Raw genomic sequence first — 72089 nt, 5'->3', positions numbered from 1 at the left:
GTCTCCAGGATCGTGCCCCGGGCCAAAGGCAGGCGCCAAACCGCTGCGCCACCCAGGGATCCCTTAAAATTTCATAAGTAATAAAAACAACTGGGCAGCCCAGTTGGCTGGCTCAGTGGTTTAGTGCCACCTTCAGCACAGGGTGTGAACCTGGAGGCCCAGGATCAAGTCCCATGTTGGGTTCCCTGTATGGAGCCTGCTTCTCCCTCTGCCTGTGTCTCTTTCTCTCTGTGTCTCTCATGAATAAATAAATAAAATCCTAAAAAAAACCAACTGTGAAATCTTTCTACAAAAATAAAACTCTCAATCTAATTTATATTTAATCTTCTGGAAATATACCCTTTTTGTTGTTGTTTATCCTTAGGGTAATGTTGAGGCATCAAGAAGCAAGGCCATTTCATAACTCTAAGTTAAATAATAACTGTTACAATGCACATATCACACTCACATTGAAAAAAATATAACATTGGTTAACTAATTTAGTCCTCATTACAAATAGCAATATTTAATTTCAGTTTCCCTTTTGTCCATCTTATTTTTCATCTTGGCCTTTATCTCAAGTAGTGCCTTCTTGCATGCTAATTTAAGGCAGTTCAGAGCAAGCCTTCCTGCATTCTGGTTAGGCATCCATTAACCTGGATCACATAGCCTAAGGGAGCTCATTGCTCTGTCATAAACAAGACTGCAGATGCAAGATGGAGTTAAGATTATCATTACTCCTACAAATAGATATGACATAATAACTACTTAATATTAAATAAACGTTATGTATCTAAATAAAATGGCAAAATATGCATTTACATAAAATATACAATAATGAATTTATATAATCAATATTACTAATCACCAATGCAGGACTAAATCACACCCGGGATGAAATTTGTTTGGAACTTACTATAGGAAAAGAATTAGAACAGAGTGTGGTAAAAAGTGGAAGGAAAAGGTAAGGATAATTCAAATTTTTGACTGTGCATACTGTGTTTATTTAACCCAGTTAAAGCAGCTTTTAGTAAAGGAGCACATTGGCATATGTGAAGCTATGTCACAGGGAGTAACTCCCTTGTCTACTGTATTCATATTTTTCTCAGCTTTACTGACATATAATTGACACATAACATTGATTAAATTTGAAGGGTATGATGTGTTAATTTTATACATTTGTTCATTGTGACATGATTACCATGAAAGGGTTAGTTAACATATTTATCATTTGTATTTTTTATTTATTTTTAATTTTTTACATCTTTATTTTTTATTGGAGTTTGATATGCCAACATGTTGCATATTAACCAGTGCTCAGCCTGTCAAGTGCCCCCCTCAGTGCCCGTCACAGAGACACCCTGTCCTCCCCGAACAACTCCCCTTCCACTACCCCTTGTTTGTTTCCCACAGTTAGGAGACTCTAATGTTCTGTCACCCTCACTGATATTTCCCACTCATTTCCTTTCCTTTCTCCTCGAATCCTATTCACTATATCTTATATTCCCCGTATGAATGAAGCCATATAATGATTGTCCTTCTCTGATTGACTTTCTGCACTCAGCATAATACCCTCCAATTCTACCTACATTGAAGCAAATGGTGGGGATTTGTGTTTCTAATGGCTGAGTAATATTCCATTGAATATATACACCACATCTTTATCCATCATCTTTCGATGGACACCAAGAAGCCTTCCACAGTTTGGCTATTGTGGACATTGCTGCTGTAAACACTGTGGCGCAGGGGTGTCACTCTTTCACTGCACCTGAATCTTTGGGGTAAAACCGAGTAGTGCAATTGCTGGATCATAGGCTAGCTCTATTTTTAACTTGTTAAGGAACCTCCACACAGTTTTCCAGAGTGGCTGCAACATTTCACATTCCCTACAACAGTGTAAGAGGGTTCCCTTTTCTCCGCATCCTCTCCAATATTTGTGGTTTCCTGCCTTGTTAGTTCTCCCCATTCCCACTGGTGTGAGGTGGTATCTTATTGTGGTTTTGATTTGTGTTTCCCTGATGGCCAGTGATGTGGAGCATTTTCTCATGTGCTTGTTGGCCATGTCTATGTCTTCCTCTGTGAGATTTCTGTTTGTGTCTTTTGCCCATTTCATGATTGGACTGTGTCTTTCCTGTTGAGTTACATAAGTTCTTTATAGATCTTGGATATTAGCCCTTTATTTGATATATCATTTGCAAATATCTTCTCCCACTCTGTAGTTTGTCTTTTTTTGGTGATTGTTTCTCTTGCTATGCAGAAGTTTTTTATCTAATTAAATCCCAACAGTTTATTTTTGCTTTAGATTGCCTTGCCTTCATAGATGTATCTTGCAAGAAGTTGCTGTGCCCAAGTTCAAAAAGGGTGTTGCCTGTGTTCTCCTCTAGGATTTCGATGGAATCTTGTCTCACATTTAGATCTTTCAGCCATTTAGACTTTATCTTTGTATATGGTGTAAGAGAATGGTCTAGTTTCATTCTTCTGCACGTGGCTGTCCAATTTTCCTAGTACCATTTATTGAACAGACTGTCTTTTTTCAGTGGATAGTCTTTCCTGCTCTGTTGAATACTAGTGGACCATAGAGTTGAGGGGCCATTTCTGGATTTTCTATTCTGTTCCATTGATCTATGTGACTGTTTTTGTGCCAGTACCGCACTGTCTTGATCAGAGCTTTGTAGTACAACCTGAAATCTGGCATTGTGATGTCCCCAGATCTGGTTTTCATTTTCAATATTCACCTGGCTATTCAGGGCCTTTTCTGATTCCATACAAATCTTAAGATGATTTATTCTAACTCTCTGAAGAAAGTCCATGGCATTTTGATAGGGATTGCATTAAAAGTGAATTGCCCTGGGTAGCACTGACATTTTCACAATACTAATTCTATAGTATTAATATTTTCACAATGTTAACTCTTCCAATCCATAAGCATGGAATATTTTTCCATCTTTTTGTATCTTCCTCAATTTCTTTCAGAAGTGTTCTGTAGTTTTTAGGGTATAGATCCTTTACCTCTTTGGTTAGGTTTATTCCTAGGTATCTGATGCTTTGGGTGAAATTATAAAAGAGAGTGATTCCTTAATTTCTCTTTCTTCAGTCCCATTGTTAGTGTATAGAAATGTCACTGATTTCTGGGCATTGATTTTGTATCCTACCACGCCACCGAATTGCCGTATGAGTTCTAGCAAGTGTTCTAGCAAGTGTATGTACAGCTCTTGTTTCTTTGGAGATGTTGTGCTTAGAGGATCTGTCATTTGCAGAAAGTGCCATGTTGAAATCTCCCAGTATCAGTGTATCTTTATCTAAGAATGTCTTAACTTTCCTTATTAATTGATTGATGTACTTGTCAGCTCTCACATTAAGGACATAAATACTCATGATTGTTAGGTCCTCTTGTTGGATAGATCCTTTAAGTATGATATAGTGTCCCTCTTCATCTCTTACTACAGTCTTTGGAATAAACTTTAATTTATCTGATATGAGGATGACTACCACTGCTTTACTTTGAGGACCAGTTGAATGGCAAAAGTTTCTCCAGTCTTTAATTTTCAGCCTGTAGGTGTCCTTTGGTCTAAAACTAGTCTCTTGTAGACAGCAAATAGATGGGTCTTGCTTTTTATCCAGTCTGAAAGCCTACACCTTTTGATGGGATCATTAAGCCCATTCACGTTCAGAGTTGCTATTGAAAGATGTGAATTTAGTGTCATCATAATACCTATTCATCCCTGTTTTTGTGGATTATTTCTTTGGGATTCCTCTTTTACACGGTCTCCCTTAATATTTCTTGCAGAGATGGTTTGGTGGTCACATATTCTTTAAGTTTCTGCCTTTCTTGGAAGCTCTTTAACTCCACTTCAGTTCTAAATGAGAGCCATGCTGGATAGAGTATCTTGGCTGCATGCTCTTCTCATTTAGGACCCTGAATAGATCCTGCCAGCCCATTCTGGCCCGCCAGGTCTCTGTGGAAAAGTGTGATGTTAATCTAATAGTTCTTCCTATATAAGTTAGGGATCTCTTGTCTCTTGCTGCTTTAAGGATTTTCTCTTTATCTTTGGAATATGCAAGTTTCACCATTAAATGTAGAGATGTTGAACACATTTTATTGATTTGGGGGGAGAACCTCTCTATTTCCTGGATATGAATGCCTGTTTCCCTCCCGAAATTAGGGAAGTTCTCAGCGAGGATTTGTTCAAATATGCTTGCTGGTCCTCTGTCCTTCTCGGCACCCTCTCAACCTCTATTATATGTAGATTTTTCCTTCCGAGGCTGTAATTAATTTCCCTTAACCTTCCCTCATGGTGTTGTTTTTTTATTCTTTTTTCCTCAGCTTCCTTCCTGCCATCAACTTGTCATCTATGTCACTCACTCTTTCTTCAACCTCTTTAATCCTGGTCGTTAGGGCCTCCAGTTTGGATTGCATCTCACTTAATTGAGTTTTCATTTCAGCCTGATTAGATCTAAATTATGCAATCATGAAGTCTTTTGAATCCCTTATGCCTTTTTTCCAGAGCCACCAGTAGATTTATAATTGTACTTCTGACTTGGCTTTCTGACATCGAATTTAATCCAAATTCTGTAACTCTGTGGGAGAGAGTACTGTTTGTGATTCTTTCGTTTGTGGTGAGTTCTTCTTTCTAGTCATTTTTCTCAGTGGAGTGTGGCTCTATGAGTCGCCTGCATCAAGAATATCAACCATGGAGGGGCAGGGCAAGATTGCAGAATAGTAGGGTCCTGAAGTCACCTGTCCAAACATATTATGGTCTCATTCATTTGGGAAGTATAAAAAATAGTGAAAAGGAATAAAGGGGAAAAGAGAAAATGAGTGGGAAATATCAGTGTGGATGACAGAACACAGGAGACTCCTAACTCTGGGAAATGAGCAAGAGTTAATGGAAGGGGAGTTGGATGGGGGATTGGGGTGACTGGATGATGGGCACTGAGGGGGGCACTTGACGGTATCAGCACTGGGTGTTATGCTATATGTTGGCAAATTTAACTCCAATCAAAATAAATAAATAAAGAATGAATATCAAGCATGAAAAGAAGTAAAAGATTAAAAAAAAGAAGAATACCCACTATGGGAGGAGGAGCAAGATGGTGGAAGAGTAGGGCCCCCAAATCACCTGTCCCCACCAAATTACCTAGATAACCTTCAAATCATCCTGAAAATATACGAATTCGGCCTGAGATTTAAAGAGAGAACAGCTGAAACGCTACAGTGAGAAGAGATCGTGCTTCTATCAAGGTAGGAAAACGGGGAAAAAGAAATAAAGAAACAAAAGGCATCCAAGGGGGAGGGGCCCCGCGAGGAGCCGGGCTAAGGCTGGGGTGAGTGCCCCCAGGACAGGAGAGCCCCGACCCGGAGAAGCAGGAGCTGCACCAACCTTCCCGGGCGGAAAGGCACCCGCAGGGAGTTAGAGCAGGACCCAGGAGGGCGGGGAGGCCCTCTGGCTCCCTGGGACACTAACACACCTGCGGCGCATGCAGGAGAGTGCGCCGAGCTCCCTAAGGGCTGCAGCACGCTGGGCGGGGCCCGGAGCAGCTCAGAGGGGCTCGGGCGGCGGCTCCGCAGAGGGGGCTGAGCGGCCTGGGAGCAGCTCGGCCGGGGCGGCTCTGGCAGAGGAAGAGACTCCATGCGAAGGGGGCTGCGGGGCAGGAGCAGCTCGGAAGGACTCGGGCAGAGGCTCCTCAGAAGTGGCTGCGTGGCCGGGAGCGCGAATCCAACAGTGGGGCCCCGGAGCACAGGGCGCCGGGACACAGCCCAGGATCCGGCCTCCCCCGGGACAGGCAGAGGCCGGGAGGGCCCAGGACAGCAAGGACGCTCCTGCCCCGAGCTGAGCAGATCAGCGGCCCCGCCCCGGAGCCTCCCGGAGCCTCCAGGCCCTGCAGACAGAGAGCTCAGGAGTTCCTGCGGGAGCTGAATCAAGGTTTCCAGAGCTGCAGCAACCACTGGGGTTGTTCCTCCTACGGCCTCACAGGGTAAACAACCCCCACTGAGCCCTGCACCAGTCAGGGGACAGAGCAGCTCCCCCAAGTGCTAACACATGACAATCAGCACAACAGGCTCCTCCCCCAGAAGACCAGCTAGACGGACAAGTTCGGGGGGGTGGGGCAAGAGACTTAAAGTATACAGAATCAGAAGATACTCCCCCGTGGTTTTTTTTTTTTTTTTTTTTGACTGCTTCCCCCACCATTTTTCCACCTTTCTTTCTTTTTCTTTCTCTTTTTCTTCTTTTTTCCTTTTTTTCTTCCTTTTTTCTTTTTCTCTTTTCTTTCCTTCTCTCTCTCTCTTTTTCTCCTTTTACCAATACAACTTGTTTTTGGCCACTCTTCACTAGCAAAATGACTAGAAGGAAAACCTCACCTCAAAGGAAAGAATCAGAAACAGTCCTCTCTCTCACAGAGTTACAAAATCTGGATTACAATTCAATGTCAGAAAGCCAATTCAGAAGCACTATTATACAGCTACTGGTGGCTCTAGAAAAAAGCATAAAGGACTCAAGAGACTTCATGACTGCAGAATTTAGATCTAATCAGGCAGAAATTAAAAATCAATTGAATGAGATGCAATCCAAACTAGAAGTCCTAACGATGAGGGTTAGCGAGGTGGAAGAAGGAGTGAGTGACATAGAAGACAAGTTGATGGCAAAGAGGGAAACTGAGGAAAAAAGACACAGACAATTAAAAGACCACGAAGATAGATTAAGGGAAATAAACGACAGCCTGAGGAAGAAAAACCTAGTTTAATTGGGGTTCCCGAGGGCGCCAAAAGGGCCAGAGGGCCAGAATACGTATTTGAACAACTCCTAGCTGAAAACTTTACTAATCTGAGAAAGGAAACAGGCATTCAGATCCAGGAAATAGAGAGGTCGCCCGCTAAAATAAATAAAAACCGTTCAACACCTCGACATTTAATAGTGAAGCTTGCAAATTCCAAAGATAAAGAGAAGATCGTTAAAGCAGCAAAAGACAAGAAAGCCCTGACTTTTATGGGGAGGAATATTAGGGTAACAACAGACCTTTCCACAGAGACCTGGCAGGCCAGAAAGGGCTGGCAGGATATATTCAGGGTCCTAAATGAGAAGAACATGCAACCAAGGATACTTTAAGCAGCAAGGCTCTCATTCAAAATGGAAGGAGAGATAAAGAGCTTCCAAGACAGACAGGAACTGAAAGAATATGTGACCTCCAAACCAGCTCTGCAAGAAATTTTAAGGTGGACTCTTAAAATTCCCCTTTAAGAAGAAGTTCAGTGGAACAATACAGAAAAACAAGGACTGAATAGATATCATGATGACACTAAACTCATATCTGTCAATAGTAACTCTGAACATGAAGGGGCTTAATGACCCCATCAAAAGGCGCAGGGTATCAGACTGGATAAAAAAGCAGGACCCATCTATTTGCTGTCTACAAGAGACTCATTTTGGACAGAAGGACACCTACAACCTGAAAATAAAAGGTTGGAGAACAATTTACCATTCAAATGAAAGCAGAAAGCAGGGGTAGCCATCCTTATATCAGATAAACTAAAATTTACCCCAAAGACTGTAGTGAGAGATGAAGAGGGACACTATCTCTTACTTAAAGGATCTATCCAACAAGAGGACTTAACAATCATCAATATATATGCCCCGAATGTGGGAGCTGCCAAATATTTAAACCAATTAATAACCAAAGTGAAGAAATACTTAGATAATAATACACTTCTACTTGGTGACTTCAATCTAGCTCTTTCTATGCTCGATAGGTCTTCTAAGCACAACATCTCCAAATAAATGAGAGCTTTAAATGACACACTGGACCAGATGGATTTCACAGATATCTACAGAACTTTATATCCAAACTCAACTGAATACACATTCTTCTCAAATGCACATGGAACTTTCTCCAGAATAGACCACATACTGGGTCACAAATCGGGTCTGAACCGATACCAAAAGATTGGGATCATCCCTGCATATTCTCAGACCATAATGCCTTGAAATTAGAACTAAATCACAACAAGAAGTTTGGAAGGACCTCAAACACGTGGAGGTTAAGGACCATCCTGCTAAAAGATGAAAGGGTCAACCAGGAAATTAAGGAAGAATTAAAAAGATTCATGGAAACTAATGAGAATGAAGATACAACCGTTCTAAATCTTTGGAATGCAGCAAAAGCAGTCCTAAGGGGGAAATACATTGCAATACAAGCATCCATTCAAAAACTGGAAAGAACTCAAATACAAAAGCTAACCTTACACCTGAAGGAGCTAGAGAAAAAAACAGCAGATTGACCCCACACCCAGCAGAAGAAGAGAGTTAATTAAAATTGAGCAGAACTCAATGAAATCGAGACCAGAAGAACTGTGGAACAGATCAACAGAACCAGGAGTTGGTTCTTTGAAAGAATTAATAAGATAGATAAACCATTAGCCAACCTTATTAAAAAGAAGAGAGAGGAGACTCAAATTAATAAAATCTTGAATGAGAATGGAGAGATCACTACCAACACCAAGGAAATACAAACGATTTTAAAAACATATTATGAACAGCTATACGCCAATAAATTAGGCAATCTAGAAGAAATGGATGAATTCCTGGAAAGCCACAAACTACCAAAACTGGAACTGGTAAAAATAGAAAACCTGAACAGGCCAATAACCAGGGAGGAAATTGAAGCAGTCATCAAAAACCTCCCAAGACACAAGAGTCCAGGGCCAGATGGCTTCCCAGGGGAATTTTATCAAATGTTTAAAGAAAACATACCTATTCTACTAAAGCTGTTTGGAAAGATAGAAAGAGATGGAGTACTTCCAAATTCGTTCTATGAGGCCAGCATCACCTTAATTCTAAAACCAGACAAAGACCCCACCAAACAGGAGAATTACAGACCAATATCCCTGATGAACATGGATGCAAAATTTCTCCAAAAGACACTAGCCAATAGGACCCAACGGCACATTAAGAAAATTATTCACCATGACCAAGTAGGATTTATCCCTGCGACACAAGGCTGGTTCAACACTCGTAAAACAATCAATGTGATTCATCATATCAGCAAGAGAAAACCCAAGAACCATATGATCCTCTCATTAGATGCAGAGAAAGCATTTGGCAAAATACAGCATCCATTCCTGATCAAAACCCTTCAGAGTGTAGGGATAGAGGGAACTTTTCTCGACATCTTAAAAGCCATATACGAAAAGCCTACAGCAAATATCATTCTCAATGGGGAAGCACTGGGAGCCTTTCCCCTAAGATCAGGAACAAGACAGGGATGTCCACTCTCACCACTGCCATTCAACATAGTGTTGGAAGTCCTAGCCTCAGCAATCAGACAACAAAAAGACATTAAAGGCATTCAAATTGGGAAAGAAGAAATCAAACTCTCCCTCTTCGCCGATGACATGATACTCTACATAGAAAACCCAAAAGCCTCCACCCCAAGATTGCTAGAACTCATACAGCAATTTGGTAGCGTGGCAGGATACAAAATCAATGCCCAGAAATCAATGGCATTTCTATAAACTAACAATGGGACTGAAGAAAGAGAAATTAAGGAGTCAATCCCATTTACAATTGCATCCAAAATCATAAAATACCTAGGAATAAACCTAACCAAAGAGGTAAAGGATCTATACCCTCAAAACTATAGAACACTTCTGAAAGAAATTGAGGAAGACACAAAGAATGGAAAAATATTCCATGCTCATGGATTGGCAGAATTAATATTGTGAAAATGTCAATGTTACCCAGAGCAATTTACAGGTTTAATGCAATCCGTATCAAAATATCATGGACTTTCTTCAGAGAGTTAGAACAAATTATTTTAAGATTTGTGTGGAATCAGAAAAGACCCTGAATAGCCAGGGGAATTTTAAAAAAGAAAAACATAGCTGGGGGTATCACAATGCCAGATTTCAGGTTGTACGAGAAAGCTGTGGTCATCAAGACAGTGTGGTCATCAAGACAGGTCATCAAGACACAAGACTGTTTTTGTACTGGCACAAAAACAGATACATAGATCAATGGAACAGAATAGAGAACTGAGAAGTGGACCCTGAACTTTATGGCCAACTAATATTTGATAAAGGAGGAAAGACTATCCATTGGAAGAAAGACAGTCTCTTCAATAAATGGTGCTGGGAAAATTGGACATCTACATGCAGAAGAATGAAACTAGACCACTCTCTTTCACCATACACAAAGATAAACTCACAATGGATGAAAGATCTAAATGTGAGACAAGATTCCATCAAAATCCTAGCGGAGAACACAGGCAACACCCTTTTTGAACTCAGCCACAGTAACTTCTTGCAAGATACATCCACGAAGGCAAAAGAAACAAAAGCAAAAATGAAATATTGGGACTTCATCAAGATAAGAAGCTTTTGCACAGCAAAGGATACAGTCAACAAAACTAAAAGACAACCTACAGAATGGGAGAAGATCTTTGCAAATGACGTATCAGATAAAGGGCTAGTTTCCAAGATCTATAAAGAACTTCTTAAACTCAACACCAAAGAAACAAACAATGAAATCATGAAATGGGCAAAAGACATGAAGAGAAATCTCACAGAGGAAGACATAGTCATGGGCCAACATGCACATGAGAAAATGCTCTGTATCCCTTGCCATCAGGGAAATACAAATCAAAACCACAATGAGGTAACACCTCACACCAGTGAGAATGGGGCAAATTAACAAGGCAGGAAGCCAAAAATGTTGGAGAGGATGTGGAGAAAAGGGAACCCTCTTAACACTGTTGGTGGGAATGTGAACTGGTGTAGCCACTCTGGAAAACTGTGTGGAGGTTCCTCAAAGAGTTAAAAATATACCTGTCCTACGACCCAGCAATTGCACTGTTGGGGATTTACCCCAAAGATTCAGATGCAATGAAATGCTGGGACACCTGCACCCCGATGTTTCTATCAGCAATGTCCACAATAGCCAAACTATGGACGGAGCCTCAGTGTCCATCAAAAGATGAATGGATAAAGAAGATGTGGTTTATGTATATAATGGAATATTACTCAGCTATTAGAAATGACAAATACCCACCATTTGCCTCAACGTGGATGGAACTGGAGGGTATTATGCTGAGTGAAGTAAGTCAATCGGAGAAGGAGAAACGGTGTATATTCTCATTCATTTGGGGAATATAAATAATAGTGAAAGGGAATATAAGGTAAGGGAGAAGAAATGTGTGGGAAATATCAGAAAGGGAGACAGAACATAAAGACTCCTAATTCTGGGAAACGAACTAGAGGTGATGGAAGAGGAGTAGGGCGGGGGGTAGGGGTGAGTGGGTGACGGGCACTGAGGGGGACACTTGACGGGATGAGCACTGGCTGTTATTCTGTATGTTGGTAAATTGAACACCAATAAAAATTACTTTATTAAAAAAAAAAGAATACCCACTATGACCTAAGTAAATATCACCCTAGATTATTCTACTGAGCTCAGAGACCCGAAATTGAAAACATCAGAAAAAAGTAAACAAAGGACCACTAATGTGGAAAATACAATCCATGAACATGGAATATTTTTCCATCTCTTTGTGTCTTCCTCAATTTCTTTCAGAAGTCTTCTGTAGATTTAAAGGTATAGATCCTTTACCTCTTTCGTTGGGTTTATTCCTAGGTATCTTATGCTTTTGGGTGCAATTGTCAATGGGATTGACTCAATTTCTCTTTCTTCAGTCTTATTGTTAGTGTATAGAAATGCCACTGACTTCTGGGCATTGATTTTGTATCCCGCCATGCTGCCAAATTGCTGTATGAGTTCTGGGAATCTTGGGGTGGAACGTTTTGGGTTTTCTATGTAGAGTATCATGTCATTGGCAAAGAGGAAGAGTTTGACTTTTTCTTTGCCAATTTGAATGCCTTTAATTAAAAAACAAATTTTAAAACAAAGTAGTAAAAAACAAAATGCCAGGATTCCTAAAGAAGAAGAGGAAAGAAAAGAAAAAAGAAGAAGAAAAAAGGGGGGACTGGGAGATGGTGGTGGTGAAGAAGTTGTAGTGGAGGGAGAGTACAGTCTACCTGAGGTTTTCTAGAGGGTGATCATCTTGGTTCTGAGTATATTAAGTTCTGTATGTTAGAAGATGTTCAGTCCAAAATTTATATAAGCCAAAAATACTTGTAGAAGGCCCCAACATTGACCACCAAAACATAAATGAGATAAAAGAGGGGGGCAGAATGGGTTGAGGAATCTCACATGATGAACCAGCATGGTATACCACTTAGTTCTGGGTGCATGTTGGTCATGTTTTAGAAGGTATTATCTTCCCTCATTGTAGAACAAAATGAGGCAGAGAAAACAAAAAACACAAAACAATAAATCATATCTTGTATATCTCCCAAAAGTAAGTTGAGTATGTTGAAGGGAATCTAGAAGTTGAAATATATCTAGGACCTATAATTGTAGAAATGTGAAAGACAAAAAGGAAGAATCTTGAAATTGAAGAGGTGGTAAAATATTGTACTTAGGATAAGAAAAAATGGAAATTTACAGTATGATATAAAAATGAATCATACTGGAAAAAGGAAGAGAAAAAAACGGAGGGGTATCCTCTGGTTCTATATACTGTAACCCCTCGACTTCTGCTGGAGCTTTCCAGCGCTGCTGGCTCCAGAACTTGCTCTTCCCCTGTCCTTCCAGCTGGTCTTCTCAGGGAGGGGCTCTTTGCAGATTCTCAGATGTGTGTAACTGGGGGAGCTTCCCTGCCCCCTGCCTGGTGCTGGGCTCACTGAGGCTGTTGACCCCATGAGCCCTCTGTTCCCTGGGGCCCTGCCCCTCCCAGCCACAGGGTGATACCAGGAGGAACAACCACACTGGTGGGGCCAGGCCTCCAGCCCTGGAATCAGCTCCCCCAGTAACCACCGCAGTTTTCCAGTGCACACTGGCCCAGATACTCCAGGGTCGGGGGGCACTGACCTGCACAGCCTGGGGTGCCCAGAGGCAGGAGCATCCTTGCTGTCCTGTGCCCTCCCCACCCCTGCCTGTCCTGGGTGGAAGCACAGGATTCTGGGCTGTGTCCCCCGGCGCCCTGGGCTGCAGGGCCTGTGCTGCTGGAATCAGGCTCCCAGGGACCCAGCTCCCAAAGACAGCAGGGCACAGCCCCCTCTGCCCGGAGCCCCGCCTGGCCCACCGCTTCTCCCCGAGGCCCCTCGAGGTGCATTCCAGCCCTTTACTGAGATCAGCCCACAGTCTGTGGTGCGGCCTCTCCTGGGCGCACCTCTTCTATTAGTGACTCCGGATAACTAGAAGCCTCACTGCCCCACGTGCGGTCCTGCCGGAGTTCCCTGCTGAGAGCCTTTCCATCGGGGAAGAATCCAGTATGGATTTTTAAAATTCCTGCCTCTCTGGGGATGGGCTTTCCTGTCCCCGAGGCTTTGGCTACCCCCCTTGGCCCTGCTCCTCCCCCGCCCCTCACTGACTTGATTCTTTTTTTTTTCCTGCCTTCCTACCATGTTAGAAGTGAAAACCCTTCTCTGTAGCTTTCCAGCTGTTCTCTCTTCAAATCTGAGGTCGAATTTGTAGGTTTTCCAGATAATTTGAAAGTTATCTAGGTAACTTGGTGGGGCCAGGTGATTTGTAGACCCTATTCATCTGCCATCTTACCCTCCCCCCCACACACACAAAGAGCATCCATTCCTCATCAAAATTCTTCAGAGTGTAGGAATAGATGGAACATTCCTCAACATCTTAAAAGCCATCTATGAAAAGCCCACAGCAAATATCATTCTCAATGGGGAATCACTGGGAGACTTTCCCCTAAGATCAGGAACAAGACAAGGATGTCCACTCTCACCACTGCTATTCAACATAGTACTAGAAGTCTGGGCCTCAACAATCAGGCAACAAAAAGAAATAAAAGGCATTTAAACTAGCAAAGAAGAAGTCAAACTCCCCTCTTCACAGAAGACATGATTCTATACGTAGAAAACCCAAAAGACTCCACCCCAAGATTGCTAGAACTCATACAGAAATTCAGCAGTGTGGCAGGATGCAAAACCAATGCCCAGAAGTCAGTGGCATTTCTACACACTAACAATGAGACTGAAGAAAGAGAAATTAAGAAGTCAATCCCATTTACAATTGCCCCCAGAAGCATAAGATACCTAGGAATAAACCTAACCAAAGAGGTAAAGGATCTATACCCTAAAAACTATAGAACACTTCTGAAAGAAATTGAGGAAGACACAAAGAGACAGATAAATATTCCATGCTCATAGATTGGAAGAATTAATATTGTGAAAATGTCAATGTTACCCAGGGCAATTTACACGTTTAATGCAAAACCGATCAAAATACCAGGGACTTTCTTCAGAGAGTTAGAACAAATTATTTTAAGATTTGTGTGGAATCAAGATGAATTCATAAAGAAGATGTGGTTTATGTATACAATGGAATATGACTGAGCCATTAGAAATGACAAATATCCACCATTTGCTTCGACATGGATGGAACTGGAGGGTATTATGCTGAGTGAAATAAGTCAATCAGAGAAGGACAAACATTATATGTTCTCATTCATTTTGGGAATATAAAAAATAGTGAAAGGGAATAAAGGGGAAAGGAGAAAAATGAGTGGGAAATATCAGAAATGGAGACAGAACATGAAAGACTCCTAACTCTGGGAAACGAACTAGGCATGATGGAAGGGGAGGTGGGTGAGGGGTGGGGGTGAATGGGTGACAGGCACTGAGGTGGACATTTGACAGGATGAGCGCTGGGTGTTGTCTATATGTTGGCAAATTGAACACCAATAAAAAATAAAGTTAAATAAAAAAAGAATCTAGGAATGCAGGCAGAAGTGAATGAGACTTCTAAGAAAGATTTTGGAGAAAAAAGTACATTACAGTTTTAAGGTGAGAATCCACTACTATGAGAATGATGATGGTCAGGTTTCCAGTTACACCCAACATGTAGGTGATAAGTAGAAATGTAAAAAATAAGAATCTGTGTTTGAGGGTTATTGGTCAATCCCAGAAGGATGAAACTGCTTATTGATGTATTGTTTCTCAGTCCTGGGTCCTGACTTCTATCCAATCTGCACATAAAACTGAGGGACTCAAGATCTGAGAAGAGGGTGGAAAAAAATATGTCACAATGGACTTGTTTAGAAAAGCCAAGGAATGTATTTTTATATGTATTTTGTTTTCCTTGATAGTAAATATGTTTTTGAAAATTCACACTCTCAGCTCTGCTGACATGTCATTGGATAGCTTTGAAACTCAGCTTTCAAATATTTTGACCACAACAAATGGCAAGATGTACATTTTATATTGTAGTCCAATGTATATGCACACACAAATACATACACACATAAATAGACACATGCATGTTAGTGAAACAAAACATTTCCAAAAAAGAATATTTATCTACCTTGCTCTCTGATGCTTTCTATTCTAATTTATCTCATGAAAAATAAATGCAAATATCATCAAATTGACTTTATACTCTACTAAGTGGTCATGACTTGTATTTTAGAAAAATAATTTTTTAGGGATTCTTTAAATAACATAGTCCAAGTAAAACATATTTTTGTATGATTTTTAAGTGCACACTATCCTTTTACTGTATATTTTGGACTAGATTTATTCATAGCACACTTCCTTACCCTGGGGGCAGTGAAATCATGAACTTTAAGTTATCCTTTTTTTCTAAGAATATTTCCCTTATCACTAACTGAAACTTTACTCAGTTTCATTATCTGCTTGAAGCTTTTTTTTCCTGGATAAATTGGAACCACATGAGGAGTGGTTATGGCACAAGGTGTTTCTATATCCATCTACCAAAGCAACTGACATGACTTCAACTGCCATGACCAAACTTATAATTCTATAAGACCTTTGCCACATAAAAATCCTTTCCTACTTCTTTCCCAGTATTTTCTCAAATTATTCTTGCCTTCACCTGATTTTTACTGGTTGCCCACTTTGGCACAGAGCAGTTAGCATTTTGATACACAAAAAATGAACATATGAGTGAAAAAATGTTCTGTACATAACTGAAGAATATTAGACTTATCATTTTGTAACTTAGGCTGATATTTGTCAGACTGAAAACTTAGAGACCTTCCTATTAAGTCACTGATGTTGTCGTCAGCTCTGTAAGCATTAATACATTCACAAATCAGACTTCTACCTTTAGATTCTTTTTTTGTATATTTTTTATTAGAGTTCAATTTGCCAACATATAGCGTAACACCTACTGCTCGCTGCATCAAGTGCCCTGTTCAGTGCCCATCACCCAGTCACCCCAACCCCTGCTCACCTCCCCTTCTACTACCCCTTATTCATTTCCAGGAGTTAGGAGTCTCTCATGTTCTGTCACCCTCCCTGATATTTCCCGCTCATTTTCTCTCCATCCCTCCATAATCCCTTTCACTGTTTTTTATATTCCCCTATGAATGAAACTGTATAATGTTGTCCATCTCCAATTGACTTACTTCGCTCAGCATAATACCCTCCAGTTCCATCCATGTTGAAGCAAATGGTGGGTATTCATCATTTCTAATGGCTGAGTAATATTCCATTGTATACATAGACCACAGCTGATTTATCCATTCATCTTTCCATGGACACTGAGGCTCCTTCCACAGTTGGCTATTGTGGACATTGCTGCTATAAACATGGGGTGCAGGTGTCCTGCAATTTCACTGCATTTGTATCTATGCGGTGAAACTCAGTAGTGCAATTGCTGGGTCATAGAGTAGCTCTAATTTTAACGTTTTTTAAAGATTTTATTTATTGTTTCATGAGACACACACACACACACAGAGAGAGAGAGAGAGAGAGAGGCAGAGACACAAGTAGAGGTAGAAGCAGGCTTGATGCAGGTAGTCTGATTTGGAACTTGATCCTGGGTCCCCAGGATCAGGCCCTGGGCTGGGGACAGTGCTAACCAAGCCAGGCTGGCCTATTTTTAACTCTTTGAGGAACCTTCACACAGTTTCCCTGAGAGGCTGTACCACGTCATATTCCCACCAACAGGGCAAGAGGGTTCTCCTTTCTCCACATCCTCTCCAACATTTGCTGTTTCCTGTCTTGCCAATTTTCCCCATTCTCACCAGTGTGAGGTGGTATCTCATTGTGGTTTTGATTTGTATTTCCCTGATGGCAAGTAATGCGGAGCATTTTCTCATGTGCTTGTTGGCCATGTCTATGTCTTCCTCTGTGAGATTTCTCTTCATGTCTTTTGCCCATTTCATGATTGGATTGTTTGTTTCTTTGGTGTTGAGTTTCAAAAGTTCTTTGTAGATCTTGGAAACTGGCCCTTTATCTGATACATCATTTGCAAATATCTTCTCCCATCTGTAGGTTGTCTTTTAGTTTTGTTGACTGTTTCTTTTGCTGTGCAAAAGCTTCTGATCTTGATGAAGTCTCAATAGTTCATTTTTGCTTTTGTTTCCCTTGCCTTCATGGATGTATCTTACAAGAAGTTGCTGTGGCCAAGTTCAAAAAGCATGTTACCTGTGTTCTTCCCTAGGACTTTGATGTAATCTTGTCTCACATTTAGATCTCTCATCCATTTTGACTTGACCTTAGTGTCGGTGTAAGACAATGGTCCAGTTTCATTCTTCTACATGTCGAATTTTCCCCCCACCATTTATTGAAGAGACTGTCTTTTTTTCCAGTGGACAGTCTTTCCTGCTTTGTCAAATATTAGTCGACCATAAAAATGAGGGTCCAGTTCTGGATCTCTATTCTGTTCCATTGATCTATGTGTCTGTTTTTGTGCCAGTACCACATTGTCTTGATGACAACAGCTTTGTAGTACAACCTGAAATCGGTATTGTGGTGCCCCACGTGCTGGTTTTCTTTTTTAATATTCCTCTGGCTATTCGGGGACTTTTCTGATTCCATACAAATCTTAAGATGGTTTGTTCCAACTCTCTGAAGAAAGTCCATGGTATTTTGATAGAGATTACATTAAACTTGTAAATTGCCCTGGCTAACATTGACATTGTCACAATATTAATTCTGCCAATCCATGAGCATGGAATATTTTTCCATTCTTTGTGTCTTCCTCAATTTCTTTCAGAAGTGTTCTATAGTTTTTAGGGTACAGATCCTTTACCTCTATGGTTAGGTTTATTCCTAGGTATCTTATGCTTTTGGGTGCAATTGTAAATGGGATTGACTTCTTAATTTCTCTTTCTTCAGTCTCATTGTTAGTGTGTAGAAATGCCACTGACTTCTGGGCATTGATTTTGTATCCTGCTATGCTGCCAAATTGCCGTATGAGTTCTAGTAATCTTCAGGTGGAAGCTTTTGGGTTTTCTATGTATAGTGTCATGTCATTGGTGAAGATGGAGAGTTTGACTTCTTCTTTGCCAATTTGAATGCCTTTAATGTCTTTTTGTTGTCTGATTGCTGAGGCTAGGACTTCCAATACTATGTTGAATAGCAGTGGTGAGAGTGTACATCCCTGTCTTGTTTCTGATCTTAGGGGAAAGGCTCCCAGTGCTTCCCCATTGAGAATTATATTTGCTGTGGGCTTTTTGTAGATGGCTTTTAAGATGTTGAGGAATGTTCCCTCTATCCCTACATTGTGAAGAGTTTTGATCAGGAATGGATGCTGTATTTTGTCAAATGCTTTCTCTGCATCTAATGAGAGGATCATATGATTCTTGGGTTTTCTCTTGCTGATATGATGAATCACATTGATTGTTTTACAAATGTTGAAGCAGTCTTGTGTCCCAGGAATAAATCCTACTTGGTCATGGTGAATAATTTTCTTAATGTATTGTTGGATCCTATTGGCTAGTATCTTGTTGAGAATTTTTGCATCCGTGTTCATCAGGGATATTGGTCTATAATTCTTCTTTAGGAACATTTTCAGCTATTATTTGTTCAAATGCATATTCTGGCCCTCTGTCCCTTTCGGCTCCCTCAGGAACCCCAATTAAACATATATTTTTCTTCCTCAGGCTGTCATTCATTCTCCTTAATATATCCTCATGATCTTTTGTTTGTCCTTTTGTCCTCAGTTTCCCTCTTTGCCATCAACTCGTCTTCCATGTCACTCACTCGTTCTTCTACCTCATTAACCCTTGTCGTTAGGACCTCTAGTTTGGATTGCATCTCATTTAATTGATTTTTACTTTCTGCCTGATTAGATCTAAATTCTGCAGTCATGAAGTCTCTTGAGTCCTTTATGCTTTTTTCTAGAGCCACCAGTAGCTTTATAATAATGCTTCTGAATTGGCTTTCTGACACTGAATTGTAATCCAAACTGTAACTCTGTGGGAGAGAGGACTTTTTCTGATTCTTTCTTTTGAGGTGAGGTTTTCCTTCTAGTCATTTTGCTCAGTGCAGAGTGGCCAAAAACAAGTTGTACTGGGAAATGGAGTAAAAGAGAGAATAGAAAAAAGAAAAAGGAAGAAGAAGAAAAAGAGAAAAAAAGATGGTAAGCAAACAGAAAACAAAAAACAAGGGGGAGTATCCTCTGATTCTATATACTGTAAATCCCTGGACTTCCCCTGGAACTTTCCAGTGCTCCTTGGTCAATAACTTTTTCCCCCCTGTCCGTCTTGCTGGTTTCTGGGGGAGGGTCCTGCTGTGTTGATTCTCAGGTGTGTGCACCTGGGGAGCTGCTCAGCCTCCTGCCTGGTGCACGAGGCTGGGAGTGCGCTCAGTGGGAGTTGTTTATCCTGTTCTCCTGTGAGGCCGCTGTGAGGCTTTTGGGGGATGTTTATCCTTTGAGGCCCCAGGAGGAACAACTACAGTGGCAGCGACCAGTTCCCCAGTCCTGGAGTCAGTTCTCGCAGTAACTACTGCAGCTCCCATTCCCAGGGGCCTGGATGCTCAGGAGGCGGGGGCGCAGATTTGCACAGCTGGGGGCCATCCAGCGGCAGGAGCGTCCTCGCTGTCCTGTGCCCTCCCGTGCCCTCCCGGCCTCTGCCTGTCCGGGGGGAGTGCGCCGGATCCTGGGCTGTGTCCCCCACGCCCTGGGCTCGCCGGCGCGGCAGCCTCTTCTGTGGAGCCTCCACCCGAGCCCCTCCCAGCTGTTCCCCGCCCCGCGGTGCGCGCTGCAGCCCTGTAGGGAGCTCCGCCTTGGGGTGTGGTGCGCTCTCCCCAGGGCGAAGGTGTCTGTTTGTGCCCCTAGGATCCTGAGGGCATCCCCGCCCTCCTGGGGTCCTGCTCCAACTCCCTGCGAGCACCTTTCCCTTCGGGAAGGTTGGTGACGCTCCTGCTTCTCCTGGACTGTGCTTTCCTGTCCTGGGGACACTCGCCCTGGCCTTAGCCCGGCTCCTCGCAGGCCTCCTCCCCCTTGGAGGCCTTTTATTTCTTTATTTCTTTTTCCCCGTCTTCCTACCTTGATAGAAGCATGAACTCTTCTCACTGTAGCATTCCAGCTCTTCTGTCTTTAAATCTCAGGCCGAATTCATAAGTTTTCCGGATGATTTGAAAGTTATCTAGGCAATTTGGTGGGGACAGGTGACTTGGGGACCCTACTCTCCCGCCATCTTGCCCTGCCTCCCATACTTGCTGATTTTGACCTATACCTGTTTCTTAGTGACTTTGCTGGTTATATCTTTAAAGAAGTCTTCCCAAATTATTACCAACTACATTATAACCCTTCTATGTGTTTTGTTTCACCCTATGCTTAACAGAAGACGTAAAAAAAAATTGTTGGGGGCATTTGAATGGCTCAGCGGTTGAGCATCTGACTTTGGCTCAGGGCCTGATCCCAGATTCCTGGGATCAAGTCCCACATCAGGCTCCTGCATGGAGCCTGCTTCTCCTTCCTCTGCCTATGTCTCTGCCTCTGTGTGTGTGTCTCTCATGAGTAAATAAATTTTTTAAAAAATTGCTGAAAATATGGTTTTTATGTTGTCTAATGTAATAACCAAAAAGCGGGAAGAATATGACATATAGAGTTAATTCAAGACAATATATGCTCTCAGATCTACAGCAAATTATATTGTTTATTATGTTGATTCAATTTTAAAACTAATCTCACACCTCTTATCTTTTCCATATTCCTTACTCTAATTTAGGGAATTTTTGTTGGCTTTTATGTTTGGTGGAGGAAATGTTCTGAGTGACTCTTAAATCACACCATAATCTGACTGTCAGCCTGTATATACCTTGCCTTAAGGCAAAAATTGATCTCACTATGTCTGACAGTGAACAGGATAGCTTTCCTTTTATGGTTTCCATTCATGCTGCCTCAATCCACCTATCAGAAACATATTAACACCAGACACTAAAGACTCTTGAGGGATGCCTGGGTGGCTCAGTGCTTGAGTGTCTGCCTTTGGCTCAGGGCCTGATCCCAGTGTCCTCAGATCGAGTTCCACTCTGGGCACCTTGCATGGAGCCTGCTTCTCCCTCTGCCTGTGTCTCTGCTTCTCTGTGTGTCTCTCACGAACAAATAAATAAAATCTTTAAAAAGATAAAAAAATAAAGACTCTTGATTTCTGTATTTGGACCAATAGCTGCTCTGGGATTGTTCCTCAGCCAATACCAATTAACTACACCATCAGCTGAAATGATTTCACTCTCCAAAGCTTGCTCAAGGCCATCAATAAATTGAAGGGAAAAAACACAATTTCTTTTAGAAATTCCAAGTAACTAAGTGAAAATTTTATTTGATTGCTTTAAAATATTCTTTTCCTCTAGAAGCGAGAGATACTCTCCATCCATCACCTGCCCATCCCCCATAGTAAATCTCCCAGTGTTTATAGGCTACATTAAAGAGACAGAGGAATCTTATAATGTTTTACAATGAGCTGGGGGCACTCACAAGAATGTATCACATAAGTAACAATAAATTAAATAAATATTAACAATAGATTCAGTATCTAAAATAATTAAATAGAATATTAGACTCCAGATAGAAAAGGATTATATATACCCACCTCTCTTTTCTTCAGTCTTGAGACATCTAATTGATGCTCACACAACTCTGGAAACTAGACTATGTCCTTGCTCCTAAATATCTTGAAAATTAAATGGACACTCTCGTTTGGTTGATATGTTTACTTTTTAGCTCTTTTAGACAACAGAACATTTTAAAGAGTGAAGGGTAAACTTAATTATATCAGCAGATAATTTCCAATTCAGGGTTGCTTCTAGAAGTCCTTTATGTCACATATTTTAGGTGACCTGGTATTCAATGATGGACAAACCCAGCCTATTCAATATCTTCAATCAATTAAAAGATTATGAACTCTTGTTTCTTTTAATTCAACTATTCACATTTCTCTAATTTTGGCAAGATATAAGAAAGTTTCTAAGGGAATGACTTTCTAAGTCTCTCAAAAACTACAGACATAGTTGTTTCAGTTGATTTATCCCTGAGCTCCTGCGGATCATAAAAATGAAGAGGAGAATTTTTGCACAGGCTTGTATATGGACTTATGGTCACTCTTACTCATGGATCCACACTCACCTCATAGGCAGCACTAAGATGACATTGATATATCTGATCATTTCTAACATATGGCCAAGACCTTCCTATCAAGGTATTTGTGTTATTTTGAAAGGGAAATGCTACTCCAAAGTCTGGGAGAATAAACCTGAAACCCTCTTCTGGTTTAGAGAGACCTGATATTTGGACATTCCTAGACAAAATGAGAATTTTTTACAATAACAAGACTGATGTTTGTTTTATGTGCCAAAATGAAACCAAGTGAATAAACACAAATTCTAGGTGAATTGGGTTACAAAGTTATTAATGAATCTCTTGTGTAATCTTTTGGCAAAGATCCTGAATCATGCAGGACTGGGGATTGTGTCCTCAGGGAACTGAAGATTCCACAAAGACATTCAACACAGGACTTTTACACAAAATTAAACCAAATTATAAAGGACAAGCCTACCATTTTTTCCCCTTTACTCAATAACATCTATAGCTGCTAATAGCTGCTAACAGAACACAGTTACCCCTTTTCTCCCTCTGGGGCATACTATTACCTTAAGTAATTACTACTCATTATAAACCAAAATTAAGACAACATAAATAGATTAAACTTACATGTAATAACCACCCTTAATATCTCAGATTATAACCTTCCAGAAATTTCCTAGGTAAATATATTAATATTATTATATTTTCAAATATGAAACATTCTTTACATGTTGTTTTTCAAATTACTCTGATAATTAAAACAAAACGAACTTTTTATCTTAATAATTATAAATTTGCATCATCTTTTGGATATTTCTTTTTGGAGCATTCCGTCAGAATTTGAAATCAATCCTAACAGTTGAAACTTTGTGATTTCTCAAAAAAAACCTTTCACCATTATAGAAAAATGGCTACTTTGAACTGATCGTATGGTTCTACATTTTTTATTATAAATTTGTATTGTTTCATTTTAAATGAACCATTAGCTGTGATCCAACATGCTTTTTGTACAAATACCTTTGTCTGTTTACAGTTTGTCCTAGAAGTGAGCATTAGTGTTATTACTTGTATAGATATTAACAACTTGATTGTTATGTATGTTACAAATATTTTCCCCAGTTTTTTATTAGTCTTCATTTGTGTGTATGCCAGGCTATTTTTTTGACATAGAATTTCCTGATATATTAAGAAAAAAAATTATCTGAATAGCTCTTGCATATTTTTCTTTTTCCATTCTTCATACTTCATAGTTTTAAAATGAGTCATACTATTTTATTTTTCAAATTTGTTTAATAACTGTTAAATACTGCAATACTAACTTTAATAGTTTTCTCTCATTATGTTTGACTTTTTAAAGAGATTTACCTATGTTTTTGTATTATTTGTGGTTACTCTCAAATTTTGTTTTGTTTATACTCTCTTATTTTATTTTTTATAATTTTTGTAAATTATATATAACAAAATTTACCACCAACTTTAAGAGTATAGTTCAGTAGGTTAAGTACATTTTCATTATGTATATTATCCCCAATACTTTAGCATACATATTTAATTCTGGTTTTTATTGTATTATCTAGGAATTGATATCTAGACCCTTGTTCCCATTAAGACATGTCACTCTGATTTTTTCACTCTTCCTCTTCCTTTGTATCATTTTTCAGGATGCTATTGTCTAGAGTTTTTTTAATTTTTTAAGTATTTTATTTATTTATTCATGAGAGACACAGAGAGGCAGAGACATAGGCAGAGGGAATAGGAATAGCCTGATGCAAGACTCAATTCCAGATCCCAGGATCACACCCTGAGCCAAAGGGAGATGCTCAACCATTGAGCCACACAGGCATGCCTCTAGATTTTATTCTGATATGGTAATTATTTTTCTTTTTATTGTCAATATTGCCTCTGATTTAAGAATAAATGTTACTCATCTCTGTCACTATCCAACTTCTGTTACCCTACAGTAGTTTCCTTTCTTGGATTAAAACATTTTTTTTCTTGTATACCATTTAGTAATTTTTTAGTTGTAATAAAACCTAAACATTTTGAGTCCATTAATTTCTTAAATTAAATAGATTTTTAATCACAATTGAACGATACCTATCTGGGGTGTATAAATCTCTATTAGAAGTAATTTTCCTGGATTAATTTTACCTTGTATCTAATATTTCCAATGAAGTGTCTGTTTTTATCTATTTGTACATTGAGAGATAATTATTCTTGGAAAGTGTTTAAATTTTTTCAATTTATTTATACTATTCTTAAGTTTACTACTATGTATTTAATTCATTTTGATTTTTTATCTTGATTCCCACTCAGTGATTAAAATCTTATTGACCACAAAGAAAATTTTTTTCTATAATTTCATCTAATTTCCCTTTCCAACTATTCTTTAACTATAGCACACTATATGGATGTTAGAATTAATTGATCCATCAGTTATGGCACAACTTTTATTTATTATTTCTCTACTCTCTCTTTGTTTTCAGAAAAAGTTACCTATTCTAAATTTTCAGCATAATGATCATTCTTTACTTGATTATACTTGATTATATTATTCAATCACTATTTCTTGCACTTAAAATTTCAATTAAGTATTTTCAATCCTTAAAAAATTTTCAATTTTAAAAAATTATTAAACTTGAATTTAAAAAGTTTTTTTGCAAAAGTCAATTACTTTATAGAATAAATTTCTCACTTATGACCAATGCCCAATTGTGATCCTCTCTTCTGAGTGGATAATTAAATAAAAATCTGATATTTACTCTTCCTGATAATTCATTGTGTATATATATATATGTATATATATATATATATTTGCCTGTAGAATTATTCTTTTTATTAATATTATTTAATTATTAATAGTTAAGTAAAATGTATTTCATATTATTATTATTTTGCTTCTCCATACAAATTATAAAATGATTTTGTCCATATACGTAAAAAAATCTTGCTGGATAAATCTATCAAATCACTACACTGTATGTCTAAAACCAATGTAACATTGAGTGTCAACTATACTCAAATTTAAAAAGAATTTTAATCTTGCTGGCATTCTGATAGAAATTGTTTGTAGCAGCAATGTCTACAATAGCCAAAATATGGAAAGAGCTCAGATGTCCATCAACAGATGAGTGTGTAAAGAAGATGTGGTATCTGTATACATTGGAATTATTACTCAGCAATCAAAAAGAAAGAAATCTTGCCATTTGCAATGACATGGATGAAACTAGAGAATATTGTGCTAAGGGAAATAAGTCAATCAGAGAAAGACAAATACCCTATGATTTCACGCATGTGAAAATTCCAGTTACGTGGAATTTAAGAAACAAAACAGATGAAAACAGAGAGGGAGGGAAACCATAAAAATCTCTAGGAAACAAACTGAGGGTTGCTGGAGGGGAGGTGGGCAGGTGGATGGAGTAATTGGGTGATGGATATTAAGGGGGGCACTTGATGTAATGAGCACTTGATGTTATCAAACTGATGAATCACTGGATTCTACCCCTGAAACTGTAAATACAGTATATATAAACTAATTTTTAAAAGAAATTGTATTGGCGAGCTGGGCTCAGGCTGCATGGCGAGTGACATCAGGACAGGAAAGGCCAAGCCCAGAGAAGCAGAAGCTTTAACAATCTTCCTGGACAAAAACGCGCTTGCAGGGAGTTGAAGCAGGATCCCAGGAGGGGCAGGGATGCCTTCAGGCACCCAGGGATACTAACAGAGCGCCTGAGCCCTGGGGAGAGCGCCACACCCTGCGGCTGAGCTCACTAAAGGGCTGCAGCGGTGCACGGCGGGGCCCAGGAGGAGCTCCAACAGCGGGTCTGCGGCAGCCCTGAGGGCGCGATTCCAGCCACGCATGGCCCGGGGGCCCAGGGCGCTGGGGGACACAGCCCATGATCCGGCGCTCCCCCCGGGATAGCCAGAGGCCAGGAGGGCCCAGGACAGCCAGGATGCTCCTGCAGCCCGGCGCCCTGAGCTGTGCAGATCGGCGCACCACCCCCCCGCCCCCCGAGGATCCAGGCCCCTGCTGACTGAGAGCTGCAATAGTTACTGCAGGAGCTAACTCCAGAGCTGGAAAGCTGGCTGCCACCACTGTTGTTGTTCCTCCTGGTGTCACCTAGTACCTGGGACTGAGCAGGGGCCTCACAAGACAAGCAACTCCCACTGCGCGGTGCACCTGGCAGGGGGCTGGGCAGCTCCCACAGGTGCACACACCTGAAAATCAGCACAACTGGCCCCTACCCCAGGAGACCACTTAGAAGGACAGGGGAAAAACAAGTTATTGACTAAGCCGCACTAGAAAGCTTCAGGGGAAGTCGAGGGATTTACAGTATATAAAATCAGAGGATACTCCGCCTTGTTTTTTGTTTTCTCTTGGTTACCCCCCTCCCTGTTTTTTTCCCTTCTTTTTTTTTCTCTTTTTCTCCTTTTTTCCAGTGCAACTTCTTTTTGGCCACTCTCCACTGAGGAAAATGATTAGAAGGAAAAACTCACCTCAAAAGAAAGAATCAGAAACAGTCCTCTCTCCCACAGAGTTAAAAAATTTGGATTACAATTCAATGTCAGAAATCCAATTCAGAAGCACAATTATAAAGCTACTGGTGGCTCCAGAAAAAATTATAAAGGACTCAAGAGACTTCATGACTGCAGAATTTAGATGTAATCAGGCAGAAATAAAAAATCAATTAAATGAGATGCAATCAAAACTAGAGGTCCTAATGACAAGGGTTAACGAGGTAGAAGAACAAGTGAGTGACATAGAAGACAAGATCATGGCAAAGAAGGAGACTGATGAAAAAAAGAGAAAAACAATTAAAGATCATGAGGATAGATTAAGGGGAATAAATGACAGCGACAGGAAGAAATATCTATGTTTAATTGAGGTTCCCGAGGGTGCCAAAAAGGGACAGAGGTCCAGAATATGTATTTGAACAAATAATAGCTGAAAACATTCCTAATCTGGGAAGGAAAACAGGCATTCAGATCCAGGAAATAGAGAGATTCCCCCCCTAAAATCAATAAAAACTGAACAACACCTCAACATTTAATAGTGAAGCTTGCAAATTCTAAAGATAAAGAGAAGATTCTTAAAGAAGCAACAGACAAGAAAGCTCTAACTTTTATAGGGAGAAGCATTTGGATAACAGCAGACCACTTCACAAGAACTGGCAGGCCAGAATGGGCTGGCAGGATCTATCTAGGGTCCTAAATGAGGAGAACCTGCAGCCAAGAAACTTTATTCAGTAAGACTCTCATTCAGAATAGAAGGAGAGATAAAGATCTTCCAAGACAGGCAAAAACTGAAAGAATATGGGACCACCAAACCGGCTCTCCAAGAAATATTAAGGGGGACTCTGTAAAAGAAAGATGAAGTCCAAGAAAACAATCCACAAATGCAGGGACTGAAAAGGTATCATGATGACATAAAATTCATCTTTTAATAGTAACTCTGAATGTGAATGGGCTTAATGACCCCATCAAAGGCACAGGGATTCAGACTGGATAAAAAAAGCAAGACCCATCTATTTGCTGTCTACAAGAGACTCATTTTACACCTAAGGACACCTACAGGCTGAAAATAAAAGGTTAGAGAACCATTTACCATTCAAATTGTCCTCAAAAGAAAGCAGTGGTAGCCATCCTTATATCAGATAAACTAAAGTTTATCTAGAAGACTGTAGTAAGAGATGAAGAGAGACACTACATCATACTTAAAGTATCTATCCAACAAGAGGACCTAACAATAATCAATAATTATGCCTCTAAGGTGTGAGCTGCCAAGTGTATCAATCAATTAATAACCAAAGTTAAGACATACTTACATAATAATACATTTATACTTGGTGACTTGAATGTAGCACTTTCTAAAATCGACAGATCTTCTAAGCACAACATCTCCAAAGAAACAAGAGCTTTATGATATACTGGACCAGATGGATTTCACAGATATTTACAGAACTTTACATCCAAACGCAACTGAATACACATTCTTCTCAAGTGCACATGGAACTTTCGCCAGAATAGACCACATACTGGGTCACAAATCAAGTCTTAACTGATACCAAAAGATTGGGATCGTCCCTGTATATTTTCAGACCATAAGGCCTTGAAATTAGAACTAAGTCACAAGAAGAAGTTTGGAAGGATTTCAAACACGTGGAGTTTAAGGACCATCCTGCTAAAAGATGAATGGGTCAACCAGGACATTAGAGAAGAATGAAAAAGATTCATGGAAACTAATGAGAATGAAGATACAACCGTTTAAATCTTTGGGATATAGCAAAAGCAGTCCTGAGGGGGAAATATATCGCAATACAAGCAGCCATCCAAAAACTGGAAAGAACTCAAATACAAAAGCTAACCTTGCACCTCAAGGAGATGGAGAAAAAACAACAAATAGACCCTACATCCAGCAGAAGAAGAGAGATAATAAAGATTCAAGCAGAACTCATTAAAATAGAGACCAGAAGAACTGTAGAACAGATCAACAACACCAGGAGTTGGTTCTTTGAAAGAATTAATAAGATAGATAAGCCATTAGTCAGCCTTATTAAAAAGAAGAGAGAAAAGACTCAAATTGATAAAATCTAATCATGAATGAGAAAAGAGAGATCACCACCAACACCAAGGAAATACAAAAGATCTTAAAAACCGAGAATGAGCAGCTTTACACCAGTAAATTAGGCTATCTAGAAGAAATGGACGCATTTCTGGAAAACCACAAACTACCAAAAATGGAACAGGAAGAAATAGAAAACCTGAACAGGCTGAAAACCAGGGAGGAAATTGAGGCAGTCATCAAAAACCTCCCAAGACACAAAACTCCGGGCCAAATGGCTTCCCTGGGGAATTCTATCAAACGTTTAAAGAAGAAACCATACCTATTCTACTAAAGGTTTTCAGAAAGATAGAAAGAGAGGGAATAATTCCAAACTCGTTCTATGAGGCCAGCATCACCTTAATACCAAAACCAGACAAAGACCCCACCAAAACGGAGTTTTATAGACCAATATCCCTGATGAACATGTATGCAAAAATTCTAAACAAGATACTAGCCAATAGGATACAACAATACATTAAGAAGATTATGCAACATGACCAAGTGGGATTTATCCACTGGATGGAAGGCTGGTTCAACACACATAAATCAATCAATGTAGTTTATCATAAGCAAGAGAAAAAAACAAGAACCATAGGATCCTCTCAATAGATGCAGAGAAGGCATTTGACAAAATACAGCATCCATGCCTGATCAAAACTCTTCAGAGTGTAGGGATGCAGGGAACATTCCTCAGCATCTTAAAAGCCATCTATGAAAAGACTGCAGCAAATATTCTCAATGGGGAAACACTGGGAGCCTTTCCCCTAAGATCAGGAACAAGACAGGGATGTCCACTCTCACCACTGCCATTCAACATAATCCTAGTATTCCTAGCTTCAGCAATCAGGCAACAAAAAAATAAAAGGCATTCAAATTGTCAAAGAAGAAGTCAAAGTCTCTGTCTTCGCAGATGACATGATACTGTACATAGAAAACTCAAAAGACTCCACCCCAAGATTGCTAGAACTCATACAGCAATTTGGTAGCATGGCAGGATGCAAAATCAATGCCCAGAAGTCAGTGGCATTTCTAGACACTAACAATGAGACTGAAGAAAGAGAACTGAAGGAGTCAATCCCATTTACAATTGGACCAAAAAGCATCAGATACCTAGGAATAAACCTAACCAAAGAGGTAAGGATCTGTACCCTAAAAACTATAGAACACTTCTGAAAGAAATGGAGGAAGACACAAAGAGATGGAAAAATATTCCGTGCTCATGGATTGGAAGAATTAATATTGTGAAAATATCCATGCTACCCAGGGCAATTTACACATTCAATGCAATCCGTATCAAAATACCATGGACTTTCTTCAGATAGTTAGAACAAATTATTTTAAGATTTGTGTGGAATCAGAAAAGACCCCAAATAGCCAGGGGAATATTAAAAAGAAAACCATAGCTGGAGGCAATACAATGCCAGATTTCAGGTTGTACTACAAAGCTGTGGTTATCAAGACAGTGTGGTACTGGCACAAAAACAGACACATAGATCAAAGGAACATAATAGAGAATCCAGAAGTGGCCCTTCAACTTCATGGTCAACTAATATTCGACAAAGCAGGAAAGACTATATCCACTGGAAAAAAGACAGTCTCTTCAATAAATAGTGCTGGGAAAATTGGACACCCACATGCAGAAGAATGCAATTGGACCATTCTATTACACCATACACAAAGACAAACTCAAAATGGATGAAAGATCTAAATGTGAGACAAGATTCCATCAAAATCCTAGAGGAGAACACAGGCAACACCGTTTTTGAACTTGGCCACAGCAACTTCCTGCAAGATACATCCATGAAGGCAAGAGAAACTAAAGCTAAATGAACTATTGGGACTTCATCAAGACAAAAAGCTTCTGCACAGAAAAAAAAAAAAACGGTCAACAAAACTCAAAGACAACCTGGGAGAATGGGAGAAGATATTTGCAAATCACCCATCTGATAAAGGGCTAGTATCCAAGATCTATAAAGAACTTATGAAACTCAACAGCAAAGAAACAAACAATCCATCCATTAAATGGGCAAAAGACATGAGCAGAAATTTCACAGAGGAAGACCTAGCCTTGGCCAACAAGCACATGAGAAAATGCTCTGCATCACTGGCTATCAGAGAAACACAAATCAAAACCACAATGAAATACCACCTCACACCAGTGGGAATGGTGAAAATTAACAAGACAGCAAACAACAAATGTTGGAGAGGATGTGGAGAAAGGGTCACCCTCCTGCACTGTTGGTGGGAATGTGAACTGGTGCAGCCCCTCTGGAAAACTGTGTGGAGGTTCCTCAAAGACTTAAAAATAGATCTGCCCCACAACCCAGCAATTTCCCTGCTGGGGATTTACCCCAAAGATACAGATGCAGTGACATGCTGGGACACCTGCACCCCGATGTTTATAGCAGCAATGTCCATAGTAGCCAAACTGCAGAAGGTGCCTCGGTGTCCATTGAAAGATGAATGGATAAAGAAGATGTGGTCTATGTATACAATGGAATATTACTCAGCCATTAAAAACGACAAATACTGACCATTTGTCTTCGACATGGATGGACTTGAAGCGTATTATGCTGAGTGAAATAAGTCAATTGGAGAAGGACAAACATTATATGGTCTCATGCATTTGGGCAATATAAAAAATAGTGAAAGGGAATAAACGGTAAAGGAGAGAAAATGAGTAGGAAATATCAAAGAGGGAGACAGAATATGAGGGACTCCTATCTCTGGGAATTGAAAAAGGGGTGGTGAAAAGGGAGGTGGGCGGTGTGTTGGGGTGACTGGGTGATGGGCACTGAGGGGGGCACTTGATATGATGAGTACTGGGTGTTATGCTATATGTTGGCAAGTTGAACTCCAAGAAAAAATTTTAAAAAATAAACAACAAAAAAAGCAGACAGATCAATTTTACAGAAAACCACCTTTCTAGTGGTTTCCAGAAAATATATGGGCAAAATGAATGAAGGTCAGTGGGAGTTATAGATTTCCAGTTATAGAATGAATACATCATGAGTACAAAAGGTAGAACACAGGGAATATAGTCAATGATGTTGTCATACCATTATATGGTGACAGATGTTAGCTACTTTTGTGTTGAGCTTGGCACGACATATAGAGTTGTTGAATCACTATGCTGTACACCTGAAACCAGTGTAACATTGTATGTCATCTATACTTCAATAAAACAAAAATTTGGGGCGAGACTTCTGCTACTTCAAATGCAAAAAAAAAATCTATTCAAAACTTCGAGGAACATGAAATTTCAAGAAAACATGTCATCACAAAAGATAACAATAACTACTCAATAACTGAACTCAAAGGCATGGAATCTAGTGATCTAACAGATAGAGAAATCAAAATACTGGTTTTAAGGTAACTCACTGAGCTATGAGAAAACATAAGATAGAAATGAAATGAAATCAGTGAAATCAGGGGGAAAAATTCATGAGCAAAATAAGAAATTTACAAAGAGATAGAAATCATGAAAGAAAACAAACTGAAGAATATCAAGTAAATACTAACAGATCTGAAGTGAAAAATAGCAATACAATAATCATAGTGGACTTCAATGCCCTACTTTCAGCAAAGGAGAGAACTTCCAGACAGATAACCAGCAAGGAAACATTGTACTTGAGCCATATATTACACCAAATGAACCTAACAGACATCCATAGAACACTCCATCCAACAGCAGCAGAATACATATTTCTCTCAGAGGCATACAGCATATTCTGCAGGATAGTTCTCATATTAGGGGTAAGAGTCACCAAGTCAGTTACATGTATGTGTTGATCCTCCAACTTCATCTCACATTTCTCAGTTCTCAGCTACTGGGCTTTATGGAAATCTGGCACTGCTGAGTATTGTAGAAAGGTAGGGGTGATCTCTGGACTTATAAAATGGTGGATACTAAGCACAAAACACTCAGATCCCACATTCCTCATAAGCAGAATGACATCATTCAGTTTACCAAGTTCTGTTCATGTTTTGAGTATGAAAGAGCAGTAGTGGACTTATGAAATAGCAGTGATTAATGAATATATGAATGATAATTAGTTCTACCTTAATAGGACCCATGGATGAACTACATGATTAGTAGAACAAAATAAACTTTCGTTCTTCTAATGATTAAAAGAAAGCATTTAAGAATAATTAGATAGATGGGGAAGACTAACAAGTAGATCATACAAGTATGCCCTACAACAGAAATCATCAGATGACCCCCAGCATTTCAACAATATAAAAAGAACATAGTGAGAATCTGATTGCCATTTTATCATCAGACTTTTTTTCCCCTGCCACTAATACTATTATGATTGCATGATTGCATTTCTTACCTGGGGACATTGGCCCACAGGTGCTGGTTAAATTTTTTTATTTGTTTTTCTCTATTTTGTTTTGTTTGCCAAAGTTAAATCTACTGTAGATTCACTAGCGGTTCTGATATAGTCACTAAGGACATTTTCACTGTTCACTTAATTGTTCCCTGTGCACCAATAAGGCCATGCCATTTCTATTAATGAAAATTTATAGAGCAAATCATTTATTTGCACAGAGAGGTCAAACCATTTTGATTTTCATAGTCAGGGAGAGTTGCTAGCATTTGCTTGCCATGTTTGTCCATCCTTTCAGTTAAAGAATTCAGGAAAATATTATTTCATAGCTCAATGAAAGATAGGAACTCTCATTGACCCATGTTAGGCTTGGCGATGATAAGAGCAAAGGATGCTATTCTCTATGCCCTTGCATATTACCTTGCATTTGCAGCCACTCCTACCCAGAAGAGCATGTGGAGTTTCAAAGTATACCAAAGTTAACTCAAAATTTTAACCACTAGCACCCAGTGTTTCTCAGATTCAAGAAACAACTTTAGATTAAATTTCCCAAAAAGTGATGAGGAACCACCAGAAAGTAAGTATGAAGTGTTTGTCATTTTTGTGCCTAAATGTTTGGGAGCTGGACTCATGGAAGGTGTATAAAATCTGTCCCTGAAAAAAGGCAGTGAGTTTATATATTTCTACTAAAAAATCTGAATACAAGACGTGCTTAAATTTTCAGAGAGGATTCGAAAAGTAATTGCTGAGTTTCCATTTTGTTCTATATAACATAATAATGAATCTGAACATGATTTTTAAGCAGTGCTCTTGGAAAATATCAGAATTAAGAACAAGACTAGCTACAAACACAACTGGAGAGTGTAGTCACTGTTGTGCTATAATGAGAAGGGCCAAAACAAGGATATCAAAAATTATTTCTCCCTTTTTCATAAGATGTTAGAATATGAGGGCTACAAATAACTTCAAAGATGCATCTAAAACATCCTGTTGAATGATTATTTAACTTATCCTTGAACATTTCCAGTCCATCTTGAGCTGCTTCAGTCCTAAAAAAGAATCCATAATAATAATAATTAATGTCATGCTGATTAGATTAAACTACATTGTAGGATTTGGAGACTCTGATATTCATTGTTTCTTTACCAATACGTTCAATCAAATAGCACAAAAATGTAAAAATAAGTACATTTGTTACTAATTTAAAATATTATAAGGTTTAGAAAATGTGGGACGCCTGGGTGGCTCAGTGGTTGAGCATCTGACTTGGGCTCAGGGCGTGATCCTGGAGTCCCAGGTTGGAGTCCCACATCAGGCTCCTTAGTGTAAAGTTGAGTCTTTCTAATAAAGGTCATGTGGAAGCTGCCAAAAAAACTGTTACTTTTATCATTTTGTTCCTTATATGTTGAGATATGACAAGCAAGTAAAATTGAATTTTGAAGAATATTTAATAACATGAGGAAAATACATCATAAGTGCTTGAAAACAATTGAATGGATAAAGTGAGGTTAAATGAGAAAAGCATCAAATGCTATTTTCAATATAAAATATAATAAAACAAGTAAATATTCATTTACTAGGCTCATATTTTATTATGGAGGATTCAGACAAGTAATGTTTGAAGGAAACATTTAAGGAAAAAATAATGGGGCAATGGGTAGCCCAGTTGGTCAAGTATCTGACTTGATTTCAGCTCAGGTCATGGTCTTGGGGTCCTAGGATCAAGCCTCAGTAGAGCTCTATGCTCAGTGGGAAGTCTGCTTGAGAATTCTCCCTCTCCTTCTCCCTCTGTTCCTCCCCCTGCTTGCTCACTCTCTGTCTAAAATAAATAAATACTTTTTTAATAAGTAAAGGGAAAAATAATAAATAACAACTCTCCATAATTTAAAATTATCCTTGATAGCAGAAAGTAAACTAGACATGGCCTAAAACTTCAATATTTAATATAATTTCTTTGTACTAGTCCTTCTTCTTAAAGTAGTCATCCAATGATGTGAAGGTATTTACAAATTTTATTTCAGCCATTTCTTCTGAATTTGGGGCACAAGATTATATATTTTTATGATACGTAATGGTGCGCCATCCAGTGATATTAATTGGGGTGTCAGTGTATTGGTCAACATGAAAAATATGTGTGGCTCTTAGGAAATTTTCATGTCTTAGTCCAAGAAAGCAATCTTGAATCAGCATGCATTATTTATTTGCTGACACTCTTTATCACATAAGTCTAGGTCAGCAGCCTTCTATTATGGTGCATCTATAATGCCTGTCACACTGTGGCAATGCTTCTCAATGGAAAAAAAATGATGCCTTCTCTAAGCACAAAGGGAAACAACGCTTAAGACATTTTGTGAGGAATATCTTAGAGCAGCACACTAAAAGAACATTTATATTACAATATAATTGGTGACTCATGAGATTTCATTCTAGTCATTTATTGAAGAAACCCAGAGGCCCCAGACATACTTTTTGGCTAGGAAACATTTTAAAAAACCTAACATTTTAATTAACTTGTGATTATTAGAATGCTCTGAAGATAAGCAATTGCCCAAAATCCTAAAATTATCGATTTCCTGGAAACACTTTAATTTTAATCTGGTTTGACCTGGGTCAGTAATTCCAGCTCTGACACTTCTTAGTATTGCCACAATTGCTGGGAAAGGTACATGAATAGGTAGGGAATGTGAGAAATGAGAAAGTACTCAGTGGCTTCCTGGTAGGTGGTGACAACAGTTTCTTTGACAGGATCTTCAAAAGAAGCATCACAGGGAGACAGTTTTGTAGGGAAACTCAAAAAGATGGTTATTTTTCAGTTTTTAAGAATATCCACACCTAATAACCAGATTTCTTTATTCTCCGTGTCATATTTAAGCCTTCTTAAGCATTAATGCCTGATAATAAATGTCCTTTGGGGAAATAAGTACAGGCTGAGTCTACCCTTGGGCCAGAGTGCTGAGGACCAACAATAGGGATAGCAATTCCCTTGGCATTCCCAAGTCTTCAGAGAATGGAACAAAGGCAAAGAAGTCAACTCCTCACCCAAGTGGTATTCCCTTATGTCAGATCACCTTGAAGGATCTAGATTTTATGTTATTAATGTAGATGGGAAGTAGACTTAGAAGGCATTTGGAAGCTGAAACATCTATGTGTAAGCTACACAACCCCAATATGGATCATGGAAGCCTAAGGACTGGACTCTGTTCTCTGGGAAAGACATCAGAACATCTTACTTGTCATTATTCTGGGAAGGCTTGGGATGGGTAGGATGCTAGAGAACAGATGGATGTTGAAAGTGGAATTCAGGAGAGGAAACAAAAGAAGACTGATCAAACTGATACAGGGGAAGGACAAAGACTCGAATATTTCAGTCTATTATAAAAAGAGAGCAAAGAAGAAATTCTGGAGAAATATGAGACTCAAGAAATTTCATGGTAACTCTGTAATACTGCTCCCAGTTCACCCACACAGTAGAGACTTTTCCAGGATTTTGGGGAGATTAAGTAATTATTTGAAGGAACAAGTGTTGCAAAGCATGGAAATAATACAACTAAGCCACTGGTGGTATTATACTATTATAGCCTATGAGAATGACTTGCTGATATGCTGTCCTGACAGGTGGAAAATAAAAATTGTATACATATTTTTTCTATTTATTAACATTTATGAATTTCCTACTCTACACTGAGGACTAGAGATACCAAGATGGCTGGCCCTAATCTCAGGAGACTGTGAAATCCTTGTGGTATTTTCTGTATACTTTAAAATTGGTCCTATAACTGGAGTGGAAATTAAATTTCAGAGAGATTTTTTCTATAAACCATATTCTGAAGACCAAGGTAAAGCAGAGTCCAGGGAAATGAAGCATGATGCAATCACTTCTACACCAGATTACTGACAATCAAATAAAAGTTCTAAAATACGCTTCTACTAGCTTGCTGGACTACTTTTCTCTAAATAGCTTATTGATATATTACTTTTATATTCTATTCCTCAGATTCAAGGTTTGTAACTTAATACAGACTCATTATATATCTGAAGTCAGTAATGAAAAATCATTCTGCAATAACATTCATCCTACTAGGATTAACAGATGATCCACGATTACAGGTTTTTCTTTCATTATTTCTGTTTTTCACCTACATTTTCACTGTTGCTGGAAATCTAATCATTATCCTCCTCACTCTTGTAGACTCTCACCTCAAAACACCCATGTACTTTTTCCTTCGGAATTTTTCCATCTTAGAAATAATATTTACAACTGTCTGTGTTCCTCGATTCTTATACAGCCTGACAACTGGGGACAAAAGTATTACCTATAATGTTTGTGTCATCCAATTATTTTTTGTTATCCTCATTGGAGCAACAGAATTTTTTCTTCTAACCGCCATGTGCTATGACTGCTATGTCGCCATCTGCAAGCCCTTGCACTACACTATCATCATGAATGAAAGGGTATGCACAATTCTTGTCCTTTGCTGTTGGCTGATTGGGTTAATTGTCATACTCCCACCACTTAGCCTGGGAGTTCAGCTAGATTTCTGTAACTCCAATCTCATTGACCATTTTGGTTGTGATGCATCTCCTCTCCTGCAGATTGTATGCTCAGACACTCAATTTGTAGAGCAACTTGTTTTAATCATGGCTGTGTTGATGATCATAGTCACATTAGTCTGTGTATTTGTGTCATACACATATATTGTTAAGACCATTTTAAGACTCCCTTCAGCTCAGCAAAGGAAAAAGCCTTTCTCCACTTGTTCTTCCCATATGATTGTAGTTTCTATCACCTATGGAAGTTGCATATTCATCTATATCAAACCTGCAAAGGAAGGAGTGGCTCTTAATAAGGTAGTGTCATTGCTCAATACCTCAATCATCCCTTTGATAAACCCTTTCATTTATACACTATGGAATAAGCAAGTCAAACAAGCCTTTAAGGACTCAATTAAAAAGATGGCATTTCTTTCAAAGGATTAGAAAACTAAAAATATTTTTATATTAAAAACATCCATTGTTACTTCTCATTTTACCATGATTACATAACTCTTATGATCTATTCCCATAGATGTTTCATAGGTTTTAGTTGATATAAATTAGCTGTCATGAAATTCTTTTATTTTTTATTTTATTTTATTTTATTTTATTTTATTTTATTTTTTTTATTATTGGTGTTCAATTTACTAACATACAGAATAATACCCAGTGCCCGTCACCCATTCACTCCCACCCCCCGCCCTCCTCCCCTTCTACCACCCCTAGTTCGTTTCCCAGAGTTAGCAGTCTTTACGTTCTGTCTCCCTTTCTGATATTTCCCACACATTTCTTCTCCCTTCCCTTATTTTCCCTTTCACTATTATTTATATTCCCCAAATGAATGAGAACATATAATGTTTGTCCTTCTCCGACTGACTTACTTCACTCAGCATAATACCCTCCAGTTCCATCCACGTTGAAGCAAATGGTGGGTATTTGTCATTTCTAATAGCTGAGTAATATTCCATTGTATCCAGGGTGTTGGATACACATTATGATATAGAAGGAAGTAACATGCACACTAAAAGAATTTCATATTTATGTATACATGAAATTCTTTTAGTGTGCATGTTACTTCCTTCTATATCATAATGTGTATCCAACACCCTGGAGTCTGTTTGAACTTGAGTCTGTTATTAGGTATCAAGTAATGAGAGAAGGTGGGGTGAGTCTTGACCAAGTTCAGCATTATCCTGCAAGAAAATTACTTCAAAACTTATATATTTTTCAAGGAAGAGGAGATCAAACCCTTAAGAAGGATAATAAATGTCTGCTTTTCTGAGGCTTTCAGTAAAATCTACTCACATGTGTCCTCAAGTAACCCCTGGAGATTATGAATTCAATTTGCAACCACATGATTAGACTTGGGTTGGTTTCAAAAAGTTTCAATCCTGTAGTTATAGGAGATATAGGATTTATTTTAAGGAAGTCAGAGTTTTCTAACTCATTTTTTCATACCTTGAGATGGAAATTTAAAATTGTGAGACAATCACTTCTCTTTCTCCAAGTTCTCCAGATATTTCAAAATAACCAAAGATATAGCTCTCATATCCCACTAAAATATTCAATGATAGTAGCTACTTGATAAAAGCAAGCCATAGGGATTCCTGGATGGTGCAGCGGTTTAGCGCCTGCCTTTGGCCCGGGGCATGATCCTGGAGACCCAGGATCAAATCCCACGTCGGGATCCCGGTGCATGGAGCCTGCTTCTCCCTCTGCCTATGTCTCTGCTTCTCTCTCTCTCTGTGTGACTATCATAAATAAATAAAAATTTATAAAAAAAAAGCAAGCCATAATGGAAGTACACACTCAAGAGGTGACAAAACCCATCTACTAATATGAGGACAGCAAAGTATTATGGATATTTCTACAAATCAGCATTTAATGGGTGTCTGACTTATCTAAGTTAGACTGCAAGATCTTGGATAGCATTTCATCTCCTACCTTCCCTCCTATTCCTGCCATCAATATCTACCCCAAATAATAATAATAATAATAATAATAAATGTCTATTAGGTAGCAAACAGTATTACTCATTTTGTAAGGTGAGGGACAAAACATACAATATACCCAAATAAAAAGAATTATAAGAGAAAATAAAATTTAACCATAACTAAAGAAAATAAATGTTTACAGGAATATTTAGAATAAGCAAAGAAGCAAGTTATGATTATTAATCACTCTAGATTTTCAAAAATCTAGAACTTTACAAAGTGTTTTATATTGAGGAAAAGAGCACAAAAATATAATAAGCTCAAGATAAAATGGAGTAACTGGGAGCATATATTCTCTTCCAATTCAAACCACTATAAATTTAAGCCAACATTTTCCAGAAAACTGACATCAGTCAAAAAAGGGAAGTGATACCTGAGAGGTGATTACTTCAGCTTGCTTTCTGAAGATAGTGGTGGGCAGACCCATGCAAAGTCCATCAGTCTGGCAGAGTTAAGAAGATGTAGGTGGTACTTCAGAAAGTACCAAGAGATACCACTCTAAAGTTCATGAGAAAGAATACCAAGAGGTGGAATAGGCATACAAAAAGATATCTGGTGATCTACAGATGGCTCCATCATGATCATTCAGCTGAATACTGGTCAGGAGACCCGGGATCAAGTACCACGTCAGGCTCTCTGCACAGAGCCTGCTTCTCTCTCTCTTTCTCTCTCTAATGAATAAATAAATAAAATCTTTTAAAAAGAAAAACAAAATGTCATAATTTACTGGGTATTATTCAGAAAGATTTGCCTCAGTTTGGGGAAGGAAATGCTAGGCTAAATGCTACTCTAGTCCAATTGAACACATATGAACACAGAATCTGAAAGGACTAAACTGTTTCAAAGCGATTCAAGTGATACCAGAATAAAGCTAAAGAATCTTCATAGGGATAAAAATACATCCAGCATTCAAGAAGGCAAATTCATAAAGCCTGACACAATTAAAATTCACCAGGCATGCAAATAAACAGGAAGATGCAACTTATAATGAGACCAAGCTATACAAATAGAACTCAAATGTAAAAGATAATATAATTAAAACAAAATACAGTTAAAACAGTAATTACTATACTTTGTATATTGAAGAAGAGTGAAGAAAGATTGAACATATTAAGTAAAAAAAAGAAAAATATTAAAAGGATCCAAATCAAACTTATGGAGATGAACACTATACTTTATAAGAAAAATATAGATAGAATAGTTATAGCAATTAGAACAATAAATGAATAAATAAATAAATAAATAAATAAATCTTAAAAAAAAAAGACTCCATGAAATACAGACCAGAACTGTGGAACAGATGAAAAAAACCAGGAGTTGGTTCCTTGAAAGAATTAAGATAGATAAACCATTAGCCAGGCTTATTAAAAAGAAGAGAGAAAAGACTCAAATTAATAAAATCATGAATGAGAAAGGAGAGAGCACCACCAATACCAAGGAAATACAAATGATATTAAAAACTGATTATGAGCAGCTTTACGCCGATAAGTTAGGCAATCTAAAAGAAATGGATGCATTTCTAGAAAACCACAAACTACCAAAACTGGAACAGGGAAGAAATAGAAAACCTGAACTGGCCGATAAGTGGGGAGGAAATTGAAGCAGTCATCAAAAGCCTCCCAAGACACAAAAGTTCAAGGCCAGATGGCTTCCCAGGGGAATTCTATCAAATGTTTAAAGAAGATACAATACCTATTCTACTAAAGCTTTTTGGAAAGATAGAAAGAGATGGAATACTTCCAAACTCGTTCTATGAGGCCAACACCACAATTCCAAAACCAAAGACACCACCAAAAAGAATTATAGATCAATATCCATGATGAACACACATACAAAAATTCTCAAGAAGATACTAGCCAAAAGGATCCAACAATACATTAAGAAGATTATTCACCATGACCAAGTGGGATTTATCCCCGGGATGCAAGGCTGGCTCAACACTCGTAAAGCAATCAATGTGACTGATCATATCAGTAAGAAAAAAAAAAAGAACCATAGGATCCTCTCAAATATGCAGAGAAAGGATTTGACAAAATACAGCATCCATTCCTGATCAAAACTCTTCAGAGTGTAGGGATAGAGGGAACATTCCTCAGCATCTTAAAAGCCATCTATGAAAAGCCCACAGAAAATATCATTCTCAATGGGGAAACACTGGGAGCCTTTTCCCTAAGATCAGCAACAAGACAGGGATGTCCACTCCCACCACTGCTATTCAAGATAATACTAGAAGTCCTAGCCTCAGCAATCATACAACAAAAAGAAATAAAAGGCATTGAAACTGGCAAAGAAGAAGTCAAAGTCGGGATCCCTGGGTGGCACAGCGGTTTGGCGCCTGCCTTTGGCCCAGGGCGTGATCCTGGAGACCCGGGATCGAATCCCACATTAGGCTCCCGGTGCATGGAGCCTGCTTCTCCCTCTGCCTATGTCTCTGTCTCTCTCTCTCTCTCTCTGTGACTATCATAAATAAATAAAAAAATTTAAAAAAAAGAAGAAGTCAAAGTCTCCCTCTTCGCAGATGATATGATACTGTACATAGAAAACCCAAAAGACTCCACCCCAAGATTGCTAGTACTCATACACCAATTCAGCTGTGTGGCAGGATACAAAATCAATGCCCAGAAGTCAGTGGCATTTCTATATACTAACAATGAGACTAAAGAAAGAGAACTTAAGGAGTCAATCCCATTTATGATTGCACCCAAAGCATAAGATACCTGGGAGTAAACCTAACCAAAGAGGTAAAGGATCTCTACTCTAGAAACTACAGAACACTTCTGAAAGAAATTGAGGAAGACACAAAGAGATGGAAAAATATTCCATGCTTATGGATTGGAAGAATTAATATTGTGACAATGTCACTGTTACCCAGGGCAATTTACACATTTAATGCAATCCCTATCAAAATACCATGGACTTTCTTCAGAGCACTGGAACAAATCATCTTAAGATTTGTGTGGAATCAGAAAAAACCTCGAATGGCCAGGGGAAGAGTAGCAAAGAAAACCACAGCTGGGGGCATCACAATTCCAGATTTCAGGTTGTACTACAAAGATGTGGTCATCAAGACAGTGTGGTGCTGACACAAAAACAGACACATAGATCAATGGAACAGAATAGAGAATCCAGAAGTGGACCCTCAACTTTATGGTCAACTAATATTCGACAAAGGAGGAAAGACTATCCACTGGAAAAAAAAACAGTTGCTTCAGTAAATGGTGCTGGGAAAATTGGGCATGCACATGGAGAAGAATGCAATTGGACCATTCTCTTACAACATACACAAAGATAAACTCAAAATGGATGAAAGATACAAATGTGAGACAAGATTCCGTCAAAATCCTAGAGGAGAACACAGGCAACACCCTTTTTGAACTTGGCCACAGCAACTTCCTGCAAGATACATCCACGAAGGCAAAGGAAACAAAAGCAAAAATGAACTATTGGGACTTCATCAAGATAAAAAGCTTCTGCACAGCAAAAGAAACTCTCAACAAAACTAAAAGACAACCTACAGAATGGGAAAACACATTTGCAAATGACGTATCAGATAAAGGGCTAGTTTCCAAGATATATAAAGACCTGCTTAAACTCAACACCAAAGAAACAAACAATCCAATCATGAAATGGGCAAAAGACATGAACAGAAATTTCACAGAGGAAGACATAGACATGGCCAACAAGCACATGAGAAAATATTCTGCATCACTGGCCATCAGGGAAATACAAATCAAAACCAGAATGAGATACCACCTCACACACAATGGGGAAAATTAACAAGGCAGTAAACCACAAATTTTGGAGAGGATGTGGAGAAAGGGGAACCCTCTTGCACTGTTCGTGGGAATGTGAACTGGTGCAGCCGCTCTGGAAAACTGTGTGGAGGTTCCTCAAAGAATTAAAAATAGATCTGCCCTACGACCCAGCCATTGCACTGCTGGGTATTTACCCAAAGATACAGATGCAGCGAAACACCGGGACACCTGCACCCCGATATTTATAGCAGCAACGTCCACAATAGTCAAACTGTGAAAGGAGCCTCAGTGTCCACTGAAAGATGAATGGATAAAGAAGATGTGGTCTATGAATACAATGGAATATTACTTAGCCATTAGAAATGACAAATACCCACCATTTGCTTCAACGTGGATGGAACTGGAGGGTATTATGTTGAGTGAAATAAGTCAGTTGGAGAAGGACAAACATTATATGGTCTCATTCATTTGGGGAATATAAAGAATAGTTAAAGGGAATAAAGGGGAAAGGAGAAAAAATAAGTGAGAAATATCAGAAAAGGAGACAGAACATGAAAGACTCCTACCTCTGGGAAATGAACTAGGGGTGGTGGAAGGGGAGGTGGGCGGGGGATGGGGGTGACTGGGTAGCAGACACTGAGGTGGACACTTGACGGGATGAGTCCTGGGTGTTATTCTGTATTTTGACAAATTGAACACCAATTAAAAATAAATTTATTAGAAATAAATAATAAATAAAATAAAAATAGTGAAAGGGAATTAAGGGGAAAGGAGAGAAAATGATTGGGAAATATCAGAGAGGGTGACAGAACATGAAAGACTCCTAACTCTGGGAAATGAACAAGGGGTGGTGGAAAGGGAGGTCGGTGGGGAGTTGGGGTGACTGGGTGACAGGCACTGACGGGGGCACTTGATGGGATGAGCATTGGGTGTTATGTTATATGTTGGCAAATTGAACTCCAATAAAAGACATTTTTTTTAAAAAGGCAATGGGTGTCAGGAGTTTCTTAGGTGGCTTCCTAGAATATTTTATGTATACAATGGAATATTACTCAGCCATTAGAAATGACAAATACCCACCATTTGCTTCAACGTGGATGGAACTGGAGGGTATTATGCTGAGTGAAATGAGTCAATCGGAGAAAGACAAACATTATATGTTCTCATTCATTTGGGGAATATAAATAATAGTGAAAGGGAATAAAAGGGAAGGGAGAAGAAATGGGTAGGAAATATCAGAAAGGGAGACAGAACATAAAGACTCCTAACTCTGGGAAATGACCTAGGGGTGGTGGAAGAAGAGGAAGGTGGGGGATGGCGATGAATGGGTGACGGGCACTGAGGGGGGCACTTGACAGGATGAGCACTGGGTGTTATTCTGTATGTTGGCAAATTGAACACCAATAAAATGAGTTTATTATTTAAAAAAGAATATTTTATGCAAATACAATAATATGTTTATACATGCATAGGCATTTATATCTTTGCCCTTAGATTTGTATAATCTTGTGTAAGTATATGCATTTTTGACTGTGTAGGGAATAGTTCACATTTGTGCAAAGTTTCCCTATTGTGTAAATATATTATAACTTTCTATATCCATATTTCTAATTGTGAAAAAAAGAGTACCAAAAATGATAACAACTTGGGTAAATATTGAAGTATTTTCTTATTCAGGTAACCAAATTTATAATTGAGAGTTTAAAGTCCAAATAAAATATTTTATGGTGTGTTTGATCATTTTGTTTTTTAACATTTACTTTTCTATTGTCGTAAAATAGACAAAAGGTAAAATTTGCCATTTTTACTATTTTTAAGTATCCAGTTCATTGGCATTAGGAACATGCACGTCACCATCATCACCAACATCTACCTCCAGAGCTTTCAAAAAAATTTTTTTTCAGTATCGTTTGACACACAATAGTACTTTAATTTTAGGTGTACAACATAGTAATTTGACAAGCTTATACATTATGCTATACTCATCACAAGTACACCTACCATCTGCACCATATAAGACTTTTACAATATCATTGACTATATTCTTTATGCTGTACGTTTCATTCTCATGACACTCATTCTGTTAATGAAAGCCTGTATCTCCCACTCCCCTTCACCATCTGCCCATCATCTGGCAACCATCGGTCTGTTCTCTGTATTTATAGGTCTGACTCTGCTCTTCTTGTTTTTTCATTTGCTTGTTTTAGATTTTACTTATGAGTGAAATCATATGGCATTTGTTTTTCACGGTCTGACTTTTCACTTAGCATAATACCCTCTAGTTCCATCCATGTTGTCTCAAATGCCACAATGTCATCCAAGGATACATCTCATACAAGGATGTCCACTCTCACCACTTTTATTTGGTGTAGTACTGGAAATCCTATCCACAACAAGCAGACAAGAAAAAGATATAAGAGGCATCCACATTGGTAAAGAAGCTAAACTGTCACTCATCATAAACAACATGATACTACACAAAAAAATCCTAAAGCCTCCACCAAAAAACTACCCTGAGTAATAAATGAATCCAGTAAGGTGGCAGGACACAAAATTAATACCCAGAGAGAGGTAGTGTTTCTATGCACTAATAATGAAGTAGCAGAAAGAGAATTAAGAAAACTTCATTTAGGGATCCCTGGGTGGTGCAGCGGTTTGGCGCCTGCCTTCGGCCCAGGGCGCGATCCTGGAGACCCGGGATCGAATCCCACGTCCGGCTCCCGATGCATGGAGCCTGGTTCTCCCTCTGCCTGTGTCTCTGCGCCTCTGTGTGTGTATGTGTGATGACTATCATAAATAAATAAAAATTAAAAAAAAAAAAACTTCATTTACAGTTGCACCAAAATAACAAAATACCTCAGAATAAACTTAACTAAAGAGGTTTACCCTGAAAACTCTAAAACATTGATGAAAGACATTGAAGATGGCACAAAAAATGGAAAAAAATTCCATTCTCATGGACTGGGAGAATTAATATTGTTTAATTTTTTTTCATTTATTTATGATAGTCACACAGAGAGAGAGAGAGAGAGAGAGAGAGAGAGGCAGAGACACAGGCAGATGGAGAAGCAGGCTCCATGCACCAGGAGCCCGATGTGGGATTCAATCCTGGGTTTCAGGATCGCGCCCTGGGCCAAAGGCAGGCGCTAAACCGCTGCGCCACCCAGGGTTCCCTGTTTAAATGTCATATTGCCCAAAGCAATGTACAGATTCAAAGCAATCCCTATCAAAATACCAACAGAATTTTTTAATAGTACAAACAAAATTAAAATTTGTATGGAATCACAAAATACCTCAAATAGCCAAAGCAATCTTATAAAGAAAAACAAAGCTATATATGCTACAAAGCTGTAGTAATCAAAACAATATGATACAGGCACAAAAGTAGACACACAGATCAATAGAACAGAATAAAGAGCTCTGAAATAAACTCACAATATAAGTCAATTAATTTATGACAAAGGAAGCAAGTATATCCAATGGGGGAAAAGGCAGTCTCTTCAAGAAATGATGTTGGGAGAACTGGATCAGCTACATGTAAAAGAATGAAACTGGACCACTTGCTAACACTATGACAAAAATAAATTCAAAATGTATCAAAGACCCAAATGTGAGACCTGAAACCAAAAAAGTTCTAAATAAAAGTGCAGAGAATGATGTATTTGACATCAGCCAAAGCAATATTTTTCTCCAGAAGTTTTTCATCTTCCCAAACTTAAATTCTGTACCCATTAGACAATAACACCCATTCACTCCTGGGTCCCATCTCTTCTGAAGGGAATTGTGCTCCTGGCCCAGTTCATCTCTGACCTCAGTGTCACAGCCATCCAACAGCTTCTCTGTCTCCTTCAAGAGCCAGCCACTGTGCACCACCAAAGATGGGCAGGTCCAGGGCCTTGGGGAGGATGCTCAGTAGGGCATCCCACTCCTCAACCCAAACCCCAAGTCCAGACTTTCATTTGCAAAGACACCAAAGGCTTCATCTGAAGCCAGGCAACTCTGGGGGGCCCCAATGCACCCAGTGTCCCCTGCCAATGGATAGGCACCTTGCAGACCAACTTCTGTACCAGCAACCTGGTGGTGACTGCAACAGTGAAGTCCATGGTTTGGGGCTCAGGGGAAGCCCTCAAGGTCTCTGTCAGTCTTATTGGTGCTTACAAAACCAGAATACTGGACCTGTACTCTCCACTCACTGACACCCCCCTGAAGTTTTACATTCCCTACCAGCAATGCCTCCCCATGAAAAAGGAACCTGATGGGCAGCCCTGATGGTTCAGCGGTTTAGCACCACCACCTAGAGACCTAGGATTGAGCCTCACATCAGGCTTCCTGCATGGAGCCTGCTTTTCCCTCTCTTTTCCCTCTGCCTGTGTCTCTGCCTCTCTCTCTTTCTCTCTCTCTCATAAATAAATAAAATCTTAAAAAAAAGAGAGGAACCAGCTATCTGATGATGGGCCAATTGGAAGAGAACAGAGGTTCTATCCTTCCGCCAGAGGCCTTTGTGGTTCTCTACTGGTCCAACGAGAACCAGAGCTTCATCACCTGCAGCAAGAGGACGTGCCCCTCCTAGCCTATTGGGACTGCTGGGTCCCAGGCCTAAAACCGAGGCCAGCCTCCCAGGCCCAAGCCCTAGGGACTCCTTTCTTATCTAAATAAATGTTTCTTGACTGGAGAAAAAAAAGAAAAAAGAAGATGTCACAAGGGAGGGAAAAATAAGTAACTCTTTACTGCCTAAAGAAATGTAACCTAAAAAAAGGCAAACCAGGAAATAAATCCTTAACTACACAGAGCAAACTGTTACTGGAATGGAGGTGGGCAAGCAAATTGGTTAAATTGTTGATAGGTGTAAAGGAAGGCTCTAACACCTGCACCCCAATGTTTATAGCAGCAATGTACACAATAGCCAAACTGTGGAAGGAGTCTTGGTGTCCACTGACAGATGAATGGATAAAGAAGATGTAGTCTATATAGACAATGGAATATTACTCAGCCAGTAGAAAGGACAAATACCCACCATTTGCTTCAAAGTGGATGGAACTGGAGGGTATTATGCTGAGTGAAGTAAGTCACTTGGAGAAGGACAAACAATACATGGTTTCACTCATATGGGGAATATAAGAAATAGTGAAAGGGATCATAGGGAAAAGGAGAGAAATGAGTGAAAATATCAATGAGGGTGACAAAACATGAGAGACACCTAACTCTGGGAAATAAACAAGGGGTAGTGGAAAGGTAGGTGGGAAGGGGGTTGGGGTGACTGGGTGATGGGCACTGAGGGGAGCACTTGGCCGGATGAGCACTGGGTATTATGCTATATGTTGGCAAATAGAACTCCAATAAAAAATAAATAAATAAATAAATAAATAAATAAATAAGAAATAAATAAGAAAAAAATAAATAGGGACAGCTTAGTTGTCTCTAGTTTGGGTGATCCTAAATAAAACTGATTTTATTTGCAAAACAAACTTGAATACCTTGCAAAAAGACAGGCTTTATGGACTACCATCCTGAGTCAGTTTGGATTAGGCCCGTTAAAAAACATATTTTAGATGGATGGAAGATGGTAGAATAGAATTCCTCATGTCAGCTGGTCCCCTAAATTTAGCTACATAACTATCAAGCTATCCTAAACAGCAGTGAATTCAAGCTGAGATGTACGGAAGAATGCCTGACTCTACAAATCAAAAGATACACCCCTGTTGAGACAGCAAGTGATTGCTGTGCAGCTGCATTCACTTTGAAAGCACTATGATGTCACACATTGCCATAGTAACGAGAAATATACCTCTGCCTTTCTTCCCAACTGTCACTCTTTGAGCTGAGCAGTTCATAGTTGATATTGAGTGAGTTGTCAGCTCTCTACCTAGCGTCTTTGACAATGGACAACCTCAATTGTTGCTGCTGCAATGATGTTGCCAAGGCTGTGGTGCCAGATTTTGTCCACCGAAACTCAGTGAGTGACTCTCCACCCACTTCTATGATTCACCCTTCATAATGAGAAGGTTCATAAAAAATATTAATGCGGAAGAACAAATAAATATTGTCAAGGTGGCCTCAGGAAATTTGAAAGTGATTGGGTGGTGGAGAATATTGAGGATGACTTTACTGACGAGGAATCCTCACAGAGAGAGAAGGAGTACAGGAATGGCAAAGGAAGAGGGATATGCAGACCCTGAACTGAACAGGGAGCCTGACATGATCTTGGGATCATGATGCAAGCTGCAGTCAGACACATAACCTATTGAGCCAAGAAGGCCACTGCATCCCGATTCCTATGCTGCTTCACAGGGAAGATTATTTTGGTCACTGTGAAGACTCAGATCCTTAAATCAACATCCTTCTAGGGCACTTTGTTAGCATTTTGTTCTTCCCACTTGAATTCTGGCTTTCATGATGTGGCTACAGAAGTTACACCATGGCTGGTGGAACAGAACCAAAGATAGCACATTGTAGGCATTGATTTCCTACAGCCTCAGAAGCTGATTCTGTCTCATGCTGGGAGAAATCAGGTCTCCTGAGGTGTGTCCTTCATCTCCAATCAACTGTACTCTGCATAAATACTGTAAAAATTAGCCTGAAAGCCTCCTACCCATGAGGTCATGTGACCACAGACCTTGGCTCTTTAAGCATCTTGAGTGGTAATGTCCGAAGACAACACACATGGAACATTGTCTAATGTATGGAAGTGTTGAATCACTATGCCGTATAACTGGAACTAATACAACATTGTATGTTGACTACAAAAAAAATTCAGTAATAAACCATAGTAAAACCAGAAACCTATCCCAGAACCAGGCTATTTTTTATTGCGTATTTGGGATGCAAAACTCCATTGCTTCAAATACCAAAAGTAGTTTCAATGCCTCCCTGAAAAGTCTTAAGTGGAAGGAGAAATGATGAAAATAAAGGCCAGGTGGCATTAAGAGAACATCAAATTTGAAAATTAAATGTCAGTAAGCCTCTTAAATATTGGGACAAATAGCTAAGGTAGAATGGAGGAAGAAGAAGGATCTTTGTATTTTAATAAACTCTGATCCAAAATCTGCACCACCTCAGAGGGGCATTTTGATAAGTCATTTCTCTGCTCCTCAGTTACTTCTTCTGTAAAATGAGGAAAATTTGGGATTTTTTTTTTATTTTTTAAGATTTGTGTCAAAGATAAATAATACATAATATATATAAAGTGCCAGAATGTATAACTCTGGGAAAAATGTAAAGATTCAACAGAGAAATCCAAACAGAATTCAGATGGCATCAGACCATCCCCAGTGTCCCTGAGGACATTGTTCCCACTGTTACATGTGTTTTTATGCTGTTGACTAGGCTGCCATGGATTCATTAGTAACTTTTGAAACTTGGTCACCAAGGACTATTTTGTTATTCACTCAGATGTTCCCTGTGCACTGGTAACAAACTAAACATATAAAAGAAATGTTGCTGTTATAGAATTTGCAGGGAAGCCTGCCTCCCTGTCCAAGATCAGATATGCCTCTCTGACAAAACTAGAGAGAAACTTCCTTACCTCTGCATTTTTTTTCTTCTTTCAAGAAATCCAGTATCTGTGCCAGTTTAGACTTGGTGAGAGAAGCAGAGACAGTACCCAGGCTCCTTATATCAGTCATGGATGTCTAATGAAGGTCTGTCAAGTGTCAGGCTTGCCTGTGTGTGTGCATGTGCTTGTGTGGAGGGTGAGGTTGGAGGCTGTGATAAATAGAATATGAGAGTGGGAACAGAAGAACACATGCCAACTCCTGACCAACTAAATGCTGCTCAAGTTGCAGTTCCCTCAAGGGCCACTAATAAAGAACCATCAAAAAGTAATTGTCATGATATGTTTTTCCAAATTCTCCAAACATAGGCAGAGGGTGAGCACAGTTTTTAAAATCTGGAATTCAGTTCATTATAATTGATACTGCAGAAAAGTATTCAACAATCATTTCTTATAAGTCGTTATCCTAAAGGAACACGAAATTAGAATTTTCTGCCATGGTTATTTTATGAGTTCAGGAAGCTTTATTTGAGGGGTGGCAGAGGGAGAGGGAGACAGAGAGTCTTAGACGGGCTCCACACTGGGTATGGAGGGGGCTTAATCTCATGATCCTGAGATCATGACCCAAGCTGAAACCAAGAGTCGGAGGTTCAACCAGGTGAGCTGCCCAGGCACCTGAAATTGATGAACCTTAATAAAGAGATAAAAAATAAAAAGGCAATAGAAAGACACTGCCATCGAATAAGATCCACTAGGGTCACAGATGTCAAATAATATCAGTATTATAAATTACATTGCAGGGAACCTCCCCTTATTCTCTGTTATTTAGGTCCTTTTTACCACTTTTCCTTGGAGGAGGGAGAGATGGTGGTGGTGGCAACATTTACTCTTCTTGCATCTCTTCTTTCTAGTCCATAGGCATCCTCTGTCCCAAATGAAGACTGAGAGTTTTGTTCCAAACATACAGAAGGTCAAAGTGTCTCAAATATATTCACTAAAGAGGAGTCAATGAAGGAATAAACTGACTGTCACTCATCTAACTCCCGAAGTGACAGTGAGAACAGGTAGTTTTGCATAGGTAAGTCCTGGAGGCCTACCTGTGAACATTAAATGAAAACATTACTTACACAAAGGGGGTGGTAAATTTTATTATTTGATGAAATGGTTTCAAATTTTAATTGATCTGAATTCAAATTAAATAAATAAATAAATAAATAAATAAATAAATAAATAACTTTAGTCTCCCAGAAAAATTTTTCCAATATAACAGAGAGTGTGAGTATGATTGCTGGTAAAAGCCAAAATGAAGCAGTCTTATATCCAAAGGATCTGCCCCCATAGGCTTAAGTGCATTATCAAGAGTAGAATTTATTTAACAAGCTTCCTAAATTAAAAAACAGTGTCACTGAAGGTCAACACATTATATTAAGTATTTTAAACATTAAATTCATGATCAAATGCTAATATGACTGAGTTCATCAGTCTTTCCTAATATAGAAGAATTAATGTTTTGATAAGACAAGAGGAAATAATTTTAGATCCTAAGAACTTCATAGGAGAGGAAGAACTAGAGTTACAATACCAATAATCAGTACAAGGATTTAAACTCTCCTACAGTGGAAGGGAGAGGGGGAAGAAAATTAAGAATGCAGAAATAAACCTGACTCATCATTCAGTTTGGCCTATCAGTCTTCCCCTGGCAAGTACATGACAAGATACTATCTCTCCAGTGAGTCATTTCTCCCAGGAGGTAAGGGGGGAGGGCTTGTCTGTATTTCAAAATCATGTCTGTGAATGCTGAGCAATAAACCTGCTAATTCAACTTATGAGGACAGATGTCATGGCCAAAATTAGTAAAAATAAAAAAATAACTAGAGAAACTGGGTGAACATAAAAAAATTTAAATAGCTATTAATATAAATAGCTATCTAATAGCTAAGATCAATTACCAAGGAACAAGCATGGAATAGTTGTCATCTGAAATCCACAGCTACATTTTCACTGTTATCTTGTGTTACTATGTCACTGAGTATGCACCAAAATGAAATACTATCTTCTACAGGCAGCCAGAAAGCTCCTTGAGGGAGCTCAACCTGCAAATGATTGGAGCTCCACTCTCTCATATTATGTTCTTTAAATAACAGAGGCTTATTAGATATTTATTTTAATGAATAAATGTAGATTATTTACTTGAGCAATGCAAAAGTAACCTAACATAATTTTGATTCTCTATTCAGAAAACATATACTGGATACAACTAGGACAATTTTTTGAAACATAAAAAAAGTAGTTTTCACTCTCATGTACAAGTGTATAGGATTTCCCTACAAACACTGAGTTATGCCTAAAGTTGCTCATTAACAATCATTTACCCCCAATAAAACCCTAAGACATATTATTGGACAATATATCAAGTTATTGTTAACTATTGATATTCCCAGTGAGGTTGCACTTACCGATTTTTTTTTTACAGGATGGATACCTGGATACCTTCAAGCAGCTGCTTGAAACACAAACCTCAATGAGGCTAAGTTTTGACATGAAGGAGGGGAGGGAATTTCCTGAGCATCTATCTAAAGAGATTTCTGGGGGGAAGAAATGTACATTGGGTATAGGGAGGCTTAACACTCCTTGGAGGTGCAGAAATGGACAGTGACAAATGTCACTGAGAAAGGTAGGGTACTTTATACTATGGCTACAAAGATTGGCTCATATTGTGTCCATTTGTTTCTGGATGTTGTTTGGGCAAGTTACATATATCAAAACTCAGAGAACATAAGCTGTAGGGTTAGGGAGCTGATTTACTAGTGAGGAAAGTTGAATTGAAGCAGGCAAGAACACAAATTGTTCAAAGAGGTCACTAAGATAAACCCTAAGACAGATTCTGAAGGCTAAGTGCTGTGAAGAACACTGAGTTGGTCAGGCCAATCAGGCTGGCAAAGAGCAAATTGGACAGATCATCCCCTCTGGACTCCATCCAGGACCCAAAACATCACAACAGGACTTATATATAAAGTACAGATAAATTGGGTTTATATTTAAGTTCCAGAAAAAAAATTTCATTATACCACTTCAGGAAACCCCTGCCTAAGCAGTCCCAGCCTGGCTTAAAAATACTTTCATTTGCCTAAACATGGGGTGAAAAACAAAACTACATCTTTTTATTTTAAAGTTTTTATCTCCCTATTTAGAAATAATTCAAAGTACAGAGAGCAGAACTAACTATAAATGAATTCTCTAGTGTTAAAATTCTGCATATGACAAAATATGATCAATATACTAAATATCTGTCCAAATCCATAGAATGTACAACATGAGTGAACCATAATGTAAATTATGTACTTTGACGTGTCCATATAAGTTCATCATTTGTAACAAAGGAACCACTCTGGTGGGGGGTGTTAGTAACAGGAGAGGTTATGCCTTTGTAAAGAAATATTTCTCTACCTTCCCCTCAATTTTGCTGTGATGCTAAGATTGCTCCAAAAAATGTTTTAATTTTAAAACACAAAAAAATACAAAATAACAGATCCTTCTTGGTTTTGAAAATGGAGCATTTCAGTATGGTGTGAAAAAAACTAAAGAAAATAAGGATGGGGGGCTGAAAACTGACATAACTGCCTCCAGGATAAAGACAAAATCTGTACAAAACGAAATATTGCTGAGAAACTGCAAATCAGACATAAGATTTATGTTTTGTTTTCTGTTTATTTGACATCTTTGGAAATATGCTTTCTAGTTAAAAGCACAAGATCCATACTAAACCTTTCCCATAGAATTCTCTGTGTTAACAAATTAAATTAACTAAAAGAAGACAGTGGAGGAAGGGCAAGATGGCGGAAGAGTAGGGTCCCCAAATCACCTGTCCCCACCAAATTCCCTAGATAACCTTCAAATCCTCCTGAAAATCTACGAATTCGGCCTGAGATTTAAAGAGAGAACAGCTGGAACACTACCGTGAGAAGATTTCACGCTTCTATCAAGGTAGGAAGACGGGGAAAAAAGAAATAAAAAAACAAAAGGCATCCAAGGGGGAGGGGCCCCACAAGGAGCCGGGCTGAGGACGGGGCGAGTGCCCCCAGGACAGGAAAGCACCATCCGGGAGAAGCAGGAGCTTCACCAATCTTCCCGGGTGGAAAGGCGATGGCAGGGAGTTAGAGCAGGACCCCAGGAGGGGGGGGATGCCCTCAGGCTCCCTGGGACACTAACAGACACCTGTGCCTCGGGGAGAGTGCATGGAGCTCCCGAAAGGGATGCAGAGACCACGGCTGGACCCTGGAGCAACTGGGGGGCTGGGGTGGCACCACCGCAGAGGGGGCTGTGCCACCCCAGGAGCACGAATCCAAGAGCACAGGCCCAGGAGCATAGGGCAACGGGACACAGCCCAGGATCCGGCCTCCCCCTGGGACAGGCTGAGGCCGTGAGGGCCCAGGACAGCAAGGACACTCCTGCCCAAGCTGAGCAGATCAGCGGCCCTGCCCCCAGAGCCTCCAGGCCCTGCAGACGGAGAGCTCCGTTGTTACTGCGGGAGCTGAATCCACAGCTCCAGAGCTGGCCGCCGCCACTGGGGTTGTTCCTCCTGGGGCCTCACAGGGTATACAACCCCAGCTGAGCCCTGCACCAGGCAGGGGCACAGCAGCTCCCGCAAATGCTAACACCTGAAAATTAGCACAACAGGCGCCTCCCACAGAAGACCAGCTAGACGGACAAGATCCAGGGGAAGTCAGAGACTTAAAGTATACAGAATCAGAAGATACTCCCCTGTGGTTTTTTTTTTTTTTTGCTTTTTGATTTCTGTTTGCTACCCCACCCCCTTTTTTCCCTTTCTTTTTCTTTCTCTTTTTCTTCTTTCTTTTTTTCTTTCTTCTTCCTTTCTTCTACTTTTTTCTTTTTTTCTGTTTCTTTCCTTCTTTCTCTTCTTTTTTTTTTTTAAAGATTTTATTTATTTATTCATGATAGTCACACAGAGAGAGAGAGACAGAGAGGCAGAGACACAGGCAGAGGGAGAAGCAGGCTCCATGCAGGGAGCCCGACGTGGGATTCGATCCCGGGTCTCCAGGATCGTGCCCTGGGCCAAAGGCAGGCGCCAAACCGCTGCGCCACCCAGGGATCCCCCTTCTTTCTCTTCTTTATCTCCTTTTCCCAACAACTTGTTTTTCACCACTCTGCACTGAGCAAAATGACTAGAAGGAAAACCTCACCTCAAAAGAAAGAAGCAGAAACAGTCCTCTTTCTCTAGGGTTACAAAATATGGATTACAATTCCATGTGAAGGCCACTTCAGAAGCACTATTATAAAGCTACTGGTGGCTCTAGAAAAAAGCATAAAGGACTCAAGAGACTTAATGACTGCAGAATTTAGATCCAATCAGGCAGAAATTAAAAATCAATTGAATGACATGCAATCCAAACTAGAAGTCCTAATGACGAGGGTTAACGAGGTGGAAGAACGAGTGAGTGACATAGAAGACAAGTTGATGGCAAAGAGGGAACCCGAGGAAAAAAGAGACAAACAATTAAAAGACCATGAAGATAGATTAAGGGAAATAAACGACAGCCTGAGGAAGAAAAACCTACGTTTAATTGATGTTCCCGAGGGCGCCGAAAGGGACAGAGGGCCAGAATATGTATTTGAACAAATTATAGCTGAAAACTATCCTAATCTGGGAAGGGAAACAGGCCTTCAGATCCAGGAAATAGAGAGATCCCCCCTAAAATCAATAAAAAATATTCAACTCCTCATCATTTAATAGTGAAGCTTGCAAATTCCAAAGATAAAGAGAAGATCCTTAAAACAGCAAGAGACAAGAAATCCCTGACTTTTATCAGGTGGAGTATTACAGCAGATCTCTCCACAGAGACCTGGCAGGCCAGAAAGGGGTGGCAGGATATATTCAGGGTCCTCAATGAGAAGAACATGCAACCAAGAATACTTTATCCAGCATGGCTCTCATTCAAAATGGAAGGAAAGATAAAGAGCTTCCAAGACAGGCAGGAACTGAAAGAATATGTGACCTCCAAACCAGGTCTGCAAGAAATTTTAAGGGGGAATCTTAAAATTGCCCTTTAAGAAGAAGTCCAGTAGAACAATCCACAAAAAAAAAGGACTGAATAGATATCATGGTGACACTAAACTCATATCTTTCAATAGTAACTCTGAAGGTGAATGGGCTTAATGACCCCATCAAAAGTCGCAGGGTGTCAGACTGGATAAAAAACCAGGACTCAAATATTTGCTGTCTACAAGAGACTCATTTTAGACAGAAGGACACCAACAGCCTGAAAATAAAAGGTTTTGGAGAACCATTTACCATTCAAATGGTCCTCAAAAGAAAGCAGGGGTAGCCATCCTTATATCAGATCAACTAAAATTTACCCCGAAGACTGTAGTGAGAATGAAGAGGGACACTACATCGTACTTAAAGGATCTATCCAACAAGAGGACTTAACAATCCTCAATATATATGCCCCGACTGTGGGAGCTGCTAAATATATCAATTAATTAATAACCAAAGTAAAGACATACTTAGATAATAATAGACGTATACTTGGTGACTTCAATCTAGCTCTATCTATCCTCGATAGGTTCTAAACACAAAATCTCCAAAGAAACGAGACTTCAAATTATACACTGGACCAGATGGATTTCACAGATATCTATAGAATTTTACAACCAAACTCATCTGAATACACATTCTTCTCAAGTGCACATGGAACTTTCTTCATAATAGACCACATACTGGGTCACAAATTGGATCTCAACGGATACCAAAATATTGGGATCATCCCCTGCATAATCGCAGACTATAATACCTTGAAATAAGAACTAAATGACAACAAGAAGTATGGAAGGACCTCAAACACGTGGAGGTTAAGAACCATCCTGCTAAAAGATGAAAGGGTCAACCAGGAAACTAAGAATGAATTTAAAAGATTTATGGAAACTAAAGAGAATGAAGATACAACCATTCAAAATCTTTGGGATGCAGCAAAAGCAGTCCTAAGGGGGAAATACATCGCAATACAAGCATCCATTCAAAAACTGGAAAGAACTCAAATACAAAAGCTAACCTTACACATAAAGGAGCTAGAGAAAAAACAACAGATAGATCCTACACCCAGCAGAAGAAGAGATATAATTAAGATTCGAGCAGAACTCAACGAATTCGAGACCAGAAGAAATGTGGAACAGATCAACAAAACCAGGAGCTGGTTCTTTGAAAGCATTAATAAGATACATAAATCATTAGCCAGGCTTATTAACAAGAAGATAGAGAAGACTCAAAATAATAAAATTATGAATGAGAAAGGAGAGATCACTACCAACACCAAGGGAATACAAACGATTTTCAAAACATTTTATGAACAGCTATACGCCAATAATTTCGGCAATCTAGAAGAAATGGACACATTCCTGGAAAGCCACAAATTACCAAAACTGGAACAGGAAGAAATGGAAAACCTGAACAGGCCAATAACCAGGGAGGAAATTGAAGCAGTCATCAAAAACCTCCCAAGACACAAGAGTCCAGGGCCAGATGGCTTCCCAGGGGAATTCTATCAAATGTTTAAAGAGGAAACCATACCTATTCTACTAAAGCTGCTTGGAAAGATAGAAAGTGATGGAGTACTTCCAAATTCGTTCTATGAGGCCAGCATCACATTAATTCCAGAACCAGACAAAGACCCCACCAAAAAGGAGAATTACAGACCAATATCCCTGATGAACATGGATGCAAAAATTCTCAACCAGATACTAGCCAATAGGATCCAACAGTACATTAAGAAAATTGTTCACCATGAACAAGCAGGATTTATCCCCGGGACACAAGGCTGCTCAAACATTGGTAAAATAATCAATGTGATTCATCATATCAGCAAGAGAAAAACCAAATGCTGAGAAAGCATTTGACAAAATACAGCATCCATTCCTGATCAAAACTCTTCAGAGCGTAGGGATAGAGGGAACATTCCTCATCATCGTAAAAGCCATCGACGAAAACCTTACAGAAAATATTCTCAACGGGGAAGCACAGGGAGCCTTTCCCTAAGATCAGGAACAAGACGGGGGATGTCCACTCTCACCCCTGCTATTCAACATAGTATTGGAAGTCCTAGGCTCAGTAATCAGACAACAAAAAGACATTAAGGGCACTCAAATTTGCAAAGAAGAAGTCAAACTCCCCCTCTTCTCTGATGACATGATACTCTACATAGAAAACTCAAAAGCCTCCACCACAAGATTGCTAGAACTCATACAGCAATTTGGTAGCATGGCATGATACAAAATCAATGCCCACAAATCAGTGGCATTTCTATACACTAACAATGAGACTGAAGAAAGAGAAATTAAGGAGTCAATCCCATTTACAATTGCACCCAAAAGCATAAGATACCTAGGAATAAACCTAACCAAAGAGGTAAAGGATCTGTACCCTAAAAACTATAGAACACTTCTGAAAGAAATTGAGGAAGACACAAAGAGATGGAAAAATATTCCATGCTCATGGTTTGGCAGAATTAATATTGTGAAAATGTCAATGTTACCAGGGCAATTTACACGTTTAATGCAATACCTATCAAAATACCATGGACTTTCTTCAGAGAGTTAGAACAGATTATTTTAAGATTTGTGTGGAATCAGAAAAGACCCCGAATAGCCAGAGGAATTTTAAACAAGAAAACCATAACTGGGGGCATCACAATGCCAGATTTCAGGTTGTAATACAAAGCTGTGGTCATCAAGACAGTGTGGTACTGGCACAAAAACAGACACATAGACAAATGGAAAAGAATAGAGAACCCAGAAGTGGAACCCTGAACTTTGTGGTCAACTAATATTTGATAATGGATGAAAGAATATCCATCAGAAGTAAGGCAGTCTCTTCAATAAATGGTGCTCGGAAAATTGGACATCCACATGCAGAAGAATGAAACTAGACCACTCTCTTTCACCATACACAAAGATAAAATCAAAATGGAGGAAAGATCTAAATGTGAGACAAGATTCCATCAAAATCCTAGAGGAGAACACAGGCAACACCCTTTTGACCTTGGCCACAGTAACTTCTTGCAAGATACATCCATGAAGCAAAAGAAACAAAAGAAAAATGAACTATTGAGACTTCATCAAGATAAGAAGCTTTTGCACAGCAAAGGATACTGTCAACAAAACTAAAAGACAACCTGCAGAATGGGAGAAGATATTGCAAATGACGTATCAGATAAAGGGCTAGTGTCCAAGATCTATAAAGAACTTATTAAACTCAACACCAAAGAAACAAACAATGCAATCATGAAATGGGCAAAAGACATGAAGAGAAATCTCACAGAGGTAGACATCGACATGGCCAACATGCACTTGAGAAAATGCTTTGCATCACTTGCCATCAGGGAAATACAAATCAAAACTACAATGAGATACCACCTCACACCAGTGAGAATGGGGAAAATTAACATGTCAGGAAACCACAAATGTTGGAGAGGATGCAGAGAAAAGGGAACCCTCTTACACTGTTGGTGGGAATGTGAACTGGTGCAGCCACTCTGGAAAACTGTGTGGAGGTTCCTCAAAGAGTTAAAAATAGACATGCCCTATGACCCAGCAATTGCACTATTGGGGATTTAACCCAAAGATACAGATGCAATCAAACACTGGGCCACATGCACCCTGATGTTTCTAGCAGCAATGTCCACAATAGCCAAACTGTGGAAGGAGCCTCGGTGTCCATCAAAAGATGAATGGATAAAGAAGATGTGGTTTATGTATACAATGGAATATTACTCAGCCTTTAGAAACAACAAATACGGGACCCCTGGGTGGCGCAACGGTTTGGCGACTGCCTTTGGCCCAGGGCCCGATCCTGGAGACCTGGGATCAAATCCCACGTCAGGCTCCCGGTGCATGGAGCCTGCTTTTCCCTATGTCTGTGTCTCTGCCTCTCTCTCTCTCTCTCTCGTTGTGTGATTACCATAAATAAATAAAAATAAAAAAAAAAGAAATGACAAATACCCACCATTTGTTTCAAAGTGGATGGATCTGGGGATCCCTGGGTGGCGCAGTGGTTTGGCGCCTGCCTTTGGCCCAGGGCGCGATCCTGGAGACCCGGGATCGAGTCCCACGTCGGGCTCCCGGTGCATGGAGCCTGCTTCTCCCTCTGTCTGTGTCTCTGCCTCTCTCTCTCTCTGTGACTATCATAAATAAATAAAAATTAAAAAAAAAACAAAGTGGATGGATCTGGAAGGTATTATGCTGAGTGAAGTAAGTCAATCAGAGAAGGATAAACATTGTTCTCATTCATTTGGGGAATACAAATAATAGTGAAAGGGAATATAAGGGATGGGAGAAGAAATGTGTGGGAAATATAAAGGGTGACAGAACATAAAGACTCCTAAATCTGGGAAACAAACTAGGGGCGATGGAAGGGGAGGAAGGCGGGGGGTGGGGGACACTGAGGGAGGCACTTGACACGATGAGCACTGGGTGTTATTCTGTATGTTGGTAAAATGAACACCAATAAAAAATTAATGTATTATGAAAAAAAATCAGGGCACAATCAGACGGTTTCACAACAGAAGATGACCATGGCTGCATCTTGTATCATTCCCACCCCATCTTGCTGGCCCCATTGAAATGAGGCCGGAGGTAAAGTGACTATTGTGATATTACGTTGCTGGTACCCAGGCCACTTTCAAGTTGTACCCCATGCCACATCTCACCCCTTCATGTCAATGCACCATCCTTAAAATTGCACCTCAGTTACACAGGGCACCAGCTCACGTGTATTACAAATATCATCCATAGACCCCTGATGATGTCCCTAAGAAAGAGATTCTGCCTCTTCTATCACCGTGCAGGGTGGGAACCTGGGGACTATGTGAGAGACACGGTGGGTCAGATAGGTCACAGATCTGGGAAATCAAACACAGAAAGAGAGGTATGAAATCAGCTCCATCTCCAGAAAAGTAGGACCTTCCTTGCATTTTCAGAGAGTTGTGGCTATGGCATTTTTGGCTCCTGATGTACAGTTAAGGAGATGGCATGAGGTTAGCAGTCATCTGCCAAGAAGGGGCTCTGGATAGGTCTGACTGAAGGGAGGGGCCCAAGGGCTGGGATCTTGATAAAGTGACGTCAGTTATTCGGGGACAAGCGTGTAATGGATTTAGAACTCTGGTAAACAGGAAGCTGCATTGAACAATGTCCCTCTTTCCAGATCACTTAACTGGAACCGGTCAAGAGAACAAGATGTTCTGTTGTTGCCCTACATTCAGTGGCTCTGGGCTTCAGGGAGACCAGACAGAGAGATGTTCATGTGGCTATGGACATCAGCTCAGACTCTTCGCCGAAGCTTCTGGTTATGTGCGTGAGACCTCAACAGGTACCGCAAGGCACCTGGGGGAAGCCACTGGCTAGCAGGCCACACTGTAATCTCAGCTGAGGGGGTTCGCACCTCTTTCACCCTCATTGGGTGTGTGTCCGTTTGTGTATGTGTAAGAGGGTGTGTTAGTGTGAGTCTGTGTGTATGTGTGTGTGTGTGTAGAGGGGACAGAGGAGAAGAACATGCCCTTCCTTGGCAGAACCAGCTGCCACGGTTTGGAAGCCTGACACATCTTTGATGTTCAGACGCCAGGTCATAGCAGGCAAGATGAGAAGTTGAGTGCTGAGGACCAAGCTCAACTTCAAGTAAGTCATAAGTGCAAGAGTCTCTTTCATCTGGCTTCTCCTTGCCCGATTTCCCTTCAGCTGCCCCTGTGATGTGAAGTGGAGAACATGATTTCTAAACGGGATATCCCCTTGTTGTGTTCTGGAGGGAGTAACCTAATGTCTCTTGGCCGTGTACATACGGGGCATTGTATTTGCAGAGCTGCACCCAGGAAATCTTGGAGGAGATGTTCTGTGGCTTCAACACTTCTAACTCCCTAGACAATGATCGGGTGCACCAGGCAAACAAGGAGCAGTGCTGTTCCGAGGTGAGAATGGGAAGAGGGTTCTCCACACACAAATGGCCCCCACACAAACATGGAGAGAAACCTGGGGCCCTGCCGTAGTTTTTCCACATGAGTGCCACACAGGCCTAAACACAAAGAGTCCTGAACCTCCAATCCTAACCTCTGGCTATGTCTGAGGTGATAAGACACTGTTTCCCTAGGTTAGAATGGTGCAGAATAGATTTCATGCTTTTGAGGAGTGGGGGTGGTTAGTTTTTTTCACTCAGAGCAATGAGTGTCTTTGCGTTTCACTACCATTTTCCTTAATTCACCCACGCGCCTCAGGTATCCTGTGTAGAACGCAGCTGCACTGTCATTGCTCGACGTCTGCAGGCAAGATCACAAAAGATCACACGAAAGAGGGTGATTTAAGACAAAAGGAAGGGTGGGATGAAGCGATTCTCTAGGTTTATCTCTAAGGTGTCATTTGCCAGAACACATCAGATCATTGTAGGCCCAACAGATCATGAGCTGTGTCCTTAGAGGTCCTCGTAGTACTCAATCAATGGGACCGTCTGCCACAGTGATTCAGCGATTCAAGGCCCTTGGCACTTGACATGATGCCATTCTCTCGCCATGTCTGCCGTGCTGCAAGGAGCAATGAGTGTGTCCCCACAGACTGTTTAAATAGCTTGATCTGCCATAACCTGGAATCCAGTTTGGGTGGAAGCCCTCTGATGCCTCTTGACCCAGATAGCTGGCTCCATCTTTTTTGTAGAGATTCACACAGATCTTGATGAGTTGCTCCAAGGGTTCAATTACTCCATCTCCCCCCGAGAAGCACAGGTGCATCAGACCACCGACTACAAGCATGGCCGGTCAGGGCTGTGAACAATCCCATTCATGGTGGAAGGACCCAAAGATGATCAGGGCAAGCCAAGAGCCCAGAGTAGAAAAAAAATGGCACCCCTGGGGCCTGCCAAAGAAGGTGCTCTCCCCTGATCCTTCCTCCCTAGGTCAGGAACAGACCAAGGGACATCAGCTTAGGGGAAATGCCACGCAGCCCACGATTTGGTCTCTTCTCAGGTCCCATCTGTGGGATCTTGAGCAGTGTTTGAGGTGCTAACCCTCTGTGTTCTATCTGCATTGGGATGTTTACGGATGACTCCATGGCATACTGGTCTTCCTAACAGGTCTGAGTTGAGAGAAATGCGGGTGTTGCTCAACTACTTGAATGTATTGAAGTTGCCAATGCTGTGCCCTGCGTCCCAACCAACCAATGGTATTTTGAAGCCTAGATCCTTTTTCTGTGTGGGCCCTGAAGTCCTTTGTCCTCCAAAACTTCCTGAGGGGATGGGTATCTCTGGGCTGAGCGCCAGACCCTGTTCTTCCCAGTGGCCCGTGGTTTGAATGCTGACCACAGCGCCCCTCCTTGTGTCTCTGGTGTGGAAAGGAAACATCCACCCTGACCCTGGGTGAGGCCTGGACCATGCGTATGCTCCGAGAAGGCAGAATAGATACTTTGTTATTTTTTAACAACTTTATTTTTTATTGGTGTTCAATTTACGAACATACAGATTAACACCCAGTGCTCATCCCGTCAAGTGCCCGCCTCAGTGTCGTCACCCATTCACCCCCACCCCACGCCCTCCTCCCCTTCCACCTATGCTAGTTCGTTTCCCAGAGTTAGGAGCCTTTATGTTCTATCTCCCTTTCTGATATTTCCCACACATTTCCTCTCCCTTAACTTATATTCCCTTTCACTATTATTTATACTCCCCAAATGAATGAGTACCTATAATGTTTGTTCTTCTTCAATTGACTTACCAAACTCAGCATAATACCCTCCAGTTCCACCCACATTGAAGCAAATGGTGGGTAATTGTCATTTCTAATGGCTGAGTAATATTCCATTGTATACATAAACCACATCTTCTTTATCAATTCATCTTTCTATGGACACCGAGGCTTCTTACACAGTTTGGCTATTGTGGCCATTGTTGATATAAACATCGGGGTGCAGATGTCCCAGCGTTTCATTGCATCTGTATCTATGGGGTAAATGCCCAACAGTGCAATTGCTGGGTCATAGGGTATATCTATTTTTAACTCTTTGAGGAACCTCGACACAGTATTCCAGAGTGGCTGCACCAGTTCACATTCCCACCAACAGTGTAAGAGGGTTCCCTTTTCTCTGCATCTTCTCCAACATTTGTGGTTTCGTGCCTTGTTAATTTTCCCCATTCTCACTGGTGGGAGGTGGTATCACATTGTGGTTTTGATTTGTATTTCCCTGATGGCAAGTGATGTAGAGCGTTTTCTCATGTGCATGTTGGCTATGTGTATGTCTTCCTCTGTGAGATTTCTCTTCATGTCTTTTGCCCATTTCATGATTGGATTGTTTGTTTCTTTGGTGTTGAGTTTATTTTTTAATAAATTAATTTTTTATTGGTGTTCAATTTACCAACATACAGAATAACACCCAGTGCTCATCCTGTCAAGTGTTCCCTTCAGTGCCCGTCACCCACTCACCCCCACCCCCCGCCCTCCTCCCATTCCACCACCCCTAGTTCATTTCCCAGAGTTAGGAGCCTTTATTTTCTGTCTCCCTTTCTGATATTTCCCACACATTTCTTCTCCCTTACCTTATATTCCCTTTCACTATTATTTATATTCCCCAAATGAATGAGAACATACACTGTTCGTCCATCTCCGATTGACTTACTTCACTCAGCATAATACCCTCCAGTTCCATTCACGTTGAAGCGAATGGTGGGTAATTGTCATTTCTAATGGCTGAGTAATATTCCATTGTATACATAAACCACATCTTCTTTATCCATTCATCTTTCGATGGACACTGAGGCTCCTTCCACAGTTTGGCTATTGTGGACATTGCTGTTAGAAACATCACGGTGCAGGTGTCCCGGCATTTCATTGCATCTGTATCTTTGGGGTAAATCCCCAACAGTGCGATTGCTGGGTTGTAGGGCAGGTCTATTTTTAAATCTTTGAGGTACCTTGACACAGTTTTCTAGAGTGGCTGCACCAGTTCACATTACCACCAACAGTGTAAGAGGGTTCCCTTTTCTCCGCATCCTCTCCAACATTTGTTGTTTTCTGTCTTGTTAATGTTTCCCATTCTCACTTGTGTGAGGTGGTATCTCATTGTGGTTTTGATTTGTATTTCCCTGATGGCAAGTGATGCAGAGCATTTACTCATGTGCATGTTGGCCATGTCTATGTCTTCCTCTGTGCTATTTCTCTTCATGTCTTTTGCCCATTTCATGATTGGATTGTTTGTTTCTTTGGTGTTGAGTTTAAGCAGGTCTTTATAGCTCTTGGAAACTAGCCCTTTATCAGATACGTCATTTGCAAATATCTTCTCCCATTCTGTAGGTTGTCTCTTAGTTTTGTTCATTGTATCCTTTGCTGTGCAAAAGCTTCTTATCTTGATGAAGTCCCAATAGTTCATTTTTGCTTTTGTTTCTTTTGCCTTCATGGATGTATCTTGCAAGAGGTTACTGTGGCCGAGTTCAAAAAGGGTGTTGCCTGTGTTCTCCGCTAGGATTTTGATGGAATCTTGTCTCACATTTAGATCTTTCATCCATTTTGAGTTTATCTTTGTGTATGGTGAAAGAGAGTGGTCTAGTTTCATTCTTCTGCATGTGGATGTCCAATTTTCCCAGCACCATTTATTTTATTTTATTTTTTTAAATAATTTTTTTAAATTTTTATTTATTTTTGATAGTCACACAGAGAGAGAGAGAGAGGCAGAGACATAGGCAGAGGGAGAAGCAGGCTCCATGCACCGGGAGCCCGACGTGGGATTAGATCCCGGGTCTCCAGGATCGCGCCCTGGGCCAAAGGCAGGCGCCAAACCGCTGCGCCACCCAGGGATCCCCCCAGCACCATTTATTGAAGAGACTGTCTTTCTTCCAATGGATAGTCTTTCCTCCTTTATCGAATATTAGTTGGCCATGAAGTTCAGGGTCCACTTCTCGGTTCTCTAGTCTGTTCCATTGATCTATGTATCTGTTTTTGTGCCAGTACCACACTGTCTTGATGACCACAGCTTTGCAGTACAACCTGAAATCTGGCATTGTGATACCCCCAGCTATGGTTTTCTTTTTTAAAATTCCCCTGGCTATTCGGGGTCTTTTCTGATTCCACACAATCTTAAAATAATTTGTTCTAACTCTCTGAAGAAAGTCCATGGTATTTTGATAGGTATTGCATTAAACGTGTAAATTGCCCTGGCAACATTGACATTTTCACAATATTAATTATGGCAATCCATGAGTATGGAATGTTTTTCCATCTCTTTGTGTCTTCCTCAATTTCTTTCAGAAGTGTTCTATAGTTTTGAGGGTATAGATCCTTTACCTCTTTGGTTAGGTTTATTCCTAGGTATCTTACGCTTTTGGGTGCAATTGTAAATAGGATTGACTCCTTCATTTTTTTTTCTTCAGTCTCATTGTTAGTGTATAGAAATGCCATTGATTTCTGGGCATTGGTTTTGTATCATGCCATGCTACCAAATTGGTGTATGAGTTCTAGCAATCTTGCGGTTGAGGCTTTTGGGTTTTTTTATGTAGTGTATCAAGTCATCAGTGAAGAGGAAGTGTTTGACTTCTCTGCCAATTTGAATGCCTTTAATATCTTTTTGTTGTCTGATTGCTGAGGCTAGGATTTCCAATACTATGTTGAATAGCAGTGGTGAGAGTGGACATCCCTGTCTTGTTCCTGATCTTAGGGGAAAGGCTCCCAGTGCTTCCCCATTGAGAATGATATTTGCTGTGGGGTTTTCGTAGATGGTTCTTAAGATGTCGAGGAAAGTTCCCTCTATCCCTACACTCTGAAGAGTTTTGATCAGGAATGGATGCTGTATTTTGTCAAATGCTTTCTCTGCATCTAATGTGAGGATCATATGGTTCTTGGTTTTTCTCTTGCTGATATGATGAATCACATTGATTTTTCTACAGTGTTGAACCAGCCCTGTGTCTTGGGGATAAATCCTACTTGGTCGTGGTGAATATATTTCTTTATGTGCTGTTGAATCCTATTGGCTAGTATCTTGTTGAGAGTTTTTGCATCCATGTTCATCAGGGATATTGGTCTGTAATTCTCCTTTTGGTGGGGTCTTTGTCTGGTTTTGGAATTAAGGTGATGCTGGCCTCATAGAATGAATTTGGAAGTACTCCATCTCTTTCTATCTTTCCAAAGAGCTTTAGTAGAATAGGTATGATTTCTTTAAACGTTTGATAGAATTCTCCTGGGAAGCCATCTGGCCCTGGACTCTTGTGTCTTGGGAGGTTTTTGATGACTGTTTCAATTTCCTCCCTGGTTATTGGCCTGTTCAGGTTTTCTATTTCTTCCTGTTCCAGTTTTGGTAGTTTGTGGCTTTCCAGGAATGCGTCCATTTCTTCTAGATTGCCTAATTTATTGGCGTATAGCTGTTCATAATATGTTTTCAAAATCGTTTGTATTTCCTTGGTGTTGGTAGTGATCTCTCCTTTCTCATTCATGATTTTATTAATTTGAGTCTTCTCTATCTTCTTTTTAATAAGGGTGGCTAATCATTTATCTATCTTATAAATTCTTTCAAAGAACCAGCTCCTGGTTTTGTTGATCTGTTCCACAGTTCTTCTGGTCTCGATTTCGTTGCGTTCTGTTTGGATCTTTATTAACTCTCTTCTTCTGCTGAGTGTAGGATCTATTTGCTGTTTTTTTCTCTAGCTTCTTTACGTGTTTAGGTTTAAGGTTAGCTTTTGTATTTGAGTTCTTTCCATTTTTGAATGGATGCTTATATTGAGATGTATTTCCCCCTTAGGACTGCTTTTGCTGCATCCCAAAGATTTTGAACGGTTTTATCTTCATTCTCATTAGTTTCCATGAATCTTCTAAATTCGTCCTTAATTTCCTGGTTGACCCTTTCATCTTTTAGCAGGATGGTCCTTAACCTCCACGTGTTTGAGGTCCTTCCATACTTCTTGTTGTCATTTAGTTCTAATTTCAAGGCATTATGGTCTGCGAATATGCAGGGGACGATCCCAATCTTTTGGTATCTGTTCAGACCCGATTTGTGTCCCAGTATGTGGTCTATTCTGGAGAAAGTTCCATGTGCACTTAAGAAGAATGTGTATTCAGTTGAGTTTGGATATAAAGTTCTGTAGACATTGTGAAATCCTTCTTCTGGATCATGTAAAGCTCTCGTTTCTTTGAAGATGTTGTGCTTAAAAGACCTTTTGAGTATAGAAAGAGCTAGATTGCCGTCATCAAGTATAAGTGTATTATTATCTAAGTATATCTTCACTTTGGTTATTAATTGATTGATATGTTTGGCAGCTCCCACATTCGGGACATATATATTGAGGATTGTTTAGTCCTTTTGTTGGATAGATCTTTAAGTATGATATAGTGTCCCTCTTCACCTCTCACTACAGTCTTCGGGGTAAATTTTAGTTTATCTGATATAAGGATGGCTTCCCCTGCTTTCTTTTGAGGACCATTTGAATGGGAAATGGTTCTCCAACCTTTTATGTTTAGGCTATAGGTGTTCTTCTGTCTAAAATGAGTCTCTTGTAGACAGCAAATGGATGGGTCCTGATTTTTTATCAAATCTAGAACCCTGCGCTTTTTATGGGTTCATTAATCCGTTCATGTTCAGAGTTAGTATTCGGAGATATGAGTTTAGTGTCACCATGATATCTATTCAGTCCTTGTTTTTCTGTATTGTTCCACTGGACTTCTTCTTAAAGAGGAATTTTAAGCCTCCCCCTTAAAATTTCTTGCAGAGCTGGTTTGGAGGTAACATATTCTTTCAGTTCCTGCCTGTCTTGGAAGCTCTTTATCTCTCCTTCCATTTTGAATGAGAGCCTTGCTGGATAACGTATTCTTGGTTGCATGTTCTTCTCATTTAGGACCCTGAATATATCCTGCCAGCCCTTTCTGGCCTGCCAGGTCTCTGTGGAGAGGTCTGCTGTTACCCTAATATTCCTCCTGATAAAAGTCAGGGATTTCTTGTCTCTCGCTGCTGTAATGATCTTCTCTTTATCTTTGGAATTTGCAAGCTTCACTATTAAATGTCGTGATGTTGAAGAGTTTTTATTGATTTTCGGGTGAGATCTCTCTATTTCCTGGATTTAAATGCCTGTTTCCCTTCCCAGATTAGGAAAGTTTTCAGCTAAGATTTGTTCAAATACATATTCTGGATCTCTGTCCCATTTGGCACCCTTGGAAACGCCAATTAAATGTAGGTTTTGAGGTCCCTGGGTGGCTCAGTGGTTTGGCGCCTGCTTTTGGTCCAGGGCACGATCCTGGAGACCCGGGATCGAATCCCACATAGGGCTCCTGGTGCATGGAGCCTGCTTCTCCCTCTGCCTGTGTCTCTGCCTCTCTCTCTCTCTCTCTGTGACTATCATTTATAAATAAATTCAAAAAATTTTTTTAAAAAAACGTAGGTTTTTCATCCTCAGGCTGTCGTTTATTTCCCTTAATCTATCCTCATTGTGTTTTAATTGTTTGTCTCTTTTTTCTTCAGTTTCACTCTTTGCCATCAACTTGTCTTCTATGTCACTCACTCTTTCGTCCACCCGTTAACCCTCGTCATTAGGACTTCTAGTTTGGATTGCATCTCATTCAATTTATTTTTAATTTCTGCCTGATTAGCTCTAAATTCTGCAGTCATGAAGTCTTTTGAGTTCTTTATGCTTTTTTCTAGAGCCACCAGTAGCTGTATGATAGTGCTTCTAAATTGGCTTTCTGACATTGAATTGTAATCCAGATTTTGTAACTCTGTGGAAGAGAGGACTGTTTGTGATTCTTTCTTTTGAGGTGTGGTTTTCCTTCTCGTCATTTTGCTCAGTGCAGAGTGACCAAAAGCAAGTTGTATTGGGAAAATGTGAAAAAGAGAGGAGATAAAGAAGGAATTAAAAGAAAAAAGCAAAAAGAAAAAAGGAAGTAAAAAAGAAATAAAAGAGAATAAAAAGAGAAAGAAAAAGAAAGAAAGGAATAAAGGTGGGGGAAGTATAAAATCAAAAAGAAAAAAAGAAAAAAAAAGACACAGGGGAGTATCTTCTGATTCTGTATACTTTAAGTCCCTTGACTTCCCCTGGAACTTGTCTGTCTAGCTGGTCTTCTGGGGGAGGGGCCTGTTGTGCTGATTTTCAGGTGTTACCCCTTGGGGGAGCTGCTCTGTCCCCTGCCTGGTGCAGGGCTCAGTGGGGGTTGTTTACCCATGAGGCCCCAGGAGGACCAACCACAGTGGTGGTGGCCAGCTGTGGAGCCCTGGATTCAGCTTCTGCAGTAACTACAGAGCTCTGTCTGCAGGGCCTGGAGGCTCTGGGGGCAGTGCCGCTGATCTGCTCAGATCGGGCAGGAGCGTCCTTGCTGTCCTGTGTCCTCCCGGCCTCTGCCTGTCCCGGGGGAAGGCCAGATCCTGGGCTGTGTCCCCTGTGCCTAGTGCTCCCGGGCCTGTGCTGTTGGATTCGGGCTCCAGGTCACACAGCCCCCTCCTCGGAGCTGTCGTCGGAGCCCCTCCAAACTGCTCCCGGATCTGTGCACGCCCTCCGCTCGGAGCCTCTTCCTCTGCCCGAGTCCCTCCGAGCTGCTCTCAGCCATGCAGCCCCCTCTCCGTGAAGCCTCCGCCCGAGTCCCTCTGAGCTGCTGCCGGGACATGCAGCTCCCTCCGCATGGAGCCTCTTCCTCTGCCCAAGCCCCTACTTGCTCCCGGGCTGTGCAGCTGCCTCACCGCGGAGCTGTAGCCCGAGCCCCTCTGAGCTGCTCCCAGGTCCAGCCGTGTGTGCTGCAGGCCTTCCGGGAGCTTGGCACACTCTCTGTGGAGTGCACTTCCTCTGTTACTGTCCCAGGTAGCCAGAAGGCAACCCCGCCATCCTGGGGTCCTGCTCTAAATCCCTGCAAGGCCTTTCTGCTGGGGAAGATTGGTGCAGCTCCTGTTTCTACAACGGAGCTCTACTGTCCTGGGGACACTCGCTCCCGCCTTAGCCTGGCTCCTCGCAGGGCCCCTCCCCCTTGGATGCCTTTTGTTTCATTTCTTTTTTCCCCCCTCTTCCTACCTAGACAGAAGCACGAATTCTTCTCACTGTAGCATTCCAGCTGTT

General features: G+C 40.1%; 1 protein-coding gene and 1 long non-coding RNA gene across 2 annotated transcripts; both read left to right on the top strand.

Annotated features, from left to right (window-relative positions):
• Positions 1-37313: 37313 nt before the first annotated feature.
• LOC140642164 (olfactory receptor 6C2-like) lies at positions 37314-38246 on the top strand. The gene has a single exon (XM_072842657.1). The coding sequence runs from the start codon at positions 37314-37316 to the stop codon at positions 38244-38246; it is 933 nt and encodes a 310-aa protein (XP_072698758.1).
• An 11096-nt stretch (positions 38247-49342) lies between these two features.
• On the top strand, positions 49343-65003 carry LOC140642575 (uncharacterized). Its single transcript, XR_012039015.1, has 5 exons — positions 49343-49504; positions 53514-55024; positions 62253-62417; positions 62902-63009; positions 64161-65003. It is a non-coding gene; the product is annotated as an uncharacterized lncRNA (long non-coding RNA).
• The last annotated feature ends 7086 nt before the right edge of the window (positions 65004-72089 follow it).

This window comes from Canis lupus, chromosome 11 (assembly GCF_048164855.1).
Source record: "Canis lupus baileyi chromosome 11, mCanLup2.hap1, whole genome shotgun sequence".
NCBI classification, from domain to species: domain Eukaryota; kingdom Metazoa; phylum Chordata; class Mammalia; order Carnivora; family Canidae; genus Canis; species Canis lupus.
This window is presented reverse-complemented; position numbering and strand designations above follow the sequence as displayed.

Coding starts and splice junctions, on each gene's coding strand:
- LOC140642164 (XM_072842657.1), top strand. CDS start 37,314: ATGAAAAATCATTCTGCAATAACATTCATCCTACTAGGATTAACAGAT.